The sequence below is a fragment of the Bufo gargarizans genome, chromosome 8 (assembly GCF_014858855.1).
Source record: "Bufo gargarizans isolate SCDJY-AF-19 chromosome 8, ASM1485885v1, whole genome shotgun sequence".
In the NCBI taxonomy this organism is placed as follows: Eukaryota; Metazoa; Chordata; class Amphibia; order Anura; family Bufonidae; genus Bufo; species Bufo gargarizans.
Window position 1 is genome coordinate 91,328,996 of NC_058087.1, and position 72,089 is coordinate 91,401,084.

Sequence of the window (72,089 nt, forward strand, 5' to 3'; positions counted from 1 at the left end):
TATTTGAGAAAGATGAGGACATCATATTAACTGTAAGTAATATTTTTTTAAAGCATATATGTTGTTTTTGTACATATTGCATGCAGCACAATGATTGTTCTGTAGATCACGAATTTTGTAATATTTGTAAATGCGATTATCATCTATATTGATACGATTTTTTATTTATTTTTGTCTGAAAGTCAATTTAACACACTTTAACTGGTTATAGTATATATTGCGAATTGGTGAAATAAGCATTCTTGTTTCGTCGGCGCACGATGTTAGTAGCATGTATGTATGGTCCATGCAAAAACTCTATCACATGTACATAGCACATTAATTCTCTTGCCACTAAATATAGACCACACACTATATAACACACACACAATATATATATATATATAGAGATTATATTTTATGACCAAGAGCTTTCTTAGTCAGAATGTAAGGTTTTGCCGGTTCATTTTGCGTTACACAGGGTGCACCCTGGCTAGGCGAACCAGCTATACAACACATACGGTACCATGCCTTAAGAAGACAGGTACATCTCAGCTTACCTGGGCAATTTCTTAATTGTCAGAGCTCACACACATCTTATTAAAATCAGGATTCTTAACAGTAACATGAAAATTTAAATTTAACTTTCAAAATGTTTTTTTTTTTGGATAAATATTTAATATGTGGTATACTAAAAATGTTTTGAATATATGCTTTCATCTTCATCCATCAGCAATTTATTCTTTGGGGATATGACCGGACCACGACCACGAAAAAAAAAGGACAAAATGGAGAAAGTACTGTCTTTTCAATTTGAATTATATCCAAAATATGGAGTGTGGCATGAAATACCTGCCATCCCCAAAAAATGGTGTGACATCAAGCGTCTAAACTATGATCGAGAAGTAGAGTATAGTTCAAGATTATGCCCAGGTACAATGCTTACATGAATTTGGTCCCTCTCTCTACAACACTCTGTAATATATATATAAAGTAATGCTGCTAATCTGTATAGCTGTAGTAGGTAGGGATGAGCGAACTCGAACTGTATAGTTCGGGTTCGTACCGAATTTTGGGGTGTCCGTGACACGGACCCGAACCCGGACATTTTCGTAAAAGTCCGGGTTCGGGTTCGGTGTTCGTCGCTTTCTTCGCGCTTTTGTGACGCTTTCTTGGCGCTTTTTGAAAGGCTGCAAAGCAGCCAATCAACAAGCGTCATACTACTTGCCCCAAGAGGCCATCACAGCCATGCCTACTATTGGCATGGCTGTGATTGGCCAGAGCACCATGTGACCCAGCCTCTATTTAAGCTGGAGTCACATAGCGCCGCCCGTCACTCTGCTCTGATTAGCGTAGGGAGAGGTTGCGGCTGCGACAGTAGGGCGAGATTAGGCAGATTAACTCCTCCAAAGGACTTGATTAACTGATCGATCTGCAGCTGTGGATCATTGAGCTGCTGATCCTCAATTGCTCACTGTTTTTAGGCTGCACAGACCGTTTGTCAGTCTCATTTTTCTGGGGTGATCGGCGGCCATTTTGTGTCTTGTGGTGCGCCAGCACAAGCTGCGACCAAGTGCATTTAACCCTCAATGGTGTGGTTGTTTTTTGGCTAAAGCCTACATCAGGGTGAAGCTGTCACACCAAGTGCATTTAACCAGCAATAGTCTGTTCATTTTTTGGCCATATACAAAATCAGGGGCAAGCTGCGCCTGTCACCAAGTGCATTTAACCCTCAATGGTGTGGTTGTTTTTTGGCTAAAGCCTACATCAGGGTGAAGCTGTCACACCAAGTGCATTTAACCAGCAATAGTCTGTTCATTTTTTGGCCATATACAAAATCAGGGGCAAGCTGCGCCTGTCACCAAGTGCATTTAACCCTCAATGGTGTGGTTGTTTTTTGGCTAAAGCCTACATCAGGGTGAAGCTGTCACACCAAGTGCATTTAACCAGCAATAGTCTGTTCATTTTTTGGCCATATACAAAATCAGGGGCAAGCTGCGCCTGTCACCAAGTGCATTTAACCCTCAATGGTGTGGTTGTTTTTTGGCTAAAGCCTACATCAGGGTGAAGCTGTCACACCAAGTGCATTTAACCAGCAATAGTCTGTTCATTTTTTGGCCATATCCCAGTCTAATTCTGTCACTAAATCCATACCGGTCACCCAGCGCCTAAATACTAGGCCTCAAATTTATATCCAGCTAAATCTGTCCCTAGTGCTGTAGCTGGGCGAGTTATTTAGTGTCCGTTCAAGCACATTTCTTGTTCTGGGTTGAAATACAATTCCCAATTTAGCAATTTCATAATTTAGTGGTTCCTGCTATATCAGAGCTATTTGAAATCTATCCCAAAAAGGGTATATAATATTGAAGGTGCACATTGGGTCATTCAGAATAACTTCACACACACCCGCTACTGTGTATTTCCAAGTCTAATTCTGTCACTAAACCCATACCTGTCACCCAGCGCCTAAATACTAGGCCTCAAATTTAAATCCCTCTAAATCTCTCGTTACCCACCGCTGTACTGTTGTTGCTGGGCAAGATATTTAGTGTCCGTCAAAGCACATTTTTTTTTCTGGGTTGAAGTACAATTCCCAATTTAGCAATTTCATAATTTAGTGGTTTCTGCTATATCAGAGCTATTTGAAATCTATCCCTAAAAGGGTATATAATATTGAAGGTGCACATAGGGTCATTCAGAATAACTTCACACACACGCTTCTGTGCATTTCCAAGTCTAATTCTGTCACTAAATCCATACCGGTGACCCAGCGCCTAAATACTAGGCCTCAAATTTAAATCCCTCTAAATCTCTCGTTACCCACCACTGTACTGTTGTTGCTGGGCAAGATATTTAGTGTCCGTCAAAGCACATTTTTTGTTCTGGGTTGAAGTACAATTCCCAATTTAGCAATTTCATAATTTAGTGGTTTCTGCTATATCAGAGCTATTTGAAATCTATCCCTAAAAGGGTATATAATATTGAAGGTGCACATAGGGTCATTCAGAATAACTTCACACACACGCTTCTGTGCATTTCCAAGTCTAATTCTGTCACTAAATCCATACCGGTGACCCAGCGCCTAAATACTAGGCCTCAAATTTAAATCCCTCTAAATCTCTCGTTACCCACCGCTGTACTGTTGTTGCTGGGCAAGATATTTAGTGTCCGTCAAAGCACATTTTTTGTTCTGGGTTGAAGTACAATTCCCAATTTAGCAATTTCATAATTTAGTGGTTTCTGCTATATCAGAGCTATTTGAAATCTATCCCTAAAAGGGTATATAATATTGAAGGTGCACATAGGGTCATTCAGAATAACTTCACACACACGCTTCTGTGCATTTCCAAGTCTAATTCTGTCACTAAATCCATACCGGTGACCCAGCGCCTAAATACTAGGCCTCAAATTTAAATCCCTCTAAATCTCTCGTTACCCACCGCTGTACTGTTGTTGCTGGGCAAGATATTTAGTGTCCGTCAAAGCACATTTTTTGTTCTGGGTTGAAGTACAATTCCCAATTTAGCAATTTCATAATTTAGTGGTTCCTGCTATATCAGAGCTATTTGAAATCTATCCCAAAAAGGGTATATAATATTGAAGGTGCACATTGGGTCATTCAGAATAACTTCACACACACCCGCTACTGTGTATTTCCAAGTCTAATTCTGTCACTAAACCCATACCTGTCACCCAGCGCCTAAATACTAGGCCTCAAATTTAAATCCCTCTAAATCTCTCGTTACCCACCGCTGTACTGTTGTTGCTGGGCAAGATATTTAGTGTCCGTCAAAGCACATTTTTTGTTCTGGGTTGAAGTACAATTCCCAATTTAGCAATTTCATAATTTAGTGGTTTCTGCTATATCAGAGCTATTTGAAATCTATCCCTAAAAGGGTATATAATATTGAAGGTGCACATAGGGTCATTCAGAATAACTTCACACACACGCTTCTGTGCATTTCCAAGTCTAATTCTGTCACTAAATCCATACCGGTGACCCAGCGCCTAAATACTAGGCCTCAAATTTAAATCCCTCTAAATCTCTCGTTACCCACCGCTGTACTGTTGTTGCTGGGCAAGATATTTAGTGTCCGTCAAAGCACATTTTTTGTTCTGGGTTGAAGTACAATTCCCAATTTAGCAATTTCATAATTTAGTGGTTTCTGCTATATCAGAGCTATTTGAAATCTATCCCTAAAAGGGTATATAATATTGAAGGTGCACATAGGGTCATTCAGAATAACTTCACACACACGCTTCTGTGCATTTCCAAGTCTAATTCTGTCACTAAATCCATACCGGTGACCCAGCGCCTAAATACTAGGCCTCAAATTTAAATCCCTCTAAATCTCTCGTTACCCACCACTGTACTGTTGTTGCTGGGCAAGATATTTAGTGTCCGTCAAAGCACATTTTTTGTTCTGGGTTGAAGTACAATTCCCAATTTAGCAATTTCATAATTTAGTGGTTCCTGCTATATCAGAGCTATTTGAAATCTATCCCAAAAAGGGTATATAATATTGAAGGTGCACATTGGGTCATTCAGAATAACTTCACACACACCCGCTACTGTGTATTTCCAAGTCTAATTCTGTCACTAAACCCATACCTGTCACCCAGCGCCTAAATACTAGGCCTCAAATTTAAATCCCTCTAAATCTCTCGTTACCGCTGTACTGTTGTAGCTGGGAAAGTTATTTAGTGCCCGTCAAAGCACATTTTTTGTTCTGGGTTGAAGTACAATTCCCAATTTAGCAATTTCATAATTTAGTGGTTCCTGCTATATCAGAGCTATTTGAAATCTATCCCAAAAAGGGTATATAATATTCAAGGTGCACATTGGGTCATTCAGAATAACTTCACACACACGCTTCTGTGCATTTCCAAGTCTAATTCTGTCACTAAATCCATACCGGTCACCCAGCGCCTAAATACTAGGCCTCAAATTTATATCCCGCTGAATTTGAATACAATACATTGGGCCAAATAATATATTTGTTGTTGTGGTGAACCATAACAATGAGAAAAACATCTAGTAAGGGACGCGGACGTGGACATGGTCGTGGTGGTGTTAGTGGACCCTCTGGTGCTGGGAGAGGACGTGGCCGTTCTGCCACATCCACACGTCCTAGTGTACCAACTACCTCAGGTCCCAGTAGCCGCCAGAATTTACAGCGATATATAGTGGGGCCCAATGCCGTTCTAAGGATGGTAAGGCCTGAGCAGGTACAGGCATTAGTCAATTGGGTGGCCGACAGTGGATCCAGCACGTTCACATTATCTCCCACCCAGTCTTCTGCAGAAAGCGCACAGATGGCGCCTGAAAACCAACCCCATCAGTCTGTCACATCACCCCCATGCATACCAGGGAAACTGTCTCAGCCTCAAGTTATGCAGCAGTCTCTTATGCTGTTTGAAGACTCCGCTGGCAGGGTTTCCCAAGGGCATCCACCTAGCCCTTCCCCAGCGGTGAAAGACATAGAATGCACTGACGCACAACCACTTATGTTTCCTGATGATGAGGACATGGGAATACCACCTCAGCATGTCTCTGATGATGACGAAACACAGGTGCCAACTGCTGCGTCTTTCTGCAGTGTGCAGACTGAACAGGAGGTCAGGGATCAAGACTGGGTGGAAGACGATGCAGGGGACGATGAGGTCCTAGACCCCACATGGAATGAAGGTCGTGCCACTGACTTTCACAGTTCGGAGGAAGAGGCAGTGGTGAGACCGAGCCAACAGCGTAGCAAAAGAGGGAGCAGTGGGCAAAAGCAGAACACCCGCCGCCAAGAGACTCCGCCTGCTACTGACCGCCGCCATCTGGGACCGAGCACCCCAAAGGCAGCTTCAAGGAGTTCCCTGGCATGGCACTTCTTCAAACAATGTGCTGACGACAAGACCCGAGTGGTTTGCACGCTGTGCCATCAGAGCCTGAAGCGAGGCATTAACGTTCTGAACCTGAGCACAACCTGCATGACCAGGCACCTGCATGCAAAGCATGAACTGCAGTGGAGTAAACACCTTAAAACCAAGGAAGTCACTCAGGCTCCCCCTGCTACCTCTTCTGCTGCTGCCGCCTCGGCCTATTCTGCTGCTGCCGCCTCGGCCTCTTCCTCCGCCTCTGGAGGAACGTTGGCACCTGCCGCCCAGCAAACAGGGGATGTACCACCAACACCACCACCACCACCTCCGTCACCAAGCGTCTCAACCATGTCACACGCCAGCGTTCAGCTCTCCATCTCACAAACATTTGATAGAAAGCGTAAATTCCCACCTAGCCACCCTCGATCCCTGGCCCTGAATGCCAGCATTTCTAAACTACTGGCCTATGAAATGCTGTCATTTAGGCTGGTGGACACAGACAGCTTCAAACAGCTCATGTCGCTTGCTGTCCCACAGTATGTTGTTCCCAGCCGGCACTACTTCTCCAAGAGAGCCGTGCCTTCCCTGCACAACCAAGTATCCGATAAAATCAAGTGTGCACTGCGCAACGCCATCTGTAGCAAGGTCCACCTAACCACAGATACGTGGACCAGTAAGCACGGCCAGGGACGCTATATCTCCCTAACTGCACACTGGGTAAATGTAGTGGCAGCTGGGCCCCAGGCGGAGAGCTGTTTGGCGCACGTCCTGCCGCCGCCAAGGATCGCAGGGCAACATTCTTTGCCTCCTGTTGCCACCTCCTCCTTCTCGGCTTCCTCCTCCTCTTCTTCCACCTGCTCATCCAGTCAGCCACACACCTTCACCACCAACTTCAGCACAGCCCGGGGTAAACGTCAGCAGGCCATTCTGAAACTCATATGTTTGGGGGACAGGCCCCACACCGCACAGGAGTTGTGGCGGGGTATTGAACAACAGACCGACGAGTGGTTGCTGCCGGTGAGCCTCAAGCCCGGCCTGGTGGTGTGTGATAATGGGCGAAATCTCGTTGCAGCTCTGGGACTAGCCAATTTGACGCACATCCCTTGCTTGGCGCATGTGCTGAATTTGGTGGTGCAGAAGTTCATTCACAACTACCCCGACATGTCAGAGCTGCTGCATAAAGTGCGGGCCGTCTGTTCGCGCTTCCGGCGTTCACATCCTGCCGCTGCTCGCCTGTCTGCGCTACAGCGTAACTTCGGCCTTCCCGCTCACCGCCTCATATGCGACGTGCCCACCAGGTGGAACTCCACCTTGCACATGCTGGACAGACTGTGCGAGCAGCAGCAGGCCATAGTGGAGTTTCAGCTGCAGCACGCACGGGTCAGTCGCACTACAGAACAGCACCACTTCACCACCAATGACTGGGCCTCCATGCGAGACCTGTGTGCCCTGTTGCGCTGTTTCGAGTACTCCACCAACATGGCCAGTGGCGATGACACCGTTATCAGCGTTACAATACCACTTCTATGTCTCCTTGAGAAAACACTTAGGGCGATGATGGAACAGGAGGTGGCCCAGGAGGAGGAGGAGGAGGATGAGGAAGAGGGGTCATTTTTAGCACTTTCAGGCCAGTCTCTTCGAAGTGACTCAGAGGGAGGTTTTTTGCAACAGCAGAGGCCAGGTACAAATGTGGCCAGCCAGGGCCCACTACTGGAGGACGAGGAGGACGAGGATGAGGAGGAGGTGGAGGAGGATGAGGATGAAGCATGGTCACAGCGGGGTGGCACCCAACGCAGCTCGGGTCCATCACTGGTGCGTGGCTGGGGGGAAAGGCAGGACGATGACGATACGCCTCCCACAGAGGACAGCTTGTCCTTACCCCTGGGCAGCCTGGCACACATGAGCGACTACATGCTGCAGTGCCTGCGCAACGACAGCAGAGTTGCCCACATTTTAACCTGTGCGGACTACTGGGTTGCCACCCTGCTGGATCCACGCTACAAAGACAATGTGCCCACCTTACTTCCTGCACTGGAGCGTGATAGGAAGATGCGCGAGTACAAGCGCACGTTGGTAGACGCGCTACTGAGAGCATTCCCAAATGTCACAGGGGAACAAGTGGAAGCCCAAGGCCAAGGCAGAGGAGGAGCAAGAGGTCGCCAAGGCAGCTGTGTCACGGCCAGCTCCTCTGAGGGCAGGGTTAGCATGGCAGAGATGTGGAAAACTTTTGTCAACACGCCACAGCTAACTGCACCACCACCTGATACGCAACGTGTTAGCAGGAGGCAACATTTCACTAACATGGTGGAACAGTACGTGTGCACACCCCTCCACGTACTGACTGATGGTTCGGCCCCATTCAACTTCTGGGTCTCTAAATTGTCCACGTGGCCAGAGCTAGCCTTTTATGCCTTGGAGGTGCTGGCCTGCCCGGCAGCCAGCGTTTTGTCTGAACGTGTATTCAGCACGGCAGGGGGCGTCATTACAGACAAACGCAGCCGCCTGTCTACAGCCAATGTGGACAAGCTGACGTTCATAAAAATGAACCAGGCATGGATCCCACAGGACCTGTCCGTCCCTTGTCCAGATTAGACATTAACTACCTCCCCATAACCATATATTATTGGACTCCAGGGCACTTCCTCATTCAATCCTATTTTTATTTTCATTTTACCATTATATTGCGATGCTACCCAAAGTTGAATGAACCTCTCCTCTGCCTGTGTGCTAGGCCTAAATATATGCCAATGGACTGTTGCAGTGGTGGCTGACATGAAGCCTGATTCTCTGCTATGACATGCAGACTAATTCTCTGCTGACATGAAGCCAGATTGTCTGTTACGGGACCTCTCTCCTCTGCCTGGGTGCTGGGCCTAAATTTATGACAATGGACTGTTGCAGTGGTGGCTGACGTGAAGCCTGATTCTCTGCTATGACATGCAGACTGATTCTCTGCTGACATGAAGCCAGATCCTCTGTTACGGGACCTCTCTCCTCTGCCTGGGTGCTGGGCCTAAATTTATGACAATGGACTGTTGCAGTGGTGGCTGACGTGAAGCCTCATTCTCTGCTATGACATGCAGACTGATTCTCTGCTGACATGAAGCCAGATCCTCTGTTACGGGACCTCTCTCCTCTGCCTGGGTGCTGGGCCTGAATATATGCCAATGGACTGTTGCAGTGGTGGGTGACGTGAAGCCTCATTCTCTGCTATGACATGCAGACTAATTCTCTGCTGACATGAAGCCAGATTGTCTGTTACGGGACCTCTCTCCTCTGCCTGTGTGTGTGCTGGGCCTAAATATATGCCAATGGACTGTTGCAGTGGTGGCTGACGTGAAGCCTCATTCTCTGCTATGACATGCAGACTGATTCTCTGCTGACATGAAGCCAGATTGTCTGTTACGGGACCTCTCTGCTCTGCCTGTGTGCTAGGCCTAAATATATGCCAATGGACTGTTGCAGTGGTGGGTGACGTGAAGCCTCATTCTCTGCTATGACATGCAGACTGATTCTCTGCTGTCATGAAGCCAGATTGTCTGTTACGGGACCTCTCTGCTCTGCCTGTGTGCTAGGCCTAAATATATGCCAATGGACTGTTGCAGTGGTGGGTGACGTGAAGCCTCATTCTCTGCTATGACATGCAGACTAATTCTCTGCTGACATGAAGACAGATTCTCTGTTACGGGACCTCTCTCCTCTGCCTGTGTGTGTGCTGGGCCTAAATATATGCCAATGGACTGTTGCAGTGGTGGCTGACGTGAAGCCTCATTCTCTGCTATGACATGCAGACTGATTCTCTGCTGACATGAAGCCAGATTCTCTGTTACGGGACCTCTCTCCTCTGCCTGTGTGTGTGCTGGGCCTAAATATATGCCAATGGACTGTTGCAGTGGTGGCTGACGTGAAGCCTCATTCTCTGCTATGACATGCAGACTGATTCTCTGCTGACATGAAGCCAGATTCTCTGTTACGGGACCTCTCTCCTCTGCCTGTGTGTGTGCTGGGCCTAAATATATGCCAATGGACTGTTGCAGTGGTGGCTGACGTGAAGCCTCATTCTCTGCTATGACATGCAGACTGATTCTCTGCTGACATGAAGCCAGATTCTCTGTTACGGGACCTCTCTCCTCTGCCTGTGTGTGTGCTGGGCCTAAATATATGCCAATGGACTGTTGCAGTGGTGGCTGACGTGAAGCCTCATTCTCTGCTATGACATGCAGACTGATTCTCTGCTGACATGAAGCCAGATTCTCTGTTACGGGACCTCTCTCCTCTGCCTGTGTGCTAGGCCTAAATATATGCCAATGGACTGTTGCAGTGGTGGCTGACGTGAAGCCTCATTCTCTGCTATGACATGCAGACTAATTCTCTGCTGACATGAAGACAGATTCTCTGTTACGGGACCTCTCTCCTCTGCCTGGGTGCCGGGGCCTAAATATCTGAGAATGGACTGTTCCAGTGGTGGGTGACGGGAAGCCAGATTCTCTGCTATGGAACCTCTCTCCAATTGATTTTGGTTAATTTTTATTTATTTAATTTTTATTTTAATTAATTTCCCTATCCACATTTGTTTGCAGGGGATTTACCTACATGTTGCTGCCTTTTGCAGCCCTCTAGCCCTTTCCTGGGCTGTTTTACAGCCGTTTTAGTGCCGAAAAGTTCGGGTCCCCATTGACTTCAATGGGGTTCGGGTTCGGGACGAAGTTCGGATCGGGTTCGGATCCCGAACCCGAACATTTCCGGGATGTTCGGCCGAACTTCTCGAACCCGAACATCCAGGTGTTCGCTCAACTCTAGTAGTAGGGTTAACACATCACCTCTTAAATCAAATTTATTAACTCATCACGTTTTTTTTAAACAAAATCCATAAAAAAAATATAATATTGACGCATAACATTTCATTTAGTTTACATAACATGTCTCATAAAGCATGTGTGTTAACTTTACCACATCAGTATTTTATTCTTGTTACAGATATTTTACACTCCAGCTAAGTAAATCCGTACAGTGTCTCCCAAAAATTAAGTAAATCCAAAGGTGTTGTGACTCTATAGCTCCCAATCCCCCACAAACAGGATCCTGGACTTCCAGGAGGGGGTAAAAATTATCAACTTTATTGATGGCCACAGCTCAGCTTTTTATCAAGTCCTCCGGCAAGGGTTACTCACAAGGGGCCCTTGTGGGGAACAGGCACACAAAATGCAGTGACCAATCAATATACAATAAGATATAACACACTCCCACATGAACAGTAAAATCTCTCCTCTCTATCCTGGAGATAATTGTGTTTGCTAAATGTATCATAGGTAGAGTTGAGCGAACACCTGGATGTTCGGGTTCGAGAAGTTCGGCCGAACTTCCCGGAAATGTTCGGGTTCGGGATCCGAACCCGACCCGAACTTCGTCCCAAACCCTATTGAAGTCAATGGGGACCCGAACTTTTCGGGACTAAAAAGGCTGTAAAACAGCCCAGGAAAGGGCTAGAGGGCTGCAAAAGGCAGCAACATGTAGGTTAATCCCCTGCAAACAAATGTGGATAGGGAAATTAATAAAAATAAAAATAAAATAAATGAAAATTAACCAATATCAATTGGAGAGAGGTCCCATAGCAGAGAATCTGGCTTCACGTCACCCAACACTGGAACAGTCCATTGTCAGATATTTAGGCCCAGGCGCCCAGGCAGAGGAGAGAGGTCCCTTAACAGAGAATCTGGCTTCATGTCAGCAGAGAATCAGTCTTCATGTCATAGCAGAGAATCATGCTTCACGTCACCCAACACTGGAACAGTCCATTGTCAGATATTTAGGCCCAGGCGCCCAGGCAGAGGAGAGAGGTCCCGTAACAGAGAATCTGGCTTCATGTCAGCAGAGAATCAGTCTTCATGTCATAGCAGAGAATCATGCTTCACGTCACCCACCACTGGAACAGTCCATTGTCAGATATTTAGGCCCCGGCATCCAGGCAGAGGAGAGAGGTCCCGTAACAGAGAATATGGCTTCATGTCAGCAGAGAATCAGTCTTCATGTCATAGCAGAGAATCATGCTTCACGTCACCCAACATTGGAACAGTCCATTGTCATATATTTAGGCCCCGGCACCCAGACAGAGGAGAGGTTCATTCAACTTTGGGTTGCCCCGCAATATAATGGTAAAATGAAAATAAAAATAGGATTGAATGAGGAAGTGCCCTGGAGTACAATAATATATGGTTAAGGGGAGGTAGTTAATGTCTAATCTGCACAAGGGATGGACAGGTCCTGTGGTATCCATGCCTGGTTCATTTTTATGAACGTCAGCTTGTCCACATTGGCTGTAGACAGGCGGCTGCGTTTGTCTGTAATGACGCCCCCTGCCGTGCTGAATACACTTTCAAACAAAACGCTGGCCGCCGGGCAGGCCAGCACCTCCAAGGCATAAAAGGCTAGCTCTGGCCACGTGGACAATTTAGAGACCCAGAAGTTGAATGGGGCCGAACCATCAGTCAGTACGTGGACGGGTGTGCACACGTACTGTTCCACCATGTTAGTGAAATGTTGCCTCCTGCTAACACGTTGCGTATCAGGTGGTGGTGCAGTTAGCTGTGGCGTGTTGACAAAACTTTTCCACATCTCTGCCATGCTAACCCTGCCCTCAGAGGAGCTGGCTGTGACACAGCTGTCTTGGCGACCTCTTGCTCCTCCTCTGCCTTGGCCTTGGGCTTCCACTTGTTCCCCTGTGACATTTGGGAATGCTTTCAGTACTGCGTCTACCAACGTGCGCTTGTACTCGCGCATCTTCCTATCACGCTCCAGTGCTGGAAGTAAGGTGGGCACATTGTCTTTGTACCGTGGATCCAGCAGGGTGGCAACCCAGTAGTCCACCCATGTTAAAATGTGGGCAACTCTGCTGTCATTGCGCAGGCACTGCAGCATGTAGTCGCTCATGTGTGCCAGGCTGCCCAGAGGTAAGGACAAGCTGTCCTCTGTGGGAGGCGTATCGTCATCGTCCTGCGTTTCCCCCCAGCCACGCACCAGTGATGGGCCCGAGCTGCGTTGGGTGCCACCCCGCTGTGACCATGCTTCATCCTCATCCTCCTCCTCATCCTCCTCCTCCTCCTCCTGCAGTAGTGGGCCCTGGCTGGCCACATTTGTACCTGGCCTCTGCTGTTGCAAAAAACCTCCCTCTGAGTCACTTCGAAGAGACTGGCCTGAAAGTGCTAAAAATGACCCCTCTTCCTCCTCCTCCTCTTCCATCATCGCCCTAAGTGTTTTCTCAAGGAGACATAGAAGTGGTATTGTAACGCTGATAACGGCGTCATCGCCACTAGCCATGTTGGTGGAGTACTCGAAACAGCGCAACAGGGCACATAGGTCTCGAATGGAGGCCCAGTCATTGGTGGTAAAGTGGTGCTGTTCCGCAGTGCGACTGACCCGTGCGTGCTGCAGCTGAAACTCCACTATGGCCTGCTGCTGCTCGCACAGTCTGTCCAGCATGTGCAAGGTGGAGTTCCACCTGGTGGGCACGTCGCATATGAGGCGGTGAGCGGGAAGGCCGAAGTTACGCTGTAGCGCAGACAGGCGAGCAGCGGCAGGATGTGAACGCCGGAAGCGCGAACAGACGGCCCGCACTTTATGCAGCAGCTCTGACATGTCAGGGTAGTTGTGAATGAACTTCTGCACCACCAAATTCAGCACATGTGCCAGGCAAGGGATGTGCGTCAAACCGGCTAGTCCCAGAGCTGCAACAAGATTTCACCCATTATCGCACAGCACCAGGCCCGGCTTGAGGCTCACCCGCAGCAACCACGCGTCGGTCTGTTGTTCTATACCCCGCCACAACTCTTGTGCGTTGTGGGGCCTGTCCCCCAAACATATGAGTTTCAGAATGGCCTGCTGACGTTTACCCCGGGCTGTGCTGAAGTTGGTGGTGAAGGTGTGTGGCTGACTGGATGAGCAGGTGGAAGAAGAGGAGGAGGAAGCCGAGTAGGAGGAGGAGGCAACAGGAGGCAAAGAATGTTGCCTTGCGATCCTTGGCGGCGAAAGGACGTGCGCCAAACCGCTCTCCGCCTGGGGCCCAGCCGCCACTACATTTACCCAGTGTGCAGTTAGGGAGATATAGCGTCCCTGGCCGTGCTTACTGGTCCACATATCTTTGGTTAGGTGGACCTTGCCACAGATGGCGTTGCGCAGTGAACACTTGATTTTATCGGATACTTGGTTGTGCAGGGAAGGCACGGCTCTTTTGGAGAAGTAGTGCCGGCTGGGAACAACATACTGTGGGACAGCAAGCGACATGAGCTGTTTGAAGCTGTCTGTGTCCACCAGCCTAAATGACAGCATTTCATAGGCCAGTAGTTTAGAAATGCTGGCATTCAGGGCCAGGGATCGAGGGTGGGTAGGTGGGAATTTACGCTTTCTCTCAAATGTTTGTGAGATGGAGAGCTGAACGCTGCCGTGTGACATGGTTGAGATGCTTGGTGACGGAGGTGCTGGTGTTGGTGGTACATCCCCTGTTTGCTGGGCAGCAGGTGCCAACGTTCCTCCAGAGGCAGAGGAAGAGGACGAGGCGGCAGCAGCAGAAGAGGCCGAGGCGGCGGCAGCAGCAGCAGGAGAGGTAGCAGGGGGAGCCTGAGTGACTTCCTTGTTTTTAAGGTGTTTACTCCACTGCAGTTCATGCTTTGCATGCAGGTGCCTGGTCATGCAAGTTGTGATAAGGTTCAGAACGTTAATGCCTCGCTTCAGGCTCTGATGGCACAGCGTGCAAACCACTCGGGTCTTGTCGTCAGCACATTGTTTTAAGAAGTCTCATGCCAGGGAACTCCTTGAAGCTGCCTTTGGGGTGCTCGGTCCCAGATGGCGGCGGTCAGTAGCAGGCGGAGTCTCTTGGCGGCGGGTGTTCTGCTTTTGCCCACTGCTCCCTCTTTTGCTACGCTGTTGGCTCGGTCTCACCACTGCCTCTTCCTCGGAACTGTGAAAGTCAGTGGCACGACCTTCATTCCATGTGGGGTCTAGGACCTCATCGACCCCTGCATCGTCTTCCACCCAGTCTTGATCCCTGACCTCCTGTTCAGTCTGCACACTGCAGAAAGACACAGCAGTTGGCACCTGTGTTTCGTCATCATCAGAAACGTGCTGAGGTGGTATTCCAATGTTCTCATCATCAGGAAACATAAGTGGTTGTGCGTCAGTGCATTCTATGTCTTCCACCGCTGGGGAAGGGCTAGGTGGATGCCCTTGGGAAACCCTGCCAACGGAGTCTTCAAACAGCATAAGAGACTGCTGCATAACTTGAGGCTCAGACAGTTTCCCTGGTATGCATGGGGGTGATGTGACAGACTGATGGGCTTGGTTTTCAGGCGCCGTCTGTGCGCTTTCTGCAGAAGACTGGGTGGCAGATAATGTGAACGTGCTGGATCCACTGTCGGCCACCCAATTGACTAATGCCTGTACCTGCTCAGGCCTTACCATCCTTAGTACGGCATTGGGCCCCACCAAATATCACTGTAAATTATGGCGGCTTCTGGGACCTGAGGTAGTTGGTACACTAGGACGTGTGGCTGTGGCACGTCCTCTCCCAGCACCAGAGGGTCCACTAACACCACCACGACCATGTCCGCATCCCTTACTAGATGTTTTCCTCATTGTTACCGTTCACCACAATAAGAATATTATTTGGCCCAATGTATTGTAATCAAATTCAGGCCTTTTTTTACAGATACCTAACACTATCTGGCTATCTATTTAGGTACCGTATTACACTAATAAAGGCACAGCAGTAACGACAGATTTAGCTGAATATAAATTTGAGGCCTAGTATTTAGGCGCTGGATGACAGGTATACGTTTACGGACAGAATTAGACTTGGAAATGCACAGTAGCGTGTGAAGTTATTGTGGATGACCCTATCAGCACCTTGAATCTAATATACCCTTTTTTGGATAGATTTAAAGTAGGTCTGATACAGCAGAAGCCACTAATTTAGGAAATTGCTAAGTTGGGAATTGTATTTCAACCCAGAACAAAAACTGTGCTTTGACGGACACTAAATAACTTGACTAGCCACAGCAATAACCACAGATTTAGATAAATATAAATTTGAGGCCTATTATTTAGGTGCTGGGTGACAGGTATACGTTTACAGACAGAATTAGACTTTGAATTGCACAGTAGAGTGTGTGTGAAGTTATTGAGAATGACCCTATCTGCACCTTGAATCTAATATACCCTTTTAGGGATAGATTTAAAGTAGGCCTGATACAGCAGAAACCACTAATTTAGGAAATTGCTAAGTTGGGAATTGAATTTCAACCCATTACAAAAACTGTGCTTTGACGGACACAAAATAACTTGACCAGCTACAGTGTCGGGTATTTATTTCATATAAGATATGAAATCATAAAAATTATGATTTCATATTTTTATGAAATATGAAAAATTAAAAAATAAAAATGTCATTGACGGATATAAACGCCAGTTCTTTTATTGATGAGATCTAAAGTTAATATGTGCAGCTAATGAAACATGGTGCAATTAATTATACAAAATATAATTTATTATAAATACAAGCAGTAAAAATGGCATACAAATGAATACAAAGATAATATCAAAATTGACCACAAGATGGTGCTCCACCGTTTATGCCGGGCTCACTTAATTTACTACACCAAGTATAATACAGTACTACTTTTTCTCTTATCTAATTATTACCGATTAGTGTATTGGTTATCAAAATATTATAATGCAACAACAACAAAAAAAACTATAGAAATGAATATGTGATCCCTTATGCTCAATCAAAGAATATGGCAGTAAGAGACACCTTATAAATACGCCCGTTGGCCTAACTACGGATAATAAAATACGATCATAGATTCCACTCTGATAGCAATATTACAGGAATTCTAATGATGTGCACGTTCATTAAAATTTCCCATAAAACTATTGTTTTAACACTATTGACCTACTAATAATGGGGTCTCAACTATATGCCAATTGGAGCGATTTATAATTACTGCAAACAAAATAAATCATACATTACCCCTGGCTTTGGGATAAAGATCTTTTAGAAGGGACCCAGCTTTCCAAGATTCAGATCTATCCCGTCCTGTGGTACGTTCCTGACAAGTAAAGTGATGCTGATGAATGAATTCCCAAGTGCTCTGAAGTGTTTCTCAAGTGCCTTGCATTGAATTTCTCTGAAGAAGTCCCAAGTGATGTTTGTCTCAAGTGATCTCAAGTGCCTTGCCTTCCCCTTCTCCCAAAAACTGGATTAGATATTCTCATCCTTATCTATGCCCATCCCCTCTTGGATTAGGGATTTCCAATTAGATAAGGTGGGTGTGACGTATGGTAATCATGGGGATGATGTCCTTTTATTGGCATTCCTTTGAAACTTCTGCTCATCTACAACTTGATGGCACTGTTGTATCATATAGCAATTTAAAAAATTGACATATATATGGTTTTATTACACCACTTAAACTTTGACCTTGTCCACCCTAAATCAATTAGGAGGGACTCTTTCTGACACTTTGCTCAGACTGACTGGCAGTATTAGAAGTTTCCCTAATCCTTGAATTTATGGGGCAGATAAGAGTATAATGGTTTTTAGAAAGTTTTCTCCTGGCTTGTGTATCTTAGCCATCCAAACGACTGATTAATTGCCATCTAAGATAACGAAGTTCTTCTCTAAAACAATATCCTCTTAGTAGAAAATCAGCTTATATGCTTCTATAGAATATATTCTCATTGATACATATACATTGATAATACTTGGTTATAATACATCAATATTGCATAGTATATATGAATCATTAACAAGTTCAAACGCTAAATAAATGCACACAGGAATATATATATATATATATATATATATATATATATAGAAAATGAAAGAACGAGGCAGCACTTCCAGGGGGCGGGGCCAGAGCCGTCTGGTCCGGCGCAGGCGCACCGCCGACTGGGGGACGCCAACGCTGACAGCATGGTGATGTGGACAAGTGAAATGTCTTTAGATGGTGAGCTCTGTCCAACTTTTAATAAGGTACAGCTGCAACTGCAGCAGATGATTTTAACTCTTTATGTACTGCACCACATAATGGTTCACTATATAAAAGGGGCTTTGATCCTCTATATATGATGTATTGTATATGCACTGTAATTGTTGCGCACATTACTTATGTTCTTATTAATAAGATGAGCACTTTTTGATGCACAAAAAGGAGCAAAAGTATTATGTTTATTACGTTGGAACACCATGTGACGATGTAGTCTTAGGTCATGTGACTTGATTGTTAACAGGTGTAACCACTGATTGCCACTCACTTGTATTGTAGTGTGGGTATATATACCCAGTTATTTGCACTGTTATGTAGCTTGATAAAGGCCTCATTGAGTAGGCCGAAACGTCGCTTGGATTAAAGTTTGGGGTCTTCACCCGTACACCAAAAGCTGGAAGTGCTGCCTCGTTCTTTCATTTTCTATATACCGTGGAGGAGTGGCCTGCCTCTGTGGGGATTTGCACCCAGTCCACTGGCTCTGACTGTGCTGCTGCATTATTTGTGTTTTGTATCTAAGGACTTGGCAGCTTAGCACTGAATTGACCAGAAAATGGAAACTACTGAGAGAGACCCCGCCGATGTGTTCTACTACACCAGGCAAGATGAAGAGAGGATCCTCCACGATCTGGTGAGCGACTGCACGTTTTTATCCACCCCGTCTGTTACAGAGCTGAAAAAAGGCTATGAGGCGGATGGCAAACGACTGGCATCTATGGAGCTGCACCTGGCGACTTTAGCGGAATACTATAAGTCACACAGAATCCCAAGGGGAATGCGCTCCCAATTGAAGCCAAGTCTGTTTCCAGCAGACAGTAAGTTTGCGCATAAATTTACACAGATCTCAAACAAATATGCCCTCGATGTGATACTGTTGAATTTGGAGTTCCTGCAATATGAATTGGGCACCGTACGTGAGCACCTTGAAGGAGCTCTGATTAGGCTTAAGGAAGCCCTCCCTGTACAGGACTTTGATACATATTTGACCAATTGCTCTACCTATTTGGATAAATACAGGAAGGAACAGGAGGCGATCAAACAACGCAAATGGCAGCGGGATGAAGAGGACTATAGACGAGGTAATGTCTATACCTGGCAAGAACCAAAAGGACAGAGACGTCAACCATTCTCTGGTAACCCTAATAACAGCAAATGGAATAACCCCAACCCTAGGAGGAGAATGGTACCTACCAATGGAGAAGGAGCCACTCAAGTCACACAACAGCATGATGATTTTTTAGGCCCTGCTATGGATCCAAAAGGACCAGACGTGGTGGGCGGAGACAATTTAAATGGAGAAAAATGGAGTGTAAGGAATCGGCCAGCAAGGAAAAAGAATCCATAGTGGTAAATATATCTTCCCATGTACTGACCGATGCACAGACCGAACTTTTATCTAAAGGTCTATCTTTTTATCCCGCGGTGGGAGTGGACTGGTTCCAACTAGAAGTAGACCTGCAAAAATTCTTTAGAAGCCTTAAGTTAAAGGTGTGGTTTTCTGAAACCGATAGACAAATGACTAATGTCGATACCCAGCGTGGCTGTGAACTCTCCCTTCGCAGTGTGGGCTTATATGCCAAGGGTGACTTCACACCACAGATTAAGAATCCAGCCATTGACACATATATCAATGCAGTGAGGGCTGATATTGAGTCATTGAAGGAATCCATAACTGTGGGAGGTCTCAGACATCCCAACATGACGTCTGCGGAGATATGTGCGTTGGGTGAACTTTGCAACAACGGCTCCCTCACGGTCAAACCGGCCGATAAGGGGGGGGCCGTTGTTGTGATGGACACCCAATGGTACGTCTCCGAGATATTGAGACAATTAGGAGACTCCCTGGTATATAGGAGACTTAATCATGATCCTAAGTTTGAGGTTATCAAGGTCATCACGGGAATATTGGATGGAGCCCTATCAGGAGGTCTGATTGATGAAGCCCTGTACAAATATTTATTGATCACACAGCCCAAGACACCATTGATATATGTGTTACCTAAAATTCACAAAAGCTTACAGAATCCCCCTGGGAGACCCATTGTGTCCGGGAGGGAGTCAGTGTTCTCTAATTTGGCCATTTTCTTAGACAAGATATTGAGATGTTACGCTGTTGGGGCAAAATCATATGTACGAGACACTGGTGATTTTCTGAATAAGATTGCTAACGTGCAAGTAACGGCACATACGCTGCTGGCTTCTTTTGATGTGGTGAGCCTCTACACCTCTATCAATCATGATAGAGGTGTAGAGGCAGTCAGAAGGTTTCTGGCTCAGTCCCCATACACTGATGAGTGTAGGGAGTTCATATTGGACCTGCTCGGTGTAGTTTTGAGATACAATTACTTTGCGTTTCAGGATGGGTATTACCTACAACAGCGGGGAACCGCAATGGGTTCAAACATGGCGCCAACTTATGCCAACATGTTCATGTCTGCCCTAGAGGCTGAACACGTCTATGTGTCCCACCACTTCAGCCTAGTGCGGGGGTGGTGGAGATACATAGATGATGTTTTTGTCATCTGGGAGGGCACTGAGGATGAGTTGGCAGAGTTCCACACTTTTTTGAACAATATGGATCCTGAGATCCAGTTCACGCTTGTACACTCCACCGAGCAGGTCCAATTTTTGGATACCATGGTAAGAAAACAGGGCACCTCATTGGTTACTGACTTATATACAAAGCCAACTGACTGTAACAAGCTATTGAGGTTTGAGAGCTGCCATCCGAGATCTATGGTTAAGACTTTGCCACGGAGTCAGTTTCTCCGTGTGCAACGCATAGTGAAAGACCCTATATTGCGCAAGACAAGGTTGTCGCAGATGGCAGACAAATTCATCAGGAGAGGGTACCCGAGAAGTTTGGTACACAGACAGTTGGATGGGATGGAAACTAGGAGGACCAGTGAGGCGACCAAACATAGTAGGGTACCTTTCATCTCCACCTATAATGAGGGTAGCTATCAGATAGCGGGAGCCATTAAGAAGCATTGGCCGATATTAAACAACAGCTTTAAAAAGGTGAAGGAGTTTGCTGTGCCCCCCCTGATGTCGTATAGGAGAGCGGACAGTCTGAAGGACAAACTGGTGAGAGCAGATGTTACCGGGGGTAAGGCCCCCGTTCAAACCTATATAGGTCGCAAGAAAAATGGGTGCTACCCATGTTTAAACTGTGTTAATTGCAATTATATGCTGAAAGGGGACAAATTCGTACATCCAGTACTGAATACCCAGTTTGAAATCAGACATTTTCTGACCTGTGATAGTTCATTCGTGGTATACCTCTTGTCTTGCCCCTGCAATCTCCTTTATGTAGGGGAAACGATCTGCGAGGTCAAGACCAGAATGAACTACCACAGGTACTCGATCCGTCAGAAGAGGAGAGACCTCCCGGTGCCTAAACATTTTGTTGAAGCGGGACACAAAGAAAGGGATCTTAAATTCAGGGTCATTGACCATATCCCCCCACTTAAAAGGGGAGGCAATAGGGAAAAATTGTTGAAGCAACGTGAGATCTTGTGGATACACAGATTACACACACTGAAACCAGATGGCCTCAATGCTGAGTGTAGGTGGGAACTATATGGATAAAGGATATGTGTGGTGCTCATCTACGTGGGGGGTTCTCGATCGTTGAGTCTGGTGTAGGAGAAACATAACAGTGCACGCTTTTTGAATATACTACCATTATATACTGACACTGTATTTTCTCTTTTCCAGGATGTTTTGATTAGCTTGATGAACTTTTATCTTGGTATTGGATGGAGCCACCCTAGTCCTTTGGATATGGATTTGATATTGTTACTACGTGTGGAGACATACGGGACGACGTCAGACGGCCTGGGACTATTACATGATTGCACTATGTGTCCAACACTGTTTTACAATGTACGGCTTGAATGTTGGTGTATGCGCGTTACTGACCACATAGTTGAGGGTCAGTGACCTGACATACACGTTATCTTGAATATGTGCAGGTTGATGGGAGGAGTGTGTCCCATGACAGCCACACCACATGAAGTGGATGGTGATGGAAAAGGGGGATGATGTAATCGCTTGAGCTGGTGGCTGGGTTTGATTTTCCTCCCCCTTGGCCATTTCCAAACACATTCTTATGTCTGGATCTGTGCGCATGTACTTGCTCTGGCCGCGCTGGGCTCGTCCGCCTGTCTAAGCTTGTTTACATCGCCATGGTGACGGCTGGGTCCCGCCTGCGATGTGACGTGCGCTGAGCCACATGGTCTGGCCTCCCTCCCCCAGCAACTGCGGCTCCTGCGTGCGTTCCGGTGGATGACGCTGCGGTCCATTGGAGCGTGACGTGGGGGCGTGGCGCTGTCGGGGGCGGGGCCAGAGCCGTCTGGTCCGGCGCAGGCGCACCGCCGACTGGGGGACGCCAACGCTGACAGCATGGTGATGTGGACAAGTGAAATGTCTTTAGATGGTGAGCTCCGTCCAACTTTTAATAAGGTACAGCTGCAACTGCAGCAGATGATTTTAACTCTTTATGTACTGCACCACATAATGGTTCACTATATAAAAGGGGCTTTGATCCTCTATATATGATGTATTGTATATGCACTGTAATTGTTGCGCACATTACTTATGTTCTTATTAATAAGATGAGCACTTTTTGATGCACAAAAAGGAGCAAAAGTATTATGTTTATTACGTTGGAACACCATGTGACGATGTAGTCTTAGGTCATGTGACTTGATTGTTAACAGGTGTAACCACTGATTGCCACTCACTTGTATTGTAGTGTGGGTATATATACCCAGTTATTTGCACTGTTATGTAGCTTGATAAAGGCCTCATTGAGTAGGCCGAAACGTCGCTTGGATTAAAGTTTGGGGTCTTCACCCGTACACCAAAAGCTGGAAGTGCTGCCTCGTTCTTTCATTTTCTATATACCGTGGAGGAGTGGCCTGCCTCTGTGGGGATTTGCACCCAGTCCACTGGCTCTGACTGTGCTGCTGCATTATTTGTGTTTTATATATATATATATATATATATATATATACATATATGAATAGACATCCATTCCACACCAGATGTGTTTTATGGACGTCTCTTATCAGATCATGGTTTAGCCATGAAACACCCATTGTTCCTCAGACAGACATGTTTAGAGAAACCAGTGTTTTAAGCAATAACCTCTCTTGACCCCGGTAGTTGAGACAGTTTATGTGAGACCCATTACATTCTCTAAGATACCACATCTGTTGGCAATAACTTTTAAAACTTATCTGGCTTATTCCAACAGAGAGTTTGGCCTCTTAAAGGTAATGTGAATCTCCATTTTGGTTCTAATATTGTCAGACTTTAATGTGCAGATATAAATATGCCCGACAACAGCAATAACCACAGATTTAGCTGAATATAAATTTGAGGCCTAGTATTAAGGCGCTGGGTGACAGGTATACGTTTACACACAGAATTAGACTTGGAATTGCACAGTAGCGTGTGTGTGAAGTTATTGAGAATGACCCTATCAGAACCTTGAATCTAATATACCCTTTTTGGGATAGATTTAAAGTAGGCCTGATACAGCAGAAACCACTAATTTAGAGAATTGCTAAGTTGGGAATTGTATTTCAACCCAGAAGAAAAACTGTGCTTTGACGGACACTAAATAACTTGACCAGCCACAGCAATAACCACAGATTTAGATGAATATAAATTTGAGGCCTATTATTTAGGCGCTGGGTGACAGGTATACGTTTACACACAGAATTAGACTTGGAATTGCACAGTAGCGTGTGTTTGAAGTTATTGAGAATGACCCTATCAGCACCGTGAATCTAATATACCCTTTTAGGGATAGATTTAAAGTAGGCCTGATACAGCAGAAACCACTAATTTAGAGAATTGCTAAGTTGGGAATTGTATTTCAACCCAGAAGAAAAATTGTGCTTTGACTGACACTAAATAACTTGACCAGCCACAGCAATAACCACAGATTTAGATGAATATAAATTTGAGGCCTATTATTTAGGCGCTGGGTGACAGGTATACGTTTACAGACAGAATTAGACTTGGAATTGCACAGTAGCGTGTGTGTGAAGTTATTGAGAATGACCCTATCAGCACCTTGAATCTAATATACCCTTTTAATGATTAGATTTAAAGTAGCCCTGATACAGCAGAAACCACTAATTTAGGAAATTGCTAAGTTGGGAATTGTATTTCAACCCTGAACAAAAATATATCCTTTGCCAGACAGCAGACAGTATTACAATTGGCTGGCCACAGCTGAAACACCAGATTTAGGGTACTGCTATTTTGGCAATTGTATTTCACCCCTCAATAAAATAGCAAGCACAGCCAAGCCCCTGATGTAGGATATAGCCAAAAATTAACCACACTATTGATGGTTAAATGCACTTGGTGACAGCTTGCCCCTGATGTAGGATATAGCCAAAAAATAACCACACTATTGATGGTTAAATGTATTTGGTGGCAGCTTGTGCTGGCGCACCAGAAGACACAAAATGGCCGCCGATCACCCCCGAAAAAAGTAACTGAAAAACGCTCTGGGCAGCCTAAAAACAGTGAGCAATTGAATAGCAGCAGTTCAATGATCCACAGCTGTAGATCGATCACTGACTAAGTCTTTTGGAGGAGTCAATCACTGCCTAATCTCGCCCTAACAGTCGCAGCTGCAACCTCTCCCTACACTGTTCAGAGCAGTTTGACGTGCGGCGCTACGTGACTCCAGCTTAAATAGAGGCTGGGTCACATGCTGCACTGGCCAATCACAGCCATGCCAATAGTAGGCATGGCTGTGACGGCCTCTTGGGGCAAGTAGTATGACGCTTGTTGATTGGCTGCTTTGCAGCCTTTCAAAAAGCGCCATGAAAGCGACGAACACCGAACCCGAACCCGGACTTTTACGAAAATGTTCGGGTCCGTGTCACGGACACCCCAAAATTCGGTACGAACCCGAACTATACAGTTCGGGTTCACTCATCCCAAATCATAGGCAATATCCATTGTGTTTGTGGATTGTGTAACGGGCAATATCCATTGTGTTTGCTAATGTCCATTGTGTTCGCTAACTGCGTCACAGGCAGATAAGGTGGTTTTTGTAAATTTAAAGGGCGAAATAGGGATAGCTACATGAACAGCAGACAAAATACAAGAGTCTGGGCATTCATAAAACAGGGGTTTTGTCGCAATTTCTTTTTATTACAAGTGATTACTTAATTCCAGTTTTGACATGTACAAAATCATCCGGTTACGTCATACATCTCTCCCTCGCTGTGATTGTATACATATAGAGAGTTATACACACAGCGCGGGACCCATGTATGATGTCACCGGATCATTTCATATGTTTTACACACACAAATATATATACACGTCTCATTGTTTATATATACATTAACTGCAAACATCTTTCAGTATTCCGGTGAAAGTACCCGTCCATTGCATACATCCCCCTCATAATTTTCATGGGATTACAGAGTACAAATATATATATATATATATATATATATATATATATATATTTTATATTCACTTTTTTGGCAGATTTTCCATTTTATTACATTTTTTTCTTTAACACATTGAGGGTTAACAGCCAAACAAAACTCAATATTTATTACCCTGATTCCGTGGTTAACAGAAACACCCCACATGTGGTCGTAAACTGCTGTACGGGCACATGGCAGGGCACAGAAGGAAAGGAATGCCATACGGTTTTTGGAAGGCAGATTATGCTGGATTGGTTTTGATGTCCCATTTAAAGCCCCCCTGATGCACCCATACAGTAGAAACTCCCAAAAAGTGACCCTATTTTAGAAACTAGGGGATAAGGTGCCAGTTTTATTGGTACTATTTTGGGGTACATATGATTTTTAATTGCTCTATATTACGTTTTTTGTGAGGCAAGGTAACCGAAAAATGGCTGTTTTGGCACCGTTTTGTTTTTTTACAAGATTCATCTGATAGGGTAGATCATGTGCTATTTTTATAGAGCAGGTTGTTCCGGACGGAATGATATCAAATATGTCTACTTTCTTTGTATGTTTTAGTTTTACATAATAAAGCATTTTTGAAAAAGAAATTATGTTTTTGTGTGTGTCCATTTTCTGAACGCCATATGTTTTTTAATTTTTATGCTGATCGTCTTGTGCTATCTTGTGCTATCATGTGATATATTTATAGAGACGGTCATTGCGGCCACGGTGACACCTAATAAGTATTTTATTTTATTTTTCATAGGAAAAGGTAATTTATTTTTAAAATTTACATATTTTTATTATTATTTTCACTTTCTTTTTTTATCAAGTCCCTCTTGGATCATGAAGATTCAGTGGGGCTGATGGCTGTACTATACTTTGCAATGCTCTTGCATTGCAAAGTATAATACTATTAGATGCCCTATAGGTGGCAACAGCTTTGCAAAAGAGTCCAATTGCCATGGCAACCATCGGGTGCTGCCATCACAGCGCAGCAGCCCCGATGGTTGAGAGAGGGAGCCCCTCCCTCTATTAACCCCATGGATGCCGCAACTGCGGCATCTATGGGGTTACAGCAGAGTGTCAGAATAGAGTTGACACTCGCTGCTGATAGCGGCGGCTCAGGAATGGAGCCGCTGCCATCAAACAGAGCAGGGGGACCGCACCGCAAGAGGGCAAAGGGGGCAGTGCTGGAAAGGGGGAGGGGGAAGGTATAACCAGCATTGAGGGGCAGGAGCAAGTGGGGGCAGGATGAATGTATGGGGTGGGGAGGGGGCGGACCGCATCAGGGGCAGACTACATGAATATGGATGGGTCGGGGGAACTGCATCAGGGGCAGGCGCGGACAGGGGCGGTTGGATGCGCGCAGATTGGGGAGCACAGAGACACTACCTGATTTCTGGCTCTGATCTGCAGAGCGCAGATCAGACCTTGAAGCCGGCATTTTTTCACTGCCGCGATCCGATTGGTTAGTCTGCACAGACTAACCAATCGGATCGATTGCCGGCAAGGGGCCACTCTGATTGGTCTCTTGCTGGCATTACTGCACTGTATGCTGTCCGTAACAGCAGCAGTGCAGGGGCAGAAGCTTTAATCCAAGCGCTTTGCAGCACGTGGATTAAAGAGCTGGTTTGACGTTTATAGACGTGATAGCTGCATGAGGCATGTGCAAATATCACGTATATAAACGTATTGCAGTCATGAAGGGGTTAAATAAACCTCTAAATATATTAGGCTTTGCCTTTGTATTTTATGTCTACCAAAAATGTTAAACTAATAAACTAGATTAAGACTAATGTCAAAATACAAGTATAGAATACTTGAGTAGATACACCATTGATATTTTTCAATATGTATCTGCTATAGCGCCTACTGCTGCCTTTTATCTCCCTCACAATGATCACAGCTGATAAAGTTGTATTTAGACATAGTCTTTAAAGACGTGATTTTCTTCTGCATTTGGTGATGGTAATGTGGGTACTCACTACTCAGGCCTTTTAGCAGTAATATTGTAATAAACTAATAGTTTAAATGTGATCTGTTTATTATCTTGTTTCTCTGACTGTTCTATGTAATTCTGAAGCACATAACAAAATCATAAATTCTAATTAAAGCATGAGATAAACTAAGCCATAAGAGCCACAGCATCATTGACCTGATGTTCTAAATATCTGTCAATATCATTACATCACAATAGGCTCTTAAGCACATGAGCATGTTTTAGAATACACAGAAGAAAAACCTGGAAAAAAGATGCCACTCTTTATCAGTGTGCAGAAAGGTTTCACTAAGTTGAAATTTGTCACAAGAGCAGAACAGAACAAAAAACGTTACGCCTCTTTGTTAACACAGAAAAGAGTTTTTATTATTGACCGCTATACAATGACCTCATAAGCTGAACTTAATTAACCCTTATGACAGATTTCTAATTTTAGGTTTATATGTATGCCCATTTCAAAGTGCATATCATTGATCAAAATATGAAAACGGTTTGAAATTCTCTCTACTTTCATTAAAAATATAGACTGAAACTAAGAACTATGATATATATGTTAAAAGCACAATTTTTTTTTAGCTAAAGCTTGGATTTTGAAGCCCTTTGAAAATGAGGCCCTAAGAGCAAAGGAACAATAAAATGATTGTGAATGGACACTTGTAGTTAAGTTCAGCAATTTACCTTCTTAATATTTATCGACTTTACTTTTCTCCAGCCACTTTTCAAAAATAGTAAAAAAAGAAGTGAGCAGGGTTAACTAGGAGTGAAACTGTGTGGCAGTTCCTGCTCATCTGCCCACAGTCAGGTGTCTGTCAAGGACATATTTGAGCGTGAGAAGCCAATGTCACAAAGTCACCCCCTTGCTCGGCGTCTGACAGCTGGCGTATCGGAACTCTTAGCCCGCCAGATTTTACCATACAAGCTGGTGGAGTCTGCGGCCTTCAAAAAATTTGTAGCTATTGGGACACCACAGTGGAAGGTCCCTGGACGAAATTTCTTTGCACAAAAGGCAATCCCCAACCTGTACTCGATTGTGCAAAAGGAAGTCATGGCATGTCTGACACACAGTGTTGGGGCAAGGGTCCATCTGACCACTGATACCTGGTCTGAAAAGCATGGTCAGGGCAGGTATATCACCTAGACTGCGCATTGGGTAAACCTGCTGACGGCTGCCAAGCATGGAATGCGTGGCTCTGCAGGGGAGTTGGTGACACCGCCACGACTTGCAGGCAGGCCTGCTGCCACCTCCTCTACTCCTCCTACTCCATCCTCTTCCATAACCTCCTCAGCTGAGTCCTCTTCTTCTGCTGCGTCTTGCTCCACATCAACGGCAACCCCCCCAGCTCCCCAGGGGCTATTCCACATCCCGGATACGACAGTGTCACGCCGTCTTGTGGTTGACTTGCCTGAAAGCAGAGAGTCACACCGGACCAGCACTCCTGTCCACCCTGAACGCAAAGGTGGATCAGTGGCTGACTCCCCACCAACTGGAGATTGGCAAAATAGTGTGTGACAACGAAAGCAATTTGTTGGCGGCATTGAATTTGGGCAAGTTGACACATGTGCCGTGCATGGCACATGTGTGTAATCTGATCGTACAACGCTTTGTGCATAAGTACCCAGGCTTACAGGACGTCCTCAAGCAGGCCAGGAAGGTGTGTGGCCATTTCAGGCGTTCGTACACGGCCATGGCGCACTTTTCAGATATTCAGCACCAAAACAACATGCCAATGAGGCGCTTGATTTGCGACAGCCCGACACGTTGGAATTCAACACTCCTAATGTTCGACCGCCTGCTCCAACAATAAATAGCCGTCAACGAGTATTTGTATGACTGGGGTGCTAGGACAGCCTCTGCGGAGCTGGGAATTTTTTTGCCACGTTACTGGACGCTCATGCGCAATGTCTGTAGGCTCATGCGTCCTTTTGAGGAGGTGACAAACCTAGTTAGTCGCACTGAAGGCACCATCAGCGACATCATCCCATTTGTTTTCTTCCTGGAGCGTGCCCTGCGAAGAGTGCTGGATCAGGCCATAGGTGAGCGTGAAGAGGAAGAGGAAGAGTTGTGGTCACCATCATCACCACCAGAAACAGCCTTATCAGCATCGCTTGCTGGACCTGTGGCAACGCTGGAAGAGGAGTCTGAGGAGGAGGAGTCAGAGGAGGAATGTGGCTTTGAGGAGGAGGAAGACCAACCACAGCAGGCATCCCAGGGTGCTCGTTGTCACCTATCTGGTACCCATGGTGTTGTACGTGGCTGGGGGGAAGAACAGACCTTCAGTGAGATCAGTGAGGACGAGGAACGGGACATGAGGAGCTCGGCATCCAGCCTTGTGCAAATGGGGTCTTTCATGCTGTCGTGCCTGTTGAGGGACCCTCGTATAAAAAGGCTGAAGGAGAACGACCTGTACTGGGTGGCCAGCCTACTATAAGCAGAAAGTGCCTGAAAAGTCGGAAAGGATGCAGCAGTTCCAAAATAAATTAAAAAGTATGCCTTACACAGCATATAAGGGTAATGTCACAGCACAACGGGAATCTAACAGGGGAAGAGGTGAAAGTAATCCTCCTCCTACCACGACCACGCCGGCAAGGACAGGATGCTTTACAGACGTGTTGTTGATGGAGGACATGCAGAGCTTTTTAAGTCCTACGCATCGTCACAGCCCTTCGGAGTCCACCCTCAGAGAACGACTTGACCGACAGGTAGCAGACTACCTTGCCTTAACTGCAGATATCGACACTCTGAGGAGTGAGGAACCCCTTGACTACTGGGTGTGCAGGGTTGACCTGTGGCCTGAGCTATCCCAATTTGCGATAGAACTTCTGGCCTGCCCCACTTCAAGTGTCCTGTCAGAAAGGACCTTCAGTTCAGCAGGAGGCATTGTCACTGACAAAAGAAGTCGCCTAGGTCAAAAAAGTCTAGATTACCTCACCTTTATTAAGATGAATGAGGGATGGATCCCAAAGGGACTGACAGTGGGCGATACATTCAACTAAAAAAGGCCTGATGACTGAGATGAGCTGCCTTTGGCTAAAAATGGTCCACACGCTGCTGTATTTTATATCTGAATGCCGGATGACTTGTGTGACTTATCCGCCACCAACTAGGGTACATGCCGCAATTTTTTAGGGCACTTTCTGCCTGGGAAACATCAATTTTTCTGGCCGCTGCAACAGCAGCGGCTGCAGCAATATCTAATTTTTCAGGCATGTGTACATGCCTAATTTTTCTGGCCTCTAGTGCTTCACTGTGGCTTCAAAAATCAAAAAAAAAAAAAAAAAAAAAGGCACATACATGTGTCAATTCCCCTTCATGATAGTTACCTTGTTGTGGTGAAGGGGCTTGCGTATCACAATGAAGCGACCACCTCTATGAGTGTGTTTGCAATGGCAATGTTGGCACACCCCAGATGATAAGGTCGTTGCTTCATTGTGAACAGACCAAAAGCAATCGGCTGGATAATTTTGCATAGAAAAAAACATTAATTTTCTTTGTGATCATCTAAGCTGATCATTAAAGCCTACTAGGCCAACAATGTGCCCACACTGCAGAATCATTGTTTTCTGGGTCACTTATCTGTCACTGAACTACCTCAGCACGACCATAGGCTTTGAAAAAACCCCATTGCCTGCAATCTCCCAAACGTGCACACGAGCACAGTCATCACTACACCAAGATTGACGCATAGAGGAATACAATTTATGTCATGAGTGTGTCAACTATTGACAACTCTTTGCGGTTGTCTAAAATCTATTTCATACACGTCCTCTGATAGGGGACGTAACAGGGATTAAACTGATAGTAATAGTACTACTTAACACACCACTCATATCTGGTGGCACAGTACATTGCACGGCGCACGCGCAGTGCCCCAAATTGGAAGTAAGAGGACCGACTAAGCATCTTTTTCCATCTCCCGGTTCCTAAAATCTATTCCAAAGACCGGCCCCTGATAGGAGACGTAACAGGGATTAAACTGCTAGGAATAGTACTACTTAACACACCTTATAATAATAATAATAATACTAGTAGCCGTAACAGGGATTAAACTGATAGGAATAGTACTACTTAACACACCACACATATTGGGATTGCAAAGTACATTACACAGCGCACGCGCAGTGCCCCAAATTGGAATTAAGAGGACCAACCAAGCATCTTTTTCCATCTCCCGGTTCCTAAAATCGATGCCATATACATGTCCCCTGATAGGGGACGTAACAGGGATTAAACTGATAAGAATAGCACTACTTAACACACCTTATAATAACGCAGAGAGGTAACACAGAGAGAGGAGTCTGAAGAAGAGGAGTCAAAGGAGGAAGGTGGCTTGGAGGAGGTGGAAGACCAAACACAGCAGGCATCCCAGGGGGCTTGTTATCACCTTTCGGGGACCCTTGGTGTTGTACGTGGCTGGGTGGAGGAAGAGACCTTCAATGACATCAGTGAGGACAAGGAACGGGACATGGCTAGCTTGGTATCCAACCTTGTGCAAATGGGGAGTTTGTGGTTGTGCAAATGGACTGTTTGCGTTTGCTTGCGGTGCGTTAAACAGGGAGTTTGGTCTGTCACTGTGAAGCGGGCGTAACCGTTACACTACCTGATCGATAAAACATCATACCTGATGTTTTAAAGCACGTTATTACAAACAATTTAGGAATGTTAGGTAATTTATGCCCTTTATGGATTAAAACCCGATTCTGCGTCAACTACGTAATTTTCCATGGGAGTTTTGCCATGGATCCCCCTCCGGCAGGCCACAGTCCAGGTGTTAGTCCCCTTGAAACAACTTTTCCATCACTATTGTGGCCAGAAAGAGTCCCTGTGGGCTTTAAAATTTGCCTGCCCATTGAAGTCAATGGCGGTTCGCCCGTTCACGAACATTAGCGAAAACCCGCGTTCGCTGTTCGCGAACGGAAAATTTTATGTTCGCAACATCTCTACTGATGACCTATCACGAGGATAGGTCATTAATAGATATGGCCAGACAATCCCTTTAATACATTTGGTGCCTTTAACTAAAGTGAAATATGGATAAGACTGGTGCATAAAATGCCAGTATTTAAATTCTTTCCCAGTATATTTTATTTTTTAGATGTACATTTTCACACACCCAGAGACCATTACACTATTGTAAACCTGGAGAAACATGCTTGTAGTTGTATTGAAGGGTTTAAGCAATGAATAGAATTGATCACTTGAGCAAAAGAAGAAAAAAGAACTATACATTCTACATAGTAAACAAAGAAAGGTCAGTGTCATTTGCACTGCATGCATCTACATCAGCAGGACCACATGTATAAAAGGTCTTCCACTCTTACCATTGCACAGTTCATAGCCCCTACAGCACAGGTACAGCAAAGATGGTTAAGGTAAGTGCCATTTAAATCATGCCAAATTTGAAAGCATGCTACTCTATGGTGAATGTGTGGCACTTATTCTATATATTCTAATATGAACCAAAGCTTGGGTTATCCTGCCAGTGGACATACGTATATCACTGTATTCTGTCATGTTGACATTTTTTATTTACTTATCTATTCTTAAAATGCATAAAAATATTGTATCTGAAGTATCCAAACTTTTATACAAATTTATTTCAAAATGCCATAACTCATTTTTTGTCTCATGTATTTATCAATTTTATTAAGAAAAGGAAAGTTCAGCAGCTCTCACCTGCTCCTCATTCAGCTGTGAGCACGGATAGCCCGAGTCAGGTAACGGGCAGCTATGTGCAAAAAAGGGTTGAAGGAAATCCAGCTCCACTTTGATAAAGGAATATAAATTTATTTTGTTTGCGGTAAAATCTCATCCATCAGTTACAAAAATAGCAGTCTTGTCTACGCGTTTCGGGCTACCAGAGACAATTCCAGCCCTTACTCATGACACAGTAAGACAGTGGTTCTCAACCTTTCTAAAGCCGTGACCCCTTAATACAGTTCCTCATTTTGTGGTGACCCCCAACCATTACATTTTTTTCCTTTCTACGTCATAACTAATTTTGCTACTGTTATGAATTGTAATGTAAATATCTTTTTGACCCACCAAAAACACGCACAGACGCCAATACACCAAATGTTAATTCAAATACACAAGTATTCATTCATAACCACAGAACTTTAGCATAAATACAAAATATTTGTAAACCAAATAAATAACTTTAAAATAAATAATAAACAACAAATACCCCCTAAAAAAAAAAAATCTGTGGTGCTCACAGTACCCCCCCCCCCCCAAAAATAAAAATAAAAAAATCAGTGGTGCTCAGGGTACCCCTCATAAATAAATCAGTGGTGCTTCAAGCCCCCCCCAAATAAATAAATCAGAAGTGCTCAGGGTCCCCCAAATAAATAAATCAGCGGGGCTTCGGGTCTCCCCCAAATAAATAAATCAGCGGTGCTCAGGGTCCCCCAAATAAATAAATCAGAAGTGCTCAGGGTCCCCCAAATAAATAAATCAGCGGTGCTTCATGTCCCCTCAAATAAATTAAGCCTTGCTCAGCCAAATAATTAAAATAAAATTAGCCAGGCTCAGCCAGGCTCAATTAAATCATTGGTGGCAGTGGTGCTCAGCGGCGGTGTCATTAATGAAAAAACTCGGACCTCAGCAGACAGGCGGCTGACTTACCCGTCCAGACGTCATGCTCATTCAAGCACAGGCAGTGATAGGACATCACTTCCTGTGCGTGATGATAAGGGGCCGCTGTTGTTGTGCGGGCGACCCACAATAGGAAGCCTCAGACGACCCCCCGGAAAGGGCCGATCGACCCCTAGGTTGAGAACCGCTGCAGTAAGACATTAAAAATTAGACCTTTTAAAGGGGAGGGTGCACCTATATTCACTAATTGTCTTCACAGGCCTGCAACCACCCACAAGAAAAGGTGCCACACCTTCAAATAGCTCTTCTCATGAAAAATAAAAGAAAAAACAAAAGAACATTGAACCATACATATACATAGTAAAGATAACTATGCAAAAGAAGGAAGGATACGCATAAGGTGTATGCTGGATATACACAAATTATTTTGTTGAAGTATAGTGGAATGTAATAAAAGTCAAATTAAATTAAACAAAAAAAGAGGCAAAAAAGGAAAAGAAAAATCTCCCAAGAGTACTCCCCAAAAAAAGGGAGAGTTTATTTAAACCATCTGGTTGGCGCGTATTTAATGCAAAAATCCAGAAAGACTCTCTATTTAATAATTTTCTACTGTGGTCTCCTCCACGTTTAGGCAAAAAAACTTTTTCTATGCCCTGTACCACTATATCTGATGTATCCCCACCATGGCAAAATGCAGGCTAGCTGCAGATACATTGCGATTTCCATGGTGGGGCACATCAGTGATGTGTTTGCGTATTCTGAATTTAATTGCATTGATGTTACAACCCGAGTATTGCAGTTTACATTTTTTACATGTAATCAAATAAACAGCATGGGTTGTATTGCAATTGAGGTACGCTTTTTTGGGGGGAGTACTCTTGGGAGATTTTTCTTCTCCTTTTTTGCCTCCTTTTTGTTTAATTTAATTTGACTTTTATTACACTATACTTCAACAAAATAATTTGTGTATATCCAGCATACACCTTATGCGTACCCTTCCTTCTTTTGCATAGTCATCTTTACTATGTATATGTATGGTTCAATGTTCTTTTGTTTTTTCTTTTATTTTTCATGAGAAGAGCTATTTGAAGGTGTGGCACCTTTTCTTGGGGGCGGTTGCAGGCCTGTGAAGACAATTTGTGAATACAGGTGCACCCTCCCCTTTAAAAGGGGAGGGTGCATTTTTTTGGAATTGTCTCTGGTAGCCTGAAATGCGTAGACAAGACTGCTATTTTTGTAACTGATGAATGAGATTTTACCGCAAGCAAAATAAATTAATATTCCTTTATCAAAGTGGAGCTGGATTTCCTTCAACCCTTTTTTTAATCAATTTTATAGTTTTGATGCAGAAAGAGGCACCCAAAGTTCAGCGTGCATATAGCGCTTTTTATGTACAGTATGCAGTGTACAGATTCCACAGGAATCGATGCTACAGCTCAGTACAGGCAGGAGCAGAGGCCCAAGCAGGAGCACTGCATAGCACATCGCTAAAAGCACTGATCCGCTATACCAGGATTTAGTTGAGCAGAGTGGGCACATGCAGCAGATTATGCATTACACATTGCTGCTCGTGGATGTACCCTCTCCGCTCAGCTAAAAGCTCTGCATAGAATATGAGTGCATTAAACCCTGCACCTGTGTGCTATACCAGGATCTAGCTGGGTGGACAGGGACAGACAGGAGCAGCGATCTCCTAATGCATGGTCCACTTAGCTAAATGCTCTACATAACACATGAGTACAGGAAGCCCTGCATGGATGTGCTATGCCAGGATTTAGTTGAGTGGAGTGGGTACAGGCAGTAGCTCTGCATGACATATCACTGCCCCTGCCTGCATATAAAAACCAGTGCAATTTATATTATTTGAGATTGTTTCAAATTTAGTATGTGACATTTAAGATCCATTAAACTTTTAAGTTGTTTTATTTCCTTAATATTTCTGCAGATTATTTTCTACGAGGGCAAAAATTTTCAGGGTCGCTCTTATGAGTGCATCTCTGATTCCTCAGATCTGTCTTCATATTTGAACCACTGCAATTCTATCCGAGTAGAAAACGGAAACTGGATCCTGTATGAATCTCCCAACTACAGAGGACATCAGTATTTTCTTAGAAAAGGGGAATATCCCGATTTCCACCAATGGCTGGGTTACAATGACTCCATCAGATCCTGCCGTTTGACTCCACAGGTAAATATAGTTATCATTTCAATAACAGGATCTGTATTGCATGACCCACAGGGATGTGAACATTATTTGGGAATATTCATGCTTTCTTCTGTATTTCAATATGTGTGATACTTTTTACTTTCAGATCTTGACACAAAATTTAGTGAAAAATAGACCTGAAAAAAAAAAACACAAAGTTTTTAAAGGGGTTGTGCAAGAGCAGGTGTGTTTTGGCAACCCCCAACTGGGCTGGACCGGTAAAGGGAAGATTACTTACCTGCTTACTGGTGCTGGCTCCTCACTTTTTCTCCTCCAAGCCTGCGATGCTCAGCTGGGTTCCCTTGCTGTAAACATCTGGTTTGACGTTGCAACAGCGGAAATCGGCTCCTTCTATGTCATGACCAATGGTCACATGACACAATGGAATCCAGTCTCCGCCAAAGCCAATGATTGGCTGCGAAGATGTAAAATCAGACCCCCCCCCCCCTCCATTCTTGCACAACCCCTCTAAAGATTTTTTTTATGGAGGAGCGGCAAAAAACTTATTTAAAGACTATATAAATGAAATTTGTCAACAAGCCAAATGTATTAAACAGAGGTGTTGTTTTATGGAATACACCTTTTTTCATCATGAGAGTCACTGATTTTAAACTTATTATATGTTTTTCTAAAACACAGCATCGAGGACCATTCAGGCTTAGAGTCTATGAAAAAGAAGATTTCAAAGGTCAGATGATGGAGTTCACTGAAGATTGTCCTCATGTCCATGAGCAATTCCACTACCATGACATCTACTCCTGCCAGGTGCTTGATGGCTACTGGATGTTCTATGAGGAGCCCAACTACAAGGGACGTCAGTATTACCTGAGACCTGCAGAATACAGGAGATACAGTGACTGGGGAGCTTTTAGTCCTAGGATTGGTTCTTTCAGACGAGTTCAATATCTGCATTAATATACAGTATTTTGGCTTATACAAAAATGTATTAATAAATATGTGACTACACAAGGCAAAACCAATGTATGCTTACTATGTAACACTAACAGATATACATATATACGCTTATAAAAAATTCTTACCATTGTAATAACAATGAAAAACAATAAAAAGAGGCTGTCCGGTTCGAAAATCTAAATTCTTTTTCTGTGCTCCTAACACCCCTCACTTTCCATACTTATGCCCCCAATACCTAATTTTCATGTCTGAGCTTTTCTTCCCCCCTGCAAGACATCAGATTATCCTGGCAGATCTGTTTATTGGGACATCCTAAAACATTAAATGTTAAAATGGCTTACTGTAGCTTAATGTACCATAATGTGCCTAAACCTCAATCAATTGCCTTGAAACTTTGTACAACCTAAGATCTCAGCTTTCAAACCATTTTCTGGAGGTTTCTTGGATTTTGGTTACTCACAAGGTAAATGAGTGACATTAAGCTTGTTTTTTTGAAAGCTTAATGTGGCTTAACGTACAAAAAACAACTTAGACTACTTTCACGTTTGGTGCGGAACAGTGTATTTAGTAAATACAAATGTCTGCATTCGTTCAGAACGGATCCGTTTGTATTATCTTTAACATTGCCAAGACGGATCCGTCTTGAACACCACTGAAAGTCAATGGAGGATGAATCAGTTTTCTATTGTGTCATAGAAAATGGATCCGTCCCCATTGACTTATATTGTGTGTCAGAATGGATCTGTTTGGCTCAGTTTTGTCAGACGGACACCAAAACGCGTTTTGGTGTACGCCTCCAAAGCGGAAAGGAGGAAAAATGAGGCAAACTGTTGCATTCTGAGCGGGTCCTTTTCCATTCAAAATGCATTAGGGCAAAACTGATCTGTTTTGGATTGCTTATGAGAGCCCTGAATGGATCTCACAAACGGAAAGCCAAAATGCCTGCATGAAAGTAGCCTTACATATAAAGGAGGGCATCATACACACCCTTCAAAAATTATGATTGATGGCCTGCTGGTGACCCTCAAAAACATTACGATCAAGGGCCTGCTGGTAACCCTCTAAAACATTAGGGGCGAGGGTCTGCTGCTGAGCTGACCATCTAAAACTTCAGGGGTGAGGGTCTGCTGCTGAGCTGACTCTCTAAAACATTAGCGGTAAATGCCTGCTGCTGATCTGACCATGGAAAAAATTATGGCTGGGGGTCTGCTGCTGAGCTGACCTTCTAAAACATTAGAAGCGAGGGCAGCCTAATAAGATTGTTGATATGATGAGGACGAGAAAAGGAAGATTGTAACCATACAGTGCCTTGCAAAAGTATTCACCCCCCTTGGCATTTTTTTTTGTATTTTGTTACATTACAGCCTTAAGTTCAATGTTTTGTTAGTCTGAATTTTATGTGATGGATCAGAACACAATAGTCTAAGTTGGTAAAGTGAAATGAGAAAAATATATAAATAAAACTATTGTTTAAAAATAGAAAACAGAAAATTGTCATGTGCGTATTGTGGCGATGTGAACTGTAAAATGCATGGGAAAATCCCTGAAGGGGGTTATATCTCTCCCAGGTTCCTCAACTGTAGTGATGAGCGGGAGGTACCATATTCGATTTTGCGATATTTAACGAATATTTAATGGAATATTTGTCTTATATTTGTTGAAATCGAATATTCGTCATTATTCTATTTAGCGCGATTAATATGCAATTTAATTATTCGCGTATTGCGATTTTAACTGTATAAGGCAACTTTCCTATTGGTTGGCTAATGACTATATGTGTATTTTACGAATATTCGCTATATTGCTATAACTTTGTTTTTTAGAATATTCGAAAAAACTAATATAAAGCAATATAATGAATACATTCGTTATTTAGAATATTAGTCTTTTTTTACAATCTCTACTGTTATTCCACTTTGGCATACTCCTCCCAGACAAGCGTCCCCGTCACCATGGGAACGCCTGTGGGTTAGAATATACCATATGATCTGAATTTTCACGATCTTAGGGAAAACTCAGATCCAATGGTATTTTCTAACCCACAGGCGTTCCCATGGTGACGGGGATGCTTGTCGGGGAGGAGTATGCCAGAGTTGATTACCAGTACCCATTGAAAAAATAAATAAATAAAAATATTCTAAATAACGAATATATTCGCTATATTGCTAAATATAATTTTTTTTCGAATATTTGTGGATATTCCAATGTAAAGAATATATGGCAATATTCAGCCGATCTCTAATAGTTTGATAAACAAAAATTTGGCTAGACGAGCTTAAAAGATTACCTCGGTCAGGCAGGCCAAGCAAGAAGAAGCACCAGTACGGCAACGGGCGGGTGCAATAATCGAAATCGATTTCGAATGTATTTTTTTTTTTTTCCGAATAATATTCGATTTATTATATTCGCTATCGCTCTCCCTAATTTAAATAAAGCGGGTAATGTAAACGTGCATGAAAAAGCGTCTGACGTAATTTACAGTATTCGAACCGCCCAGTGACCAGTGTGAACTACCCTTCATCAAGCATTCATGACTAGTTGATTGAACTTGACAAGTGAATGAATACAATGACTACTGGAAGTATGTATAAGTTTAGAGACATATTTGAGAAAGATGAGGACAACATCATATTAACTGTAAGTAATATTCTCTTAAAGCATATATGTTGTTTTTGTACATATTGTAGCAGCACAATGATTGTTCTGCAGATCAAATTCAGAAATATTTGTAGATGCGATTATTATCTATATTGATACGATTTTTTATTTATTTTTGTCTGAAAGTCAATTCAACACATTTTAACTGGTTATAGTATATATTGCGAATTGGTGAAATTAGCATTCTTCTTTGGTTAGGGCATGATGTTAGTAGCATGTATGTATGGTGCATGCAAAAACTCTATCACATGCACATACATTTTCCTGCCACTAAATATATACCACACACTATATGTGGAGATTCTGTTTTATGACCAAGAGCTTTCTTAGTCAGAATGTAAGGTTTTGCCGGTTCATTTTGCGTTACACAGGGTGCACCCCGGCTAGGCGAACCAGCTATACAACACATACGGTACATCTCAGCTTACCTGGGCAATATCTTATTTGTCAGAGCCCACACACATAGAATCTCAATAGAATCAGGATTCTTAACAGTAACATGAAAATGTAAATTTAACTTTCAAAATGTTTTTTTTTTTGGGGGGGGGGGATAAATGTTTAATATGTGGTATACTAAAAATGTTTTGAATATATGCTTTCATCTTCGTCCATCAGCAATTTCTTCTTCGGGGATATGACCGGACCACGAAAAAAAAAGGACAAAATGGAGATAGTACTGTCTTTTCAATCTGAATGATATCCAAAATATGGAGTGTGGGATGAAATACCAGCCATCCCCAAAAAATGGTGTGACATCAAGCGGCTAAACTATGATCGAGAAGTAGAGTATAGTTCAAGATTATGCCCAGGTACAATGCTTACATGAATTTGGTCCCTCTCTCTACAACACTCTGTAATGTATATATACAGTAATGCTGCTAATCCGTACAGATGTAGTAGGGTTAACACATTACCTCTAAAATCAAATTGATTAACTCATCACATTTTCTTGAAACAAAATCCATAAAAAAATATAATATTGACGCATAACATTTCATTTAGTTTACATAACATGTCTCATAAAGCATGTGTGTTAACTAGAGATGTCCCAAACTATTCGCCGGCGAACAGTTCCCGGCGAACTTTGCTTGTTCGCGTTCGCTACGGTGGGCGAACATATGTGATGTTCGATCTGCCCCCTATTCATCATCATTGAGTAAACTTTGACCCTGTACCTCACAGTCAGCAGACATATTCCAGCCAATCAGCAGCAGACCCTCCCTCCCAGACCCTCCCACCTCCTGGACAGCATCCATTTTAGATTCATTCAGAATCTGCATTCTTAGTGAGAGGAGGGACAGTGCTGCTGCTGATTTAATAGGGAAATCGATAGCTAGGCTAGTGTATTCAGTGTCCACTCCAGTCCTGAAAGACTCATCTGATCTCTGCTGTAAAGACAGCACCCCAAAAAGCCCTTTTTAGGGCTAGAACATCAGTCTGCTTTATTTTTTTTTCCTGTGTAATCTAATTGCAGTTGCCTGCCAGTGTGTGTCAGGCTCACAGCGTATACTGTGCCCACTTGCCCAGTGCCACCACTCATATCTGGTGTCACAATAGCCTGCATTTAAAAAAAAATATAAACTTTTTTGACTGTAATATAATAGCAGTCAGTTGCCTGCTCGCGTGTGTGTTTCAGGCCCTGCCACGGCACAGTGTCACACCAGTGCAACTCATATCTAGTGTAACAGTAGTGTACATTTAGAAAAGAAATATAAATTTGACTGTGAAATAATAGCTGTCAGATGTCTGCACGCGTGTGCGTTTCAGGCCCTGCCACGGCACAGTGTCACACCAGTGCAACTCATATCTAGTGTAACAGTAGTGTACATTTAGAAAAGAAATATAAATTTGACTGTGAAATAATAGCTGTCAGATGTCTGCACGCGTGTGCGTTTCAGGCCCTGCCACGGCACAGTGTCACACCAGTGCAACTCATATCTAGTGTAACAGTAGTGTACATTTAGAAAAGAAATATAAATTTGACTGTGAAATAATAGCTGTCAGATGTCTGCACGCGTGTGCGTTTCAGGCCCTGCCAGGGCACAGTGTCACACCAGTGCATCTCATATCTGGTGTAACAGTAGTGTACATAAACAAAACAAAAACAAATTTGACTGTGAAATAATAGCAGTTAGTTGCCTGCACACGTGTGTGTTTCAGGCCCTGCCACGGCACAGTGTCACACCAGTGCAACTCATATTTGGTGTAACAGTAGTTTACATAAAAAAATATATATATTTGACTGTGAAATAATAGCTGGCAGATGTCTGCACGCGTGTGCGTTTCAAGCCCTGCCAGGGCACAGTGTCACACCAGTGCAACTTATATCTGGTGTAACAGTAGTGTACATAAAAAAATAATAATAATATTTGACTGTGAAATAATAGCAGTTAGTTGCCTGCACGCGTGTGCGTTTCAGGCCCTGCCAGGGCACAGTGTCACACCAGTGCAACTCATATCTGGTTTAACAGTAGTGTACAGTCGTGGCCAAAAGTTTTGCGAATGACACAAATATTAGTTTTCACAAAGTTTGCTGATAAACTGCTTTTAGATCTTTGTTTCAGTTGTTTCTGTGATGTAGTGAAATATAATTGCACGCACTTCATACGTTTCAAAGGCTTTTATCAACAATTACATGACATTTATGCAAAGAGTCAGTATTTGCAGTGTTATATTTACATATAGTCATAGACTACTAATTGCCTACTCTTGACAGGTGCATATTATGTTTTTTATTTATTTAAAATGTAACTTTTATTAATTGCTTTTTTAATAATAAATTGTGAACGTTTTTCTAATGTCTAACCTACTACATTAAAACTATCTCCAGTGCTCCAGTGTGTGCAATTTTTTTATTTATTTTTTTTAATTAGCTTTTCACACTATTATTGCAGTAGCAGTGTGTTGATTGCAGATACTCACTTGTAGCTGGCCGTTGGTACCTATTTTTGATGGCTCTATAAGTGCTGCATTTGTGACCTTTTGCTGTAAGCTGCTGATTATTACAGGACTAGTGTTGGAGTTCTGAAGCAGTTTGGATTGCTTATTCAGCTGCCTGCTTGCTGCTACTTGTCAGACTTCTCAAGCTGTGGCCATATAGTTACAACACTTTGTTTCCAATAGCTATGTGGTTACATGTATTTGTATATGCTGCTACTTTTTGTGTAGATCTGCAATTCTGTTATCTGCTACCTATTAGCAATTCATTAGCTATCACTGGTACTGTAACATTGTTGCCGTTTCTTCTGGCTGTAACTGGCGGCGGTTCATCTACTGCGCTTGCTGCCTGTGTTCGGTCAGCTAACTGCTCATGCTATTAGCTACTGTCATTTATTATTGCGGCACCTTGGCTTCCTTAGCTGCCTGTTGACTAGCCAGATAGAATTGCACACTTTGGGCGCACTGAGGTCTAAAAATCTAAACGCTGCCCCCCGACATGTTTCGCCATATACATGGCGTCTTCAGGGGATCGGGCAGTCTGCAGACTGGAAGAGGAGTCCGAGGAAGAGGAGTCAGAGGAGGAATGTGGCTTTAAGGAGGAGGAAGACTAATCACAGCAGGCATCCCAGGGTGCTTGTTGTCACCTATCCGGTACCCATGGTGTTGTACGTGGCTGGGGGGAAGAACAGACCTTCAGTGAGATCAGTGAGGACAAGGAACGGGACATCAGGAGCTCGGCATCCAACCTTGTGCAAATGGGGTCTTTCATGCTGTCGTGCCTGTTGAGGGACCCTCGTATAAAAAGGCTGAAGGAGAACGACCTGTACTGGGTGGCCATGCTACTAGACCCCCGGTATAAGCAGAAAGTGCCTGAAATGTTACAGAATTACCGGAAGTCAGAAAGGATGCAGCAGTTCCAAAATAAATTAAAAAGTATGCCTTACACAGCATATAAGGGTAATATCACAGCACAACGGGAATCTAACAGGGGAAGAGGGGAAATTAATCCTCCTCCTACCACGACCACGCCGCCAAGGACAGGACGCTTTACAGATGTGTTGTTGATGGAGGACATGCAGGGCTACGCATCGCCACAGCCCTTCGGGGTCCACCCTCAGAGAACCACTCGACCGACAAGTAGCAAAATACTCGCCTTAACTGCAGATATCGACACTCTGAGGAGCGATGAACCCCTTGACTACTGGGTGTGCAGGGTTGACCTGTGGCCTGAACTATCCCAATTTGCGATAGAACTTCTGGCCTGCCCCGCTTCAAGTGTCCTGTCAGAAAGGACCTTCAGTGCAGCAGGAGGTATTGTCACTGAGAAGATAAGTCGCCTAGGTCAAAAAAGTCTAGATTACCTCACCTTTATTAAGATGAATGAAGGATGGATCCCGAAGGGACTGACAGTGGACAATACATTCGACTAAAAAAGGCGTGATGACTGATGAGCTGCCATGGACTAAAAATGGTCCACACGCTTCTGTATTTTATCTCTGAATGCCGGATGACTTGCGTGACTTATCCGCCACCAACTAGGGTTCAAGCTGCAATTTTTTCCACTTTCTGCCTGGGAAACACCTAATTTTTCAGGCATGTGTACATGCCTAATTTTTCAGGCGTCTGGTGCTGCACTGTGGCTGCAAAAAACAAACAAAAGAAAAGGCACATAACATGTGTCAATTCCCCTTCGTGATTGTTACCTTGTTGTGGTGAAGGGGCTTGCATATCACAATGAAGTGACCACCTCTATGAGTGTGTTGGCAATGGCAATGTTGGCACACCCCAGATGATAAGGTCGTTGCTTCATTGTGAACAGACCAAAAGCGATCGGCTGGAAAATTTTGCATAGAAAAAACAATTTTTTTTGTGATCATCTAAGGCTACTTTCACACTAGCATTCGGGGCTCCGCTTGCGAGTTCCGTTTGAAGGCTCTCACAAGCGGCCCCGAACGGATCCGTCCAGCCCTAATGCATTCTGAGTGGATGCGGATCCGCTCAGAATGCATCAGTCTGGCACCGTTTGTCCTCCGCTCCGCTCAGCAGGCGGACACCTGAGGGTGTCCGCCTGGCTGTGCGGAGGCAAACGGATCCGTCCAGACTTACAATGTAAGTCAATGGGGACGGAGCCGTTTGAAGTTGACACAATATGGCTCAATTTTCAAACGGATCTGTCCCCCATTGACTTTCAATGTAAAGTCAAAACGGATCCGTTTGCATTATCATGAACAAAAAAAAATAAAAAATGTATGCATTATAGGTGCGGATCCGTCTGTGCAGATACCAGACGGATCCGCACATAACACAGGTGTGAAAGTAGCCTAAGGTGATCATTAAAGCCTACTAGGCCAACAATGGGCCCACACTGCAGAATCATTGTTTTCTGGGTCTTTTAACTATCACTGAACTACCTCAGCACGACCATAGGCTTTGAAAAACCCCATCGCCTGCAATCTCCCAAACGTGCACACGAGCACAGTCATCACTACACCAAGATTGACGCATAGAGGAATAAAATTTATGTCATGAGTGTGTCAACTATTGACAACTCTTTGCGGTTGTCTAAAATCTATTCCATACACATCCTCTGATAGAGGACGTAACAGGGATTAAACTGATAGTAATAGTACTACTTAACACACCACTCATATCTGGTGGCACAGTACATTGCACGGTGCACGCGCAGTGCCCCGGATTGGAATTAGGAGGACCGACTAAGCATCTTTTTCCATCTCCCGGTTCCTAAAATCTATTCCAAAGACCGGTCCCTGATAGGAGACGTAACAGGGATTAAACTGCTAGGAATAGTACTACTTAACACATCACTCATATCTGGTGGCACACACAGTACATTGCACGCGCAGTGCCCCAAATTGGAAGTAGGAGGAACAACCAAGCATCTTTTTCCATCTCCTGGTTCCTAAAATCGATTCCATATACATGTCCCCTGATAGGGGACATAACAGGGATTAAACTGATAGGAATAGTACTACTTAACACACCTTATAATAACGCAGAGAGAGGAGTCTGAAGAAGAGGACTCAGAGGAGGAAGGTGGCGTTGAGGAGGTGGAAGACCAAACACAGCAGGCGTCCCAGGGGGCTTGTTGTCACCTTTTGGGGACCCTTGGTGTTGTACGTTGCTAGGTGGAGGAAGAGACTTTCAATGACGTCAGTGAGGACAAGGAACGGGACATGGCTAGCTTGGTATCCAACCATGTGCAAATGAGGAGTTTGAGGTCGTGCAAATGGACTGTTTGCGGTTGTTTGCGGTGCGTTAAACAGGGAGTTTGGTCTGTCATTGTGAAGCACTGTCATACCTGATGTTTTAAAGCACGTTATTCCAAACAATTTAGGAATGTTAGGTGATTTATGCCCTTTATGGATTAAAACCCGACTCTGCGTCAACTACGTAGTTTTCCATGGGAGTTTTTGCCATGGATCTCCCTCCGGCATGCCACAGTCCAGGTGTTAGTCCCCTTGAAACAACCTTTCCATCACTATTGTGGCCAGAAAGAGTCCCTGTGGGTTTTAAAATTCGCCTGCCTATTGAAGTCTATGGCGGTTCACCCGGTTTTCCCGCTCGCAAACATTTGCAGAAATTCGCGCTCGCCGTTCGTGAACGGAAAATTTTATGTTTGCGACATCTCTAGTGTTAACTTTACCATATCCGTATTTTATTCTTGTCACAGATATCCTACACTCCAGCTGAGTAAATCCGTACAGTGTCTCCCAAAAATCAAGTAAATACAAAGGTGTTGTGAATATATAGCTCCCAATCCCCCACAAACATGATCCAGGACTTCTAGAAGGGGGTAAAAACGATCAACTTTATTGATGGCCACAGCTCAGCCTTTTATCAAGTCCTCCGGCAAGGGTTACTCACACGGGGCCCTTGTGGGGAACAGGCACACAAAATACAGTGACTAATCAATATACAGTGAGAGATAACACACTCCCACAGGAACAGTAAAATCTCTCCTCTCTATCCTGTAGATAATTGGATCAAGGGGCCGGACATAGTTCCATGCCGCCGATGACTAAGAGCATTGTGTTTGCTAAATGTATCACAGGCAATATCCATTGTGTTTGTGGATTATGTCACGGGCAATATCCATTGTGTTGCGTCACAGGCAGATAAGGTGGTTTTTGTACATTTAAAGGGCAAAATAGGGGTAACTACATGAACAGCAGACAAAATACAAGAGTCTGGGGATTCATAAAACAGGGGTTTTGTCACTTTTTTTTGCAAATGATTGCTTAATACCGGTTTTGACATGTACAAAATCACCCGGTTACGTCATACATCTCTACATCGCTGTGATTGTATACATATATAGAGTTATACACACAGCGCGGGACCAATGTATGATGTCTCTGGATGATTTCATATGTTTCACACACACATAAATATATATACACGTCTAGTTGTTTATATATACATTAACCACTTCAACCCCGCTAGCTGAAACACCCGTAAAGACCAGGCCACTTTTTACACTTCTGCACTACACTACTTTCACCGTTTATTGCTCGGTCATGCAACTTACCACCCAAATGAATTTTACCTCCTTTTCTTCTCACTAATAGAGATTTTATTTGGTGGTATTTCATTGCTGCTGGCATTTTTACTTTTTTTGTTATTAATCGAAATTTAACAAAATTTTTGCAAAAAAATGACATTTTTCGCTTTCAGTTGTAAATTTGTTAAAAAAAAACGAAATCCATATATAAATTTTTTGCTAAATTAATTGTTCTACATGTCTTTGATAAAATAAAACTTTGGGTAAAAAAATAAAAAAATGTTTGGGTAAAAGTTATAGCATTTACAAACTATGGTACAAAAATGTGAATTTCCGCTTTTTTAAGCAGCTCTGACTTTGAGGACCTGTCATGTTTCCTGAGGTTCTACAATGCCCAGACAGTGGAAAAACCCCACAAATGACCCCATTTCAGAAAGTAGACACCCTAAGGTATTCGCTGATGGGCATAGTGAGTTCATAGAACTTTTGATTTTTTGTCACAAGTTAGCGTAAAATGATGATTTTTTTTTCTTACAAAGTCTCATATTCCACTAACTTGTGACAAAAAATAAAAACTTTAAAACGTAACCTTTACTAGGTCATTTAAAATAATATTTCACACTGGGTGAGAGACGACAATAACAACAAACTACCTCCACTATATCACATCAATTTTTTGTGAATGAATGAAAAAGGGTGGATCTCACCTCATCTGAGCAGGATCCACGACCGTGGAGGAAGGTCCTGGCAGTTGGTAGTGCCTGTGACCGGTGTGACCAGGGTGCTTGTGTCGTGATTGGCACTATATCCACTCCTAATACACCCTATTATGGCTTTCCTGCCTTCCTAGGGGTCAGGGGCTGTTCTTGTAGCCTGCCTACCACACATGGAGCACCCGCCCCGACAGGGGTGCCCCCACACCCACCCTTTCCCTCAGTATGGGTCTAGTGTTCTATAAAGCCCTAATTACAACGCCCTACATGCCATGTTTCTGTCTTTTTTTCCAGACATCATCAGGGGACTTCGCACATGTATTCAAGAGCAACTACAAATACAAATTACAGACATACACTCAATATAGGTCACATATAGTTCTGAGTACCACATATACAATAGCTTGTGAACAGACTCAGTGTACTTACTAGAGATCAAGGTGGTTTTAGCCTTGTATCATCAATCAGGATAGTGGGTAATTCTTATCCTCTCTGTAGCATGGGAAGTGTCCCATGTCAGTCAGTGTCTCACCACAAATGGCAGTGATTTGGGTGACCACTGAATAGTTGTTAACCGCCTCCTCATATACCTCTACTCTCGGTGAGTGTACGCCCCCCATGATTACTTGCCTCATCTGTCCGAATCCATCAGAATGCATGTTGCTCCATGTGGAACGCACGCCGCTCGCGTGCGTTCCACCGGACCAAAAGCTCGAATCACATGGTGCGGGCTAACCGGAAGTGAGGTCAGGGCCTGCGTCTGAGCGCTGCTAGTTGCATAGCAACCTCTAGGCTCATAACGCACGGCCCGATCGCAAGGCAAATGATGACTTGCCTACTCTTTGTATATGAACAATCGCATTCCGGATTTAAAATTAGCAGGACCGCCAAGCACCCACCACACTACTCAAAATGCCAGCTGATAGCTGGGCCATGGAAACCAATGTGTATTCACTGGAGTACAAAAATGTGGCATATTTAATATGGTTACCCCCGTTAGTATTCTAACCAAGTCCACCATCAGATCCCACATGCTCATCATGTGGCGAAATGGATCTTCTATCTTAGAACGGTCCACCCATCCGGTCTAAATGAACAACAGAACTATTGCTGCTTTTTATGACTTAAGTCACAATAAAAGGATGCAGTCTGGCTAGGTCCCCCTTGGATCTCATGTGCTCTCGTTTAAAGGTTTGAGCATATGGGATCTGATAGTGGACCTGGTTAGAATATAAACAGGGGCAACTGGATTAAATATGTCGCAGTCTGGCTAGGTCCCCCTTGGATCTCAGATGCTCTCATTTGAAATGAGCATGTGGGATCTGATGGTGGACTTGGTTAGAATACTAACGGGGGTAACCGTATTAAATATGCCACATTTTTGTACTCCAGTGAATACACATCGGTTTCCATGGCCCAGCTATCAGCTGGCATTTTGAGTAGTGTGGTGGGTGCTTGGCGGTCCTGCTAATTTTAAATCCGGAATGCGATTGTGCATATACAAAGAGTAGGCGAGTCATCATTTGCCTTGCGATCAGGCCATGCGTTATGAGCCTAGAGGTTGCTATGCAACTAGCAATGCTCAGACGCAGGCCCTGACCTCACTTCCGGTTAGCCCGCACCATGTGATTCGAGCTTCCGGTCCGGTGGAACGCACGCGAGCGGCATGCGTTCCACATGGAGCAACATGCATTCTCATGGATTCGGACAGGTGAGGCAAGTAATCATGGGGGGCGTACACTCACCGAGAGTAGAGATATATGAGGAGGCGGTTAACAATTATTCAGTGCTCACCTAAATCATTGCTATTTGTGGTGAGACACTGACTGACATGGGACACTTCCCATGCTACAGAGAGGATAAGAATTACCCACTATCCTGATTGATGATACGAGGCTAAAACCACCTTGATCTCTAGTAGGTACACTGAGCCTGTTCACAAGCTATTGTATATGCGGTACTCAGAACTATATGTGACCTATATTGAGTGTATGTCTGTAATTTTTATTTGTAGTTGCCCTTGAATACATGTGCGAAGTCCCCTGACAATGTCTGGAAAGAAAGACAGAAACATGGCATGTAGGGCGTTGTAATTAGGGCTTTATAGAACACTAGACCCATACTGAGGGAAAGGGTCGGTGTGGGGTCACCCCTGTCGGGGTGGGTGCTCCATGTGTGGTAGGCAGGCTACAAGAACAGCCCCTGACCCCTAGGAAGGCAGGAAAGCCATAATAGGGTGTATTAGGAGTGAAAATAGTGCCAATCACGACACAAGCACCCTGGTCACACTGGTCACAGGCACTACCAACTGCCAGGACCTTCCTCCACGGTCGTGGATCCTGCTCAGATGAGGTGAGATCCACCTTTTTCATTCATTCACTAATAATTGATGTGATATAGTGGAGGTAGTTTGTTGTTATTGTCGTCTCTCACCCAGTGTGAAATATTATTTTAAATGACCTAGTAAAGGTTACGTTTTAATGAATCCCAGCTTACAAAATGTATCTGTTATATTTGGGTGTAATTAGATACCACTGCACACATACCTAAAGTGGTGGTATAATTAAATTTATTAAAAAATAAAAACTTCCATGAACTCACTATGCCCATCAGGAAATACCTTGGGGTGTCTTCTTTCCAAAATGGCGTTACTTGTGGGGTAATTATACCGCCCTGGCATTTTAGGTGCCCAAATGCATGCAAAGTAGTTTGAAATCCAAATCTGTAAAAAATGGCCGGTGAAATTTGGAATGTGGGCCCCTTTGCCCACCTAGGCGGCAAAAAAGTGTCACACATGTGGTATCGCCGTACTCAGGAGAAGTTGGGGAATGTGTTTTGGGGGGTCATTTTACATATACCCATGCTGGGTGAGAGAAATATATCGGCAAAAGACAACTTTTCCCATTTTTTTTTTAATAAAGGTGGCATTTGACCAAGATATTTATTTCACCCAGCATGGGTATATGTAAAATGACACCCCAAAACACATTCCCCAACTTCTCCTGAGTACGGTGATACCACATGTGTGACACTTATTTGCAGCCTAGATGCGCAAAGGTGCCCAAATTCCTTTTAGGAGGGCATTTTTAGACATTTGGATCCCAGACTTCTTCTCATGCTTTAGGGCCCCTAAAAAGCCAGGGCAGTATAAATACCCCACATGTGACCCCATTTTGGAAAGAAGACATCCCAAGGTATTCAATGACAAATAAAAAGAAAAAAAAGTAGCAGCACTACAAAAATTGGTTGTTTCCCCACTGTGGTGGTGCTCGCCGTGTCAGAAGCCAGTCCTATACTTCCCCAAATCCAGGTACAATTGAAACAGAAAACTGCAGCACTCTCCAGCCTTGATCCTTAATGCTTTATTTCACCAAGACAAATGCGACGTTTCGATCAGTGTGATCTTTCTCAAGCAATCTAACAATGTGAACTCAAAGCCAGATACATATACCCTACTAAGTTGGTCATCTGACCTAATCAATTATGCAAATACATCATTAAAGAAAACTGTGCGTACCGCCCCTTCTTCTGTTCGTCTAACAGCGGGGTTAACCTGATCCACCATTCTTAAACTTTATCTATTGTGCATACATAGAAATAAGACTCCATCATCTTACTGTGATGTATGGCGTGAACCTGGGGAATCTGCCGCTGAGGCAACTATAACTATGTGGAAGGCAGATCGCCTCGCTTACTTCAGCGTTTCTCAATATCAAATGCACCTGCGCCTGCGTGTCTATCCCATGACGTCAGCCTCAGGACGCTCAGCCAGTACCATGGAGACCAGGCGCCTCTCTTCCACGTCACCACCAGAATAGAGCGCGCTAGCCTCAGCGGCGGCGGGATCCAGCTTCTAGTCTCACGCCACTGCGTAACGCCCCTACGTCCGTTGCCATGGTAATTCAAAACATCGTACCCTATGTAAAGTTTACAAACCAGGCTTTCATGTTTATTATTATGTGTGTTTACCAATTATATGGGGCAAATCGGTCTATGATTATTAAAACTGGGGGTTGATTACACATCGGTGTTAGCTTGAGTAACCTATTTATAGGAAGGCTATAGGTGGCTGTATGTACCAGGTGTCCACTACTCATCCATATCTTAAGATTAGAGTACCCAGTCACAAAGTTTAGCCTCATGATAATTAATACAGGGTCCATAGACTCATATATATATATAGAGTGGCACTATTCAATCCAGTTCACTAGGGGTAAATATCCCCCCTGTCCTGGAGTGAGCTTGTGCCCACCCTCACCATACAAGCATGGTGGTCATAGTGGCGACGCGTCTTCCCCAGTCATGGGGTCAACGAATGTAGCTATAGGCCACCCCAAACATTTTTAGGGGGGCATACCTTCCAACCTGAAGGGACGTCCGTCCTATAAGGCCAACCATTCAAACCCATCTAGTCGGATAATAGGTATCCCCGTCACCGGGTATACATCTATAATTCCGACCGCTAGGTCATCTCAAGCACTTCAACCCCCTCCACTATATACATACTGTATATCATACGGCTGTTCCACAGGGACTGTATATCTCATTCTCCCATATATGGAATAAGTAGTGAAACCAGCATATTATCGTCTAGTGTGTTTAAATAGATCCAAAATTTGCCCCCTCATTGGGTGAACACAAAAATAATAACAAAAAATGATAATAACTGGGCTACCATTCGATTGTAAATGTTCTGTTACCTCAGTTTGCGTCCCCAGGTCACACCCACATACACAGTCATCTATAAACAGAAGAGAAATTGTGTAAATATAAGAGACATAAAAAATTACTAAATCATTATCAAAAGCACAACCTCTCAGGTTGGGTACTAACTTCATTAAAAAAATGATTATACTTAGATAGAATATAGTATTATTCAACAAGTGTGGAGGCTACTTGACTCTGTGCAGTCAGTAGAGTGAGCCAATCCTAAACTCCCTGTTGAGGCCTTTGGGTTCGAGTGTTTGTAACTCGTAAATCCACCTCAACTCCATCCTTTTTAAGAGCTTCTCCCTATCTCCCCCTCTTCTTTGGGGTGGAACTCCATCAATAATGCGGAAACGTAGTTGCAAAACATTATGATTATAGTTGAGGAAATGCTCTGGGACAGGTAACTCTGTCTTGGAACTGTCGGTCTCCTTCACTCCTCGTAACAGTTTACGTATGTCATACCGGTGTTGATTTGTTCTCTTTCTAAATTCTTGAGTGATCTCTCCCACATAAAGAAGTCCACAGGGGCATTGCAGTACGTAAATCATGTACTCGGATCGAAACGTCGCATTTGTCTTGGTGAAATAAAGCATTAAGGATCAAGGCTGGAGAGTGCTGCAGTTTTCTGTTTCAAAGGTATTCAATGAGGGGCCTGCGAGTTCCTAGAATTATTTTTTTTTTTTTGCATAAGTTAGCGGAAATTGATTTTTTTTGTTGTTTTTTCTCACAAAGTCTCACTTTCCGCTAATTTGGGACAAAAAATTCAATCTTTCATGGACTCAATATGCCCCTCAGCGAATACCTTGGGGTGTCTTCTTTCCAAAATGGGGTCATTTGGGGGGTGTTTGTACTGCCCTGGCATTTGAGGGTCTCCGCAATCATTACATGTATGGCCAGCAATAGGAGTTTCTGCTATTCTCCTTATATTGAGCATACAGGTAATGAGCCTCTGGGCTGAAAGAAAAAAATGAACGGCACAGATATCTTTATTCACATCGATCAATGTGGATGAAAAAATCTCTGCCCAAAAAAAAAAAAGAAGGGGAAAGGCGTCTGCCAGGACATAGGAGCTCCGCCCAACATCCATACCCACTTAGCTCGTATGCCCTGGCAAACCAGATTTCTCCATTCACATCAATCGATGTGGATGAATAAATCATTGCCGGGATTTTTTTTTTATATACAAAGTGTTTGCCAAAGCATATGAACACCGCCACCTCCTCAACTCATATGCCTCGGCAAACGTATCTTTTACTGCAGAGGAGAAATCTCACCTTGCAGCGCCGCATACACCGACTTTTGTGTAATCTGACAGCAGCGCAATGCTTCTGTCAGAATGCACATCAGTGCTGCAGCTAGTCGATCAGTTGGTCCACCTGGAAGGTAAAAAAAAAAAAAAAAAAAAAAAAACAGGCCGCAACGCAGTAAATTTTATTAACTTTATAATAGCCTTTGAACAGAACATATAAACTTTATTTAACTTTTGGAACTGAACGTTAACTTTTTTGCTTACTGGTGTTTTTTTTTTTTTTTTGCTTGTTTTTTTTTACCTTTATAGGACAAACCTCTCCTTCCCCATGGGACAATGTGCAAAGCGCAAATCGCCCAAAGATGTGGCGAAGTGCATTATGCACTTTGTCCCAGGTGAAAGGAGAGGTTTGCAGCAGCACTGTGTGTGAATGGGCCCTAATAGCCCTGTGTGCCTGTCCTGGTGAGATGTGATCCCTATGCTAGGTGTACCTGTGTGTGGTACTTCAGGAAACACTCCCCTAAGCATAGGGAAGGGTGGTCAGGGCAGTCAGGACAGAAATAGCGGGTGTCACGCCTTATTCCACTCCTGCTACAGACACGACATCTTTTTCGGGGTGACGGTTGGGTTGAGGTACCAGCAACAACATTGGGGAAATGTCGCTCGTGTAGACGGCTAACTACACTGGTGGATGGGGCCATGGAACCTCCTGGATACAGGAGGTTCTTGATGATGTCTTCCTGAAATTTGAGGAAGGATCGTGTTCTCCCAGCCTTACTGTAGAGAACAAAACTATTATACAGAGCCAATTGAGTGAGAGTCTTCAAACAGCATAAGAGACTGCTGCATAACTTGAGGCTCAGACAGTTTCCCTGATATGCATGGGGGTAATGTGACAGACTAAATGGGCTTGGTTTTCAGGCGCCATCTGTGCGCTTTCAGCAGAAGACTGGGTGGGAGATAATGTGAATGTGCTGGATCCACTGTCGGCCACCCAATTGACTAATGCCTGTACCTGCTCAGGCCTTACCATCCTTAGAACGGCATTGGGCCCCACCAAATATCGCTGTAATTTCTGGCCTCTACTGGGACCTGAGGTAGTTGGTACACTAGGATGTGTGGCTGTGGCAGAACGGCCACGTCCTCTCCCAGAACCAGAGGGTCCACTAACACCACCACGACCATGTCTGCGTCCCTTACTAGATGTTTTCCTCATTGTTACTGTTCACAACAATAAGAAAAAGATATTTGGCCCAATGTATTGAATTCCAATTCAGGCCTTTTTTTTTTTTTTTTTTTACAGACACCTAACACTATCTGGCTATCTATTTAGGTACCGTATTACACTAATACAGGCACAACAGTAACAACAGATTTAGCTGAATATAAATTATAGGCCTATTATTTAGGCGCTGGATGACAGGTATACGTTTACGGACAGAATTAGACTTGGAAATGCACGGTAGCGTGTGAAGTTATTGAGGATGACCCTATCAGCACCTTTAATCTAATATACCCTTTTATGGATAGAATAAAGTTGGCCTGATACAGCAGAAACCACAGATTTAGGGAATTGCTCAGTTGGGAATTGTATTTCAACCCAGTACAAAAACTGTGCTTTGAAGGACACTAAATAACTTGACCAGTCACAGCAATAACCACAGATTTAGCTGAATATAAATTGTAGGCCTAGTATTTAGGCCCTGGATGACAGGTATACGTTTACGGACAGAATTAGACTTGGAAATGCACGGTAGCGTGTGAAGTTATTGAGGATGACCCTGTCAGCACCTTCAATCTAATATACCCTTTTATGGATAGATTTAAAGTTGGCCTGATACAGCAGAAACCACTGATTTAGGGAATTGCTAAGTTGGGAATTGTATTTCAACTCAGACCGAAAACTGTGCTTTGGCTGACACTAAATAAATTGACCAGCCACAGCAGTAAGAACAGATTTAGCTGAATATAAATTGTAGGCCTATTATTTAGGCGCTGGATGACAGGTATACGTTTACGGACAGAATTAGACTTGGAAATGCACGGTAGCGTGTGAAGTTATTGAGGATGACCCTATCCGCACCTTCAATCTAATATACTCTTTTATGGATAGATTTAAAGTTGGCCTGATACAGCAGAAACCACTGATTTAGGGAATTGCTAAGTTGGGAATTGTATTTCAACCCAGAACAAAAATATATCCTTTGCCAGACAGCAGACAGTATTAAAATTGGCTAGCCACAGCTGAAACACCAGATTTAGGGTACTGCTATTTTGGCAATTGTATTTCACCCCTCAATAAAATAGCAAGCACAGCCAAGCACCTGATGTAGGATATAGCAAAACAAAACAAAACACTATTGATGGTTAAATGTATTTGGTGGCAGCTTGTGCTGGCGCACCACAAGACACAAAATGGCCGCCGATCACCCCAGAAAATAGTGACATAAAAACGCTCTGGGCAGCCTAAAAACAGTGAGCAATTAAATAGCAGCAGTTGAATGATCCACAGCTGTAGATCGATCACTTCATTAAGTGTTTTTGCTGAGTAAATCCCTGCCTAATCTCGCCCTAACAGCAGCATCTGCATCCTCTCCGTACACTGATCAGAACAGAGTGACGTGCGGCGCTACGTGACTCCAGCTTAAATAGAGCCTGGGTCACATGCTGCACTGGCCAATCACAGCCATGCCAATAGTAGGCATGGCTGTGATGGCCTCTTGGGGCAAGTAGTATGACGCTTGTTGATTGGCTGCTTTGCAGCCTTTCAAAAAGCGCCAAGAAAGCGCCGAACACCGAACCCGAACCCAGACTTTTACGAAAATGTTCGGGTTCTGGTCCATGTCACGGACACCCCAAAATTCGGTACGAACCCGAACTGTACAGTTTGGGTTCGCTCATCCCTAGTTATGACTTATGAACAGACTGTGGCTGCTTCCTCTAATTACAGAACAGGCTGTCTCCGGTTGCTATGGGTAACAAATGTACTCCTCATGACGCACACTGCCTGAACTATAGGAGCTGTACTACAGATAAGCGTGGGAAACTGAAACGTTTACACGGTGACACAACACTCATCATGCTGCAGGCCATCACTTATGGGTAGCCTGTGCGAGCTGTGGAGTTACCGAACTAGCAGGGCTGGTCCCTGACAGGACGCACACCACGCACACCGCGCTCGAGCACTGCTATAGCTCACATATCCATATGTGTTCATTGGGATCAGGCTCATAAAGCATGTGAGGCTGGACAAGGAAAAACAAGGCGCTACACCAAGGCCACTTACCCTGTCAGTGACGATCGTGCGCCTCCTTCTTTACGTCAGAGTGGTGTGCCATAAGCTCCGGCAGCCTGCTAAAACTGACCAATCACTAAGCTCCTTACTGTAAGGAGCGTTGTCATTTGTTGTTTCAAGCAGCAGCAGCATCGCTGTGCTGCCATTGCTGTTCGCAGCGCTCACTGCACTGATGAATGGCAGGGAAAAGTTTAAGGCGTATTGGTACGCCTTAGTCTTTTTCCATGGAGAAAAATGCCTGAACAGGAGTCTATGACGCTTGTACAGGCGTTATTGCGACCTCTTCCGAGGACCTCTTTTCCTCGCCATTAATTGATTTGGCCATCTCGCCAAGAACGCTTGAAGAGGGACCTGAGATTTTGGGGATAGTGCGGACGACCAAAATGGGCTGGGGAGTGAACACTAGCAACCTCACCACCACCAGCATGAACATGGCATCAAAGCACCCTAATAGGTGGGCCGAATGCCTGATTCCACAATCTGTGTCTGCGGGTCACACCACTGCATCCTCTTCCACTGTATTACGTGCTGGCCAATCCCCTATCCAAGACGCAGGCCCGGATGCCTCCCGCCCTGCACCTGGACCTTCGCAAGCACCATCAGCGACCACATCCACTTCCCTGTCCCAGCGCAACATTAAAATGTGATTACCCCAGGCATTTGAATGCAAGCGCAAATACCCAGCCACCTACCTACAGGCCATACTGGCCCTGGAAATATTTAGGCTTGTGGACACTGAGGCCTTCCGCAGCCTGATGTTGGCAGTGGGGAAGCAGCAACAGGCTGTGCTGAAGCTGATCTGCCTAGGTGACAAACAGCACACCGCCACAGAGCTGTGGCAGGAGATAAGAGACCAGACTGAGCTTTGGCTCTCGCCACTCAACTTAGAACCAGGCATGGTTGCGTCTGATAATGGCCGTAACTCGGTGGCGGCTTTGGAGCTTGGCAACCTTAGACATATCCCATGCCTTGCCCAAGTATTCAACCTTGTGATTTAGCAGTTTCTGAAAACATACCCCAATTTCGCCTGGAGCTACTTGTGAAGGTGCGCCGCATGTGTGCACATTTCCGCAAGTCTCTGACAGCTTCAGCCAGTCTGTCAATGCTGCAGCAGCGCCTGAAATTGCCAGCTCACCAGCTGACATGAGCATGCGTTGGAATTCCACTTTCCACATGTTGGCCAGGCTTTGTGAGCAGCAGAGGGCAGTTGTGGAATACCAGCTGCAACATAGTCATCGCCTTTCCAGTCAGCTTCCGCTATTCACAAGCGAGGAATGGGTATGGATGTCTGACCTCTGTGAGGTTTTACGCAACTTTGAGTTATTGCGACATCTGCCTAGGACCTCTTTTCATCGCTATTAATTGATTTTACCCTCTCGTCAAGCATGCTTGAAGAGGGACCTGAGATCTGGTGCCCCGATTTTGAGGAAAGTGCGGACGACCAAAATGAGCTGGAGCGTGAACACTAGCAACCTCACCACCGCCAGCATGATCCGCCACATGGCATCAAAGCACCCTAATAGGTGGGCCAAATGCATGGGTCCACAATCTGTGTCTGCGGGTCACACCACTGCCTCCTCTTCCCCTGTGTTACATGCTGCCCAATCCCCTATCCAAGACGCAGGCCTGGATGCCTCTCTGCAGATGACACTAAACTGTGTAAAGTAATTAACACTGAAGAGGACACAATACAGCTACAGATGGATCTGGATAGATTAGAGGCTTGGGCAGAGAAGTGGTAGATGAGGTTTAACACTGACAAATGTAAGGTTATGTACATAGGAAGGAATAATACAAATCACCCGTACATACTAAATGGTAACACACTGGGTAACACTGACATGGAAAAGGACCTAGGAATTTTAATAAACAGCAAACTAAGCTGCCAAGGCCAATAAGATAATGGGTTGCATCAAAAGGGGCATAAATGCCCGTGATGGGAACATAGTCCTACCACTTTACAAATCACTAGTCAACTACAGTACCCTGAAAGAATATCAACATTAGGGTTATTCACTTTATAAAAAAGAATACTGAGGGGAGATCTAATAACTATGTATAAATATATCAGGGGGCAGTACAGAGATCTCTCCCATCATTTATTTATCCCCAGGACTGTGACTCTGCGTCTGGAGGAAAGAAGGTTTGTACACAAACATACAAGAGGATTCTTTACGGTAAGAGCAGTGAGACTATGGAACTCTCTGCCTGAGGAGGTGGTGATGGTGAGTACAATAAAATAATTCAAGAGGGGCTTGGATGAATTTCTGGAGTGTAATAATATTATAGGCTATAGCTACTAGAGAGGGGTTATTAATCCAGGGAGCTATTCTGATTGCCTTATTGGAGTTGGAGTCAAAATTTTCCATCTGACAACTCTGGCGGCAGAGTCTGTACTTCCGAGGAGGGAAGACAAAGGGAACACTTAGCAGTTCCAACAGACGCAAGGCAACACTCTCCAAAGCCTGGGACAGTTTCATGACACCCCGACAGCACCCTCACACTGATGTGCGGCCTACTGTCACAAGGAAAGAAATTTTTTGAAAGATGGTGAAAGAGTACATTGCAGACCATGTCAGAGTCCTCAATGATCCTTCAGTGCCTTACAACTACTGGGTGTCCAAGCTGGACATGTGGCACGAACTGGCGCTTTACGCTTTGGAGGTGCTGGCTTGCCCTGCTGCCAGCGTTTTGTCTGAGCGTGTATTTAGTGCTGCTGGTGGCATTATAACAGATAAGCGTATCCGCCTGTCAACTGAAAATGCTGACAGGTTGACTCATATAAAAATGAACAAGGCCTGGATTGACCATGACTTCTCAACTCCACCAGAGGAATGCTGATGAACATAAGGGCACTTTACATGTGTTGTTGTTAATGTAGCTAATATACTGTATTCCTATGCACCCCTTCCACCAAAAACAAGGGTATTGTAACGGGGTTCCGAAGGCGCACTCGGTCTCCCATGAGCCACAGACCTGCTGCTTAGCTTCGGGAGCGAGAATCTGTGTTTGACCTCGTTCCCATGGTGGCTTTGCTAGCTGGGATGCTCCCTGCTCCTAGCTCTGCCTTGAGCGCCGAGCTGATCACTCGGTGCTCGACTGGTCGGTCTGTCGGTCATGTGACGCTGGCCACTATAAATACAGGCAGCCTGCTGGCCACAGGTTGCCTGTTAATTTAGGTTCCTGGCAGTTGTTGGATACCTGTGTACTTACCTGATCCTGTTCCCTGACGATCCTTTGCCTGCTCCTCCTGTACTGCGCATCCTTCCTGGTATATTGACCTTTGCGGACTCCTTTGGTATTTCTCGACTCTCCTGGTATTTATGACCCTGGCTTCTCCTGACCTTTCTTTGCTTATCCCACTGTACTGCATTGTCCTCTTGGTTTTGACCCGGTCCGTTCACTATCCGTTATTTGTCTTGTCTGTCCTTCCGCATGTATTCTAAGTTAGGGACTGCCATACAGTTGTCCCCTGTCATCAGGACTCGTGAGGCAAGTAAGCAGGGCCAGGGGTGAGGGTGGAAGCGCAGTGGTCACTATCCTCCCCCCTGTGTGTGTGTGTGTGTGTGTGTGTGTGTACGTGACCATTACAGATTAACAGGCCCAATAACCACTGTATAATGAATCCTCTGGTGACCCTGACTGACCATGTCTCTAATTTGATGCAGATGGTGCAGGAGCTAGGAGAAAAACTCAGTTCTTTTGAGTTAGGGCAAGGTTCTTCCACTCCTCAGGCCTCCAGTCCGCATTTTGAGCCCCAGATTAAGCTCCCAGAACCCTTTTCTGGAGACCGGAAGAAGTTTTTCTCTTTTAAGGAGAGTTGCAGACTTTACTTCCATTTGCGCCCCGTGTCCTCTGGCCCCGAGAGTCAACGCGTGGGCATTATCATTTCCCGACTACAGGGTGATGCCCAGGACTGGGCGTTCTCTTTACCTGCTGGCGCCAGTTGTTTAACTTCTGTGGAGGGGTTCTTTCAGGCCCTGGGTACCCTCTATGATGAACCAAACAGGGCTCTAGTAGCCGAGACGGCTCTAAAGGCACTGGTTCAGGCAAGCTACCTGCGGAGGATTATTGCACCCAATTCAGAAGGTGGTGTGTCCCCTCAGGATGGAATGAACCAGCCCTGAAGAGTCAGTTCAGGTCAGGTCCGTCTGATAATTTAAAGGATCTTCTGGTCAGTTATCAACTTCCAGAGACCTTAGAGGAGATGATGACCCTTGTTGTCTGACTTGACCGACGGGTTAGAGAGAGACGACAGGAATGACAGTTCTCTTCCCAGATGGTGGTCCAGCCAGAGGCCTATCCCAGAGACAATGCTGAGGTCTCCACCGAGGAACCCATGCAGGTTGGCATGACCCGAGGGAATCTTCGCCGCAGACATGGAGAATACTTTTACTGTGGAGATCCTGACCATTGGATCAACCAGTGTCCTAAGAAGGTCCTTTCTGTCAAGTCTCCTAAGGCAAGGCAACCTAAAGACCAGGTACACCCTGATTTTTCTAAATGTAAGCTTTTGGTACCCATTACGATTTCTCTGGGGGTAGATAAATGGCCGGGTAAGGCCTTTATTGATTCTGGCTCAGCGGCCAGCTTTATTGACTCTGAGTACGCTGTAAGATTGGGTATTCCAATGTTTGCTTTACCAACTCCTATCCATGTAATGGCTATTGATGCTACTCCTCTTATTGGTGGTACGGTGAGCTAATGTACCTCAGAGATTTCTCTAACCGTGGGTGTATGCCACTCAGAGAGATGTTCCCTTTTTGTCCTGGAGAACCTACCGGTTGAGGTGGTACTAGGGTTCCCATGGCTTCGACTACATAACCCCACTATAGATTGGTCCAAGGGGGAGTTGGTGAGATGGGGGCCTAAGTGTGACTCGTGCTTGTCCGTGGTACAGGCTGGGGTCTCAGTAAAGTCTGATACTTTACCCACTGTTATTAGGGAATATTCCGGAGGTTCTACCCCCCCTCCCATAGACCTTATGATTGTACTATAGAGCTAGTAGAGGGGGCCAAGTTTCCTAAGGGGTGAATTTATAATCTTTCTAAGCCCGAACACAAGGCCATGGAAGATTATATTAAGGAGAGCCTTGGTAAAGGGCATATTAGATACTCCCTCCCATTGATTCCGGCTTTATTTAACCAGGTTCTGGGGGCAACCTGGTTTTCCAAGATTGATCTGAAAGGGGCATACAATCTAATCCGAATCAAGGAGGGAGACGAATGGAAGACGGCGTTCAATACTCCAGCAGGACACTTTGAATATCAGGTGATGCCTTTTGGACTCAGCAATGCCCCAGCTGTGTTCCAAAACTTCATGAATGACATTCTTAGGGAGTTCTTAGGCAAATTTGTTATTGTCTATCTTGACAACATTTTGATATTCTCTCCTGAGTTCGAATCCCATCTGTCTCATGTTAAACAAGTATTAGAGGTGTTGAGGGAGAATCAGCTATCCGCTAAGCAAGAGAAATGTGTCTTTGGTGTACAGGAGATTCTGTTTCTAGGGCATGTTCTGACTCCTCACGCCTTCAAGATGGATCCTGGTAAGGTACTAGCAATTAAGGAATGGGTAAAACCTTCATCCTTAAAGGCCTTACAACGGTTCTTAGGTTTCACCAATTACTATTGTAAATTTATTATGAATTTTTCCGTAATTGCTAAACCGTTGACCGACCTTACTAAGAAAGGGGCCAATTTGGAGAATTGGTCTACTGAGGCCATTTCTTCATTTGAAAAATTAAAAAAGCCATTCAGTAGCGCTCCCATTCTGATCCAGCCTGATCAGGGGAGGCCTTTTATTGTGAAGGTGGATGCGTCCTAGGACGGCGCAGGAGCAGTCCTTTCACAAGGTCCTGCTAGCCTCACTAACCTGAGACCATGTGCCTTCTTCTCCAGGAAATTCTCTCCCACTGAGAGAAACTACGACATAGGGAATAGGGAGCTGCTGGCCATTAAATGGGCATTTGAGGAGTGGAGGCATTTTCTGGAGGGGGCAAGGCATTGTGTAACTGTTGTCACTGACCATAAAAACCTTATGTTTCTCGAGTCTGCTAAGAGGTTGAATCCCCGTCAAGCCAGATGGGCTCTGTTTTTTACTCGTTTTGATTTTTCCATTTCGTTCAGGCCGGGAAGTAAAAATGTGAAGGCTGACACGTTATCTCGGAGCTTCCATGCTTTTCAACCTACTGAGGTACCACCTGAATCCATCCTACCAGCAAAAATCTTCATAGCAGCTCTAACCCAGGATATCTCGGCTCGCATTAGGGCTGAACAACATCTGGCACCGGTATCCACCCCAACAGATAAGTTGTTTGTTCCCTTACAATTTCATTTCCAGCTGTTGGGTGAGTGTCACGATTCTGCCTTTTGTGGACATCTGGGTTTTGAGGGCACTAAGGATCTGGTTTCTAGGTCTTATTGGTGGCCCACTCTAACTAGGGATGTCAAGTCCTACGTGTCAGCCTGTGAGGTTTGTGCCAGGTCCAAGACACCTAGGACTCGCCTGCTGGTAACCTACGACCCCTACCCATTCCCAGTAGACCCTGGTCCCATATCTCAATGGACTTTATAACTGACCTACCGCAGGCTGAGGGTAAGACGGTAGTTTGGGTAGTGGTTGATAGGTTTAGCAAGATGGTCCATTTCATTCCCCTGTCTAAACTCCCAAATGCCAAAATCCTGGCGTCTATTTTTGGGAAAGAAATTGTTTGATTGCATGGTATCCCAGAAAGTATTGTTTCTGACAGGGGTGTGCAGTTTGTGTCCAAATTCTGGAGGGCCTTCTGTCAAAAATGTCACATTTCATTGTCTTTTTCCTCTGCCTACCACCCTAAGAGTAATGGGCAGACTGAACGCCTTAATCAGTCTGTGGAACAATTCTTGAGGTTGTATGTTGCTGATGACCAGCAATTATGGGTGAAATTTCTTCCATTAGCTGAATTTGCTTTGAATAACCGTGTCAACTCTTCTGCTGGGGTTTCACCTTTCTTTTGTAACCATGGTTCCCATCCCCGTTTTCATTCTGGGTCATCCGTCTCCTCCTCTAACCCTGAGGTGGATAGACTTCCTCTGAACTGTGCACAGTTTGGGCCCGGGTTCAATCAAACTTAAAAAAAGGCTCAAAGTTCTCAGAAACTCAAGGTCGATAGACGTTCAAGGGGGGTGAATTTTCAGGTTGGGGATAAGGTATGGTTGTCCTCCAAGAATCTCTCTCTTAAGGTAGATTCTAAAAAGTTTGCTCCTCGTTTTATTGGACCATATAAGATCATGGAGGTGATTAACCCGGTATCATTTAGGTTGGAGCTGCCCGAGTCATTCCACATTCATAATGTGTTCCATAAATCTCTACTTAAAAAATATTTTGAACTGGTAGTACCATCGAAAGCCTCGCCTCTGACGATTCTTGTTAATAATGCTGTTGAGTATGTGGTGTCTAAAATAGTGGATGTCAGGAAGGTGCTTAATTCCTTGCAGTACCTGATTCACTGTAAGGGGTATGGACCTAAAGAGAGATCTTGGGTACCTGCCAGGGAGGTTCATACTTGTTCGAAAGTTTCATTTAGAACACCCTGAAAGGCCATCACCTGAAGTCTTAGGTCCGATGGCCCCTCGTAAAAGAGGGGGTACTGTAACGGGGTTCCGAAGGCGCACTCAGTCTCCCATCATCCGCAGACCTGCTGCTTAGCTACTGGAGAGAAGATCTGTGTTTGACCTTGTTCCCAGGGTGCCTTTGCTAGCTGGGAGGCTCCCTGCTCCTAGCTCTGCCTTGAGCGCCGAGCTGATCACTCGGTGCTCGACTGGTTGGTCTGTCGATCATGTGACGCTGGCCATGTTATATGACCCTCACTCCCCACTATAAATACAGGCAGCCTGCTGGCCACAGGTTGCCTGTTAAATTAAGTTCCTGGCAGTTGTTGTGTACTTACTTGATCCTGTTCCCTGACGATCCTTTGCCTGCTCCTCCTGTACTGCGCATCCTTCCTGGTAAATTGACCCCGGCTTCCACCTGACTATTCTTTGCGGACTCCTTTGGTACTTCTCGACTCTCCTGGTATTTATGACCCCGGCTTCTCCTGACCTTTCCTTGCTTATCCCTCTGTACTGCATTGTCCTCTTGGTTGGGGATGAGCGAACCCGAACTGTATAGTTCGGGTTCGTACCAAATTTTGGGGTGTTCGTGACACGGACCCGAACATTTTCGTAAAAGTCTGTGTTCGGTGTTCGGCGCTTTCTTGGCGCTTTTTGAAAGGCTGCAAAGCAGCCAATCAACAAATGTCATACTACTTGCTCCAAGAGGCCATCACAGCCTTGCCTACTATTGGCATGGCTGTGATTGGCCAGTACAGCATGTGACCCAGCCTCTATTTAAGCTGGAGTCACGTAGCGCCGCACGTTACTCTGCTCTGATCAGTGTAGGGATAGGATGCTGCTGCTGTTAGGGCCAGATTAGGCAGTGCTTTACTCTTCCAAAACACTTAATGAAGTGATCGATCTACAGCTGTGAATCATTTAACCTCTGCTATTTAATTGCTCACTTTTTAGGCTGCCCAGAGCGTTTTTCTGTCACTTTTTTTCTGGGGTGATCGGCGGCCATTTCGTGTCTTGTGGTGCGCCAGCGCAAGCTGCCACCAAGTACAGTTAACCATCAATAGTGTTTTTTTTATTTGGCTATATCCTACATCAGGGGCTTGGCTGTGCTTGCTATTTTATTGAGGAGTGAAATACAATTGCCAAAATAGCAGTACCCTAAATCTGGTGTTTCAACTGTGGCTAGCCAATTGTAATACTGTCTGCTGTCTGGCAAAAGATATTTTTTTTTCTGTGTTGAAATACAATTCCCAAATTAGCAATTCCCTAAATCAGTGGTTTCTGCTGTATCAGGCCAAGTTTAAATCTATCCATAAAAGGGTATATTAGATTGAAGGTGCGGATAGGGTCATCCTCAATAACTTCACACGCTACTGTGAATTTCCAAGTCTAATTCTGTCCGTAAAAGGGATGCCTGTCATTCAGGGCCTAAATGCTAGGCCTACAATTTATATTCAGCTAAATCTGTTGTTACTGCTGTGCCTGTATTAGTGTAATACAGTACCTAAATAGATAGCCAGATAGTGTGAGGTGTCTGTAAAAAAAAAAGGCCTGAATTTGAATTCAATACATTGGGCCAAATATTTTTTTCTTATGGTGGTGAACAGTAACAATGAGGAAAACATCTAGTAATGGACGCAGACATGGTCGTGGTGGTGTTAGTGGACCCTCTGGTGCTGGGAGAGAACGTGGCCGTTCTGCCACAGCCACACGTCCTAGTGAACCAACTACCTCAGGTCCCAGTAGCTGCCAGAATTTACAGCGATATTTGGTGGGGCCCAATCCCGTTCTAAGGATGGTAAGGCCTGAGCAAGTACAGGCATTAGTCAATTGGGTGGCCGACAGTGGATCCAGCACATTCACATTATCTCCCACCCAGTCTTCTGCAGAAAGCGCACAGATGACGCCTGAAAACCAAGCCCATCAGTCTGTCACATCACCCCCATGCATATCAGGGAAACTGTCTGAGCCTCAAGTTATGCAGCAGTCTCTTATGCTGTTTGAAGACTCTGCTGGCAGGGTTTCCCAAGGACATCCACCTAGCCCTTCCCCAGAGATTGAAGACATAGAATGCACTGACGCACAACCACTTATGTTTCCTGATGATGAGGACATGGGAATACCACCTTAGCAAGTCTCTGATGATGACGAAACACAGGTGCCAACTGCTGCGTCTTTCTGCAGTGTGCAGACTGAACAGGAGGTCAGGGAGGAAGACTGGGTGAAAGACGATGCAGGGGACGATAAGGTCCTAGACCCCACATGGAATGAAGGTCGTGCCACTGACTTTCAGAGTTCGGAGGAAAAGGCAGTGGTGAGACCGAGCCAACAGCGTAGCAAAAGAGGGAGCAGTGGGCAAAAGCAGCACACCCGCCCCCAAGAGACTCCGCCTGCCACTGACCGCTGCCATCTGGGACCGAGCACCTCAAAGCCAGCTTCAAGGATTTCCCTGGCATGGCACTTCTTCAAACAATGTGCTGATGACAAGACCTGAGTGGTTTGCACGCTGTGCCATCAGAGCCTGAAGCGAGGCATTAATGTTCTGAACCTTAGCACAACCTGCATGACCAGGCACCTGCATGCAAAGCATGAACTGCAGTGGAGTAAACACCTTAAAAACAAGGAACTCACTCAGGCTCCCCTTGCTGCCTCTTCTGCTGCTGCCGGCTCAGCCTCTTCTGCAGCTGCCGCCTCAGCCTCTTCCTCCGCCTCTGGAGGAACGCTGGCACCTGCAGCCCAGCAAACAGAGGATCTACCACCAACACCACCACCTCCGTCACCAAGCATCTCAACCATGTCACACGGTAGCGTTCAGCTCTTCATCTCACAAACATTTGAGAGAAAGCGTAAATTCCCACCTAGCCACCCTCGATCCCTGGCCCTGAATGCCAGCATTTCTAAACTACTGGCCTATGAAATGCTGTAATTCAGGCTGGTGGACACAGACAGCTTCAAAAAGCTCATGTCGTTTGCTGTCCCACAGTATGTTGTTCCCAGCCGCCACTACTTCTCCAAGAAAGCCTTGCCTTCCCTGCACAACCAAGTATCCGATAAAATCAAGTGTTCACTGCGCAACGCCATCTGTGGCAAGGTGGGGGGAAACGCAGGACGATGACGATACGCCTCCCACAGAGGACAGCTTGTCCTTACCTCTGGGCAGCCTGGCACACATGAGCGACTACATGCTGCAGTGCCTGCGCAACGACAGCAGAGTTGCCCACATTTTAATGTTTGCGGACTACTGGGTTGCCACCCTGCTGGATCCACGGTACAAAGACAATGTGCCCACCTTACTTCCTGCACTGGAGCGTGATAGGAAGATGCGCGAGTACAAGCGCACATTGGTAGACGCGCTACTGAGAGCATTCCCAAATGTCACAGGGGAACAAGTGGAAGCCCAAGGCCAAGGCAGAGGAGGAGCAAGAGGTGGCCAACGCAGCTGTGTCACGGCCAGCTCCTCTGAGGGCAGAGTTAGCATGGCAGAGATGTGGAAATGTTTTGTCAACACGCCACAGCTAACTGCACCACCACCTGATACGGAACGTGTTAGCAGGAGGCAACATTTCACTAACATGGTGGAACAGTACGTGTGCACACCCCTCCACGTACTGACTGATGGTTCGGCCCCATTCAACTTCTGGGTTTCCAAATTGTCCACGTGGCCAGAGCTAGCCTTTTATGCCTTGGAGGTGCTGGCCTGCCCGGCGGCCAGCGTTTTGTCTGAACGTGTATTCAGCACGGCAGGGGGCGTCATTACAGACAAATGCAGCCGCCTGTCTACAGCCAATGTGGACAAGCTGACGTTCATAAAAATGAACCAGGCATGGATCCCACGGGACCTGTCCATCCCTTGTGCAGATTAGACATTTATAACTACCTCCCCTTAACCATATATTATTGTACTCCAGGGCACTTCCTCATTCAAACCTCTTTTTATTTTCATTTTACCATTATATTGTGGGGCAACCCAAAGTTGAATGAACCTCTCCTCTGTCTGGGTGTCGGGGCCGAAAAATATCTGACAGTGGCCTGTTCCAGTGTTGGGTGACATGAAGCCTGATTCTCTGCTATGACATGAAGCCTGAATCTCTGCTATGGGACCTCTCTCCTCTGTCTGGGTGGCGGGGCCGAAAAATATCTGACAGTGGCCTGTTCCAGTGTTGGGTGACATGAAGCATGATTCTCTGCTATGACATGAAGCCTGAATCTCTGCTATGGGACCTCTCTCCTCTGTCTGGGTGCCGGGGCCTAAAAATATCTGACAGTGGCCTGTTCCAGTGTTGGGTGACATGAAGCATGATTCTCTGCTATGACATGAAGCCTGAATCTCTGCTATGGGACCTCTCTCCTCTGTCTGGGTGCCAGGGCCTAAATATCTGACAATGGCCTGTTCCAGTGGTGGGTGACCTGAAACCTGATTCTCTGCTATGACATGATGCCTGATTCTCTGCTATGACATGAAGCCTTATTCTCTGCTATGGGACCTCTCTCCTCTGTCTGGGTGCCGGGGACTAAATATCTGACAGTGGCCTGTTCCAGTGGTGGGTGACGTGAAGCCTGATTCTCTGCTATGACTGTCACTTCCAGACATCTGAGAAGCTCTGACAGATGCCTTTCAGAACCTCCTCCTTGAGCTTCCTTTGTTTTGCTTTCAGTTCCTAATCTCGTTAGCCTCTCTTAGCTGTCATGTAGTTGGACTGATTGCATCCCTTTAAATTCCTCCCCATAGTGCATCAGTCTGCGGTTTATATTGCTTCCTGGAGTGTGTGTGCATGCTGATCCTACTTCCCAGTCTTCTACAAGATAAGTGTTGTGCATTCATTTGTGTTTTTCTGTTTGCTGGATCCCAGGTGACCCTGACTCCCTCTGTATCTAGTGTAGGGAGCCGGTGGTCGTGTCCCCTCACTATTATAGGGTGTTCAGGTGTTATACAGTCGAGGTACGAGGATATGTGATCATCTACCGATTGGATTATCGCATAGGCTGAGCAGTAAGGGAGAGAGCCAGGTCTGATGCAGGGGTCTCCCTTTTGTTCCTTAGTTTTGGATCCAGTGAGTCGTATATTCATTTTGTGTTGTCTTGTTTCCTGTACACCTTCCGTGACATTATAAACCGTCTCAAGCATGGATCCGGTTTCACTTTTGACTAAACGCTTGCAGGGTCTTTCATTGGAGGTAGCAGATCTCCGTAAGACTTTCTCAGTTTCAAGTGACCGGTTCAGCTTGCGTTCATGGAGTTTGTTCTGAGCCTAAGATCTCGCTCCCGGATACGTTCTCCGGGGGTAGTGAGAATTTTGTGCGTTTTAGAGAGGCTTGCAAACTCCATTTTCACCTTCTTACCCATTCCTCTGGTGACGAGGAACGGAGGGTGGGGATCATTATATCGCTGCTCAGGGATAACGCTCAGTCCTGGGCCTTTTCGCTGCCGGTGGGGGCATGGCCCCTCTGTTCAGTAGATGAATTCTTTTTAGCACTGGGTCAGATATATGATGGTCCGGATCGTATTGCTTTGGCTGAGTCTAGACTACGTCTGTTATGCAGGGGAAACAATCCGCAGAGATATACTGCTCAGAATTTCGGAGATGGGCAGCTGATACTGGTTGGAATGATGCTGCACTCCGAAGTCAATTTTGCCATGGTCTTTCAGAGGGATTGAAAGATGCATTTGCCTTTCATTAGAGGCCTACCTGCTTGGACTCTGCCATGTCTCGGGCTGTTCGTATTGACAGGCGTCTTAGAGAGAGAGGAGAGATCACTCCTTCCTGTCATACTCAATCCCAGGACAGTGCAGCGGTCTCATTCTGTGCGCAGGGGTCTCAGTCGCTGTCAGCCCCTTCTGAGCAGGAGCCCATGCAGCTGGGGTTGATTGCTTCTGACAATAGAAGATTCAGCTCGCATGGGAGGGTTTGTTTTTGTTGTGGAGGTATAAATCATTTGGCAAATGTTTGTCCCTCTAGGAGATTCAGGCAGTTTTTTAGGAGTAATAAAGAAACAAAAAGGAAAAAATGTTCCATCTGTTAACATTGGCAGGGTTGAGGAGGAAATTTGATGGTTTTCCGTTTGCTTGTAGTTCCCGTTTTGTCCTGCCTGCCAGGGTGGCGCTAGAGAGCAAGAACATTTTTTGTGAGATTTTTGTAGATACTGGCGCAGCTATCAATCTCATTGATAATCAATTTGCTATAACTCATGGTTTCCAGGTATGCACTTTGGTAAAGGATATTCCTGTTCTTGCTATTGATTCCGCTCCACTTTCTCAGAAATTATTAAAGGGCATAGTTCACAATATCCGTTTAATTGTGAGTGATGCTCATGTTGAGGATGTGTCATGTTTCGTCCTTAGCGGATTGCCTACTCCTCTAGTGTTGGGGCTACCCTGGCTCACTAAACATAACCCTACCATTGATTGGCAAGCGAGGCAAATAAATGGTTGGAGCGACTTTTGCAGAGAGAATTGCCTCACGACATCTGTTTCTGAGGTTTCTACTAAGACTGTACCATCTTTTCTCTCAGAATTTTCGGATGTCTTCTCTGAGAGTGGAGTTCAGGATTTGCCCCCGCACAGGGAGTACGATTGCCCTATTAATCTCATCCCAGGCGCTGTTTTTTTCTTTGTTAAGAAAAAAGATGGTTCTTTAAGACCTTGTCTGGATTTCAGGGAGCTGAACAGTATCACAATTTGTGACCCTTATCCGCTTCCTCTGATCCCGGACCTGTTTAACCAGATTGTTGGGGATAAAGTTTTTTCCAAATTAGATCTAAGAGGGGCATACAACCTGGTCAGGGTCAGAGAAGGAGACGAATGGAAGGCGGCCTTCAATACCCCTGAGGGCCATTTTGAGAATTTGGTTATGCCTTTTGGTTTGATGAATGCTCCAGCCGTTTTTCAGCATTTCGTGAACAGTAGGGATGAGCGAACTCGAACTGTATAGTTCGGGTTCGTACCGAATTTTGGGGTGTCCGTGACACGGACCCGAACCCGGACATTTTCGTAAAAGTTCGGGTTCGGTGTTCGTCGCTTTCTTGGCGCTTTTGTGACGCTTTCTTGGCGCTTTTTGAAAGGCTGCAAAGCAGCCAATCAACAAGCGTCATACTTCTTGCCCCAAGAGGCCGTCACAGCCATGCCTACTATTGGCATAGCTGTGATTGGCCAGAGACCATGTAACCCAGCCTCTATTTAAGCTGGAGTCACATAGCGCCGCCCGTCACTCTGCTCTGATTAGCGTAGGGAGAGGTTGCGGCTGCGACAGTAGGGCGAGATTAGGCAGATTAACTCCTCCAAAGGACTTGATTAATCGATCGATCTGCAGCTGTGCATCATTGAGCTGCTGAAATTCAATTGCTCACTGTT